Here is a 71,483-nt window from a genome sequence, read left to right on the forward strand (position 1 = left end):
CTTGTTGCTCCCAGTGGCTCTTGGTGAGTTCCCATGGGCAAACACCCGAGAGCGACAGCCTGGCTGTGCTGGATGCCAGCTTTCAGCTGGCCAGATTTCCTTTTGGGCCAGTATGGGCGGAAACTCCCGTGGCCCAAGTGCTTCGTGAGCATGTCCTTGACTGGGGCTGCCTTTCGGACTACCGGGAAGACTGGCAGTCTGCCAGCCGTGCTGCTGCTCTGGCCGCTGGTCCGAATGGCTTGCTTAGTCTGCAAGTCTGCGAGAGAAGGGCGTAGGTTTCCAGGCCTGATGGGGGGATTCCCAGAGGGGAGGGGCCGTGCAGGGGGGCCGATGGAGGGGTACCTCTCCTGGCCCATGCAGCCTGGTCTCGGTGCTCGCTGAAGCAGTGAGGGGAGATGGGGAATAGCTCTGGGGCACCGAGCACACCTGAAGATCACGCCTGCGCAGTCCCCTCAAGCCTGGGCTGATGACCCCCAGTCAGAGGCGCGTCCTCTCTCTGCGCCCCGCGTTCCCCACCTCCTCAGCTAACCTGCTGCCCCACCCCCAAGGCAACAGGGAGCAGACAAGGGGACTGCAGGGATCGCTGGCAACCCGAGTCAGATAACTGTCTCTTGGCGATGTGAACTGGAGGTGGCGTTTACTGCGGGACCTCCCTGCCACTGTGGACCATGCGGGCCAAGGGACTGACGGAGGTCGGTGACTCTTGCGGGACGGGCACCTCCTGCAAGGGAGCGTTGCTGACAGTGGCTGGAAAAATCAGGGGCTCTTCTGCTTCCATGCAGGCTGACCCAAAGAAGCAGCAGCTTGTGCCGTGTCTTCCTAGGGAAGCCTCTCCTGGGAAGCCCCGGCAGCTCTGGTAGCGGATGCTCTAACGGAGCGTTTTTCCCTTTCAGGAGCTGACGCGTGAGTCTGCAGCAGAACTGAAGATGCAGCGGTAAGAGATGTTGCCTGAGCTGGAAGTGGCTCCGTGCAGAAGCGTCAGCCGACCTCGTCCTACCGGTACTCATTTTCCTAACAGCCAGGGCTCCCGTGCTTCCCCCCTGCCTTCGCCTTTTGCTCAACCTGGTGCAGAAGGGGAGCGCTCGCAAAGCAGGGAAAGCACCTGCGTCTCTCCTCCTTGCTGAGCTCAGGCAGCCCCCAGAGGGGATGGGCTGACAAGATCTGCTTTCTTGTTCCGGCAGGGACTTGCGCGCTTTGTTGGCGGAGCAAAACCAGAAGATGCAGCTTCTTCTGGAGGAGGTGGCTCAACTGAGGGCGGAGATCAGCAGTGCCAAGAAGGCGGTGAGCCCGCGTTTTGGGGAAGGAGGCTTGGCTGGGCAGAAGCCCCGAGAAAGTACTCCGTGGGGTTGTTGGTGGGCTCGGACTGCTGACTGCAGCAACCCAGCCTTTACCGCAGGGGCTTTGCTGGGTGAGCTTCTGCGCTGCACAGGCCCTTCTCCAGCCCCAGTCTAAGCGGGCCGCTTCAGGCAGCGGAAAACTCCCGACAGCCTTCCCTTGGCACACCATTGCCTCTGGCTGCTCTGGCCGGGCCCCTGAGGCAGTGGTGAGACCCAGGCACGCTCACGGGGCCAGCCGTCGCTTGCAGGGCCTGAGCCCGGCTCCCGGCTGACCTGGAGAGCGTGGAGGGTGGGGACGAGGGTGTGGGGGCCCTCGTCAGCCCACCTCGGGGCCACGGCCACAGATACTGTTCCTCAGTCCTCGCGGCTCACGTCAGCAGCAGAGAGTCTTGCAGCTCCGTGGACAAAGCTTGCCTTGGATTTCTGACGGTGACGCTTTGCCTCCGCGGGCGCTAGTAGCCACGCTGAACTGCCCGCTGACGCGGTCCTTTTCTGTGTTCCTTTACGGCAGCGTTCCCAGGAAGGTCAGGAAGTGAACCAGGCAGCATCCCAGATGGCTTTGAACGTCTGTGTCGAGATGTCTGACTGGGCCCTGAAGAGCTCTGGTATGGACACAAGCAGCCCAGTCTCCTTGCCCTGCGCTTGCCTGTAGCGCTCCCCAGAGGAGCCTGTGCTCCAGGCGCTGCTCTCCAAAGTGGGGGAGCTTCAACGCTTCACAGGGTCCAAGAGCAAGGCTGTGGCAGAGCGGCTCTCTCAGACTCCCTCCCAGTCCTGCCCTCGGCCTCCGCACGCGTGCCTCTGGTGCTGCCCTGGCACGCGTTCCTGTGCTGCTGGAGGGGCTCTCTTCCTCTCCCCCGCATTTGAAAAGGGAATGGCCGGGCCGTCCTTTGCTGCCCACGCAGCGGGCCCTCAGCTTTGGTCTGCTGTCATTCACACGGGCACCTGCTGTCTCCCAGGCCCCTCAGACCTTCTCCTCGTGGCGCTGTGAGAGAAGAAGTCACCAGGCACGTGGATGCCGTCATTCCCCTGCGCAGCTGGGCACCCCCACCAGCGTGGTGACTGACAGACGTGGAGCTGGCCGGCGGCGGCACAAATAGTGTCTGAGCACCAAGTCTTCCTAGTCTGTGGCCTCGTGCAGTCAGTCACCGGCTCTCCCTTCCTTACAGGTGCCACCATCGACAGGCAGAGAACTTCCGAGACCTACAACTGCAAAGAGAATTGGGGCTGCAGGGTTTTATGGTTCTTTCGCCCTGCCAACCCTCCTGACGCTATCTCGCAGGTATCGTCGCAGAAATCATCAGTGCTGGTTTCCTTCCTTTTCCCGCCTTCCTTCCTTCCTCCCCTCCTTCCTGTGAAGTTGGGGACCAACCTCAGGGGCTTTCCCCTCAGTCCAGTGGTACTGCTCAAGCCCACCATGTTGATCAGGTTCCTGAACCCAAAGCTCGAACACAGGGCTGGGCTTGCTAGAAAGAAATCACTGGTTCCCCTCAGGAGGGGAACGGAGCTGAACGGAGCTGAACTGCTGCATCTTGCCCATAGTCCTCTGCCACAGCTGAGTGAAAGAGCTTCCCCCTGGTGACCCCGTTTCCACGCTCATCCCTAGCAGCAGCGCCTTTTCAGGGGTGGGAGGCGGGAGGTGGGGGGTGCCCTGCAGAGCCACTGGGCAGAGACGTGTTTCTGCTCGGCCCTGACTAGGATGGTTTCCTAAGCGGTATTCTCCTCTGCGCCGTAATACTGAGAGCCCCCTTTGTCAGGCAGGGAAGAAGGCCTCCTGCCTTTGTCCATTTCCTCACAGGCGCCTCACTTTCGAGCTGAAATAGACCCCACAGATGCACCGGTGCCCAGGCTTCAAGCTACACGGGCAGCTGTGTTAGCCCCAACGCTCTCCCACCCTTCATCGCTCTCGCGTTCTGCTTGCCGCCGGATCTTTGCCCAGGAGACTGCTGGCCTTTACAAGGGCCTCAGGGCCAGGTGGTCATCAGGTTGCCAGCAGGAGTCCACCTGACCGCCGACACGATGCAGCACATCTACAAAGACGTCTGTCCCTCTGGGACCGTCACCAGCGCGCCCAGAGACGTCGCTGTCTTTGTAAGTCTCTGCTGGGCGCTTCTGGTGGGGATCTGGCCCCGGGGGAAAGCCATGACCGGGTCTTGCTTGCTTGTGTGCATCCGCTGAGGTTTGTGTCCTGCTCTCTCCTGAGCACTGCAGTGCCCCAGGGGGATACTTCAAGGGCTCTAGAGGTTGCATCCCTCTTGAGACTTGTTCTGGCCAGGCACCTGGGGGTTCTTGACCAAAACTCAAGGCAGAGACTGAGCTGCGCCCTAACCAGTGCTAGACTGCTGCTAGAGCCCCAGGAGAGGCTGGGCAGATAACAGGGCTGATCCAGCGCCTACGTTCCCTCTTTGTCGGGACGAGTCTGAGCTGCTCTCCTTGTGCTTTGCCCCTGAGGGAGTGGATGCGGCCGGAGAAGAGGAAACTCTCCTTGGGACGGTCACGTACAACGTAGCAGAAGAGGCCATTCAGACCTTCCCTCTGAAGGTAGGGTCCAGGCACGGGGACAAGAGCAAACCAGGTTTGCCTGCAAGTCCGTGGCAGGAAGAGAGTGAACGCCTTCTCCCTGGGCAGAGGGGCCTGGCCCACCGCCGAGAGAGACCTGGCGGGGTTGGGAGGGCTGAGTAGCACGCGGTGGTGGCAGCAAAAGGATAGCAAGGGCAGGGCCAGGCCCGTGGGAGCACGAGTCCTGAGAGATCCCTGGCTGCACCCACTGCCTTCAGCAGAGCCAGCTGCGCACGCGGCCACTCCACCCAAGCAACGGTTTCGTGCCGTGGAGAAACGGACGCCGGGCGGCGGAAGCCGCCGGGCAGCACCGTCGCTCCATCCTGTGGCCTGCTGGCAGGCTGGACGGTGTCCTCTCCTGCCAGCATAGCAGGCCCCTTCTCTCCCGGTGCTCTCACGCCTGCCAGGAGGAAAGCAGGCAGAGCAGACAGCGGGAGCTTGGTGGCCTTGCACGCCGGCTGCCCCCCGCATAGGAGCACCTCCCCGGCCTCTCTGTCAGCAGAGAGCAAGCAGCAGAGGGAAGGGGCAGAGGGAAGGGAGACGCAGCCCCAGCCGGGCCGGCATGCAGAGGATGCCAGCCAGGCGCCTTCCCCCTCCCCGACTCCCCAGCCTGCCCAGCAGCCCCGGTGCCAGCAGCGAGCCTCACATTTCCACAGCCGCTTCCAAGAGCTTCTTCCTGAGCAGGAGCAGGGCTGGCAGGGGGAGATACGTTGATTGCATTGTCGCTCGTAACGCCCCCGTTTTCCTTTCCCTCTTTTCTTTGCAGGATGTCAAACTTCTCGTGAAGACCAACTGGGGAAACCCAGCGTACAGCTGCGTTTATCGAGTGGAGGTTCACGGGAAGATGGCAAAGTAGAAAGCCGCAGCCGCAAGCCGAGAAGAAAAAGCAGGACAAACGTGAAAAAAAGGAAGAAAACCGGCGGGGGGCGGGGGGGAAATAAACCAAAATAAGAAGATGTGGCAGTTGAGATTGGCGTAGAAGACCTGTCTCCAAAGTGGGGTGCGCAAGAAGGTCCATTGGGGGGCGGGCGGGGAGTGCGTGGAAAAGGTCAGAACTCGACTGCTTCCTAAACCAGAGGACGGTATTAAGCATTCCTAAGATTCCGGCTTGCGAGGAGGCTCCGCAAGGAGCAGCAGCCTCGGGCGGGCAGAAGGACCCGGCTTCCGTTAGGAGCAGGGAGACTGCCACCCGCCCCCAGAGGCGGCTCTGCAGGAGCTCTCCCAGGAGCCCGCCCACCCTCTTCCGGGCTTCTCGGCCAATGGCGCCCGCCAGGTGGTGACAGGCAGGGCCCCCCGCCAGCCACTGCAGAGCCCTTCTCTGGCCCCGCCCCGCCCCGCGCGGGCCCCGCTGCCGTTGCAACTGGGCAGCCTGCAGGCGCGGGCTGCGGGCCGAAGGCCGAGCCTCGAGCCTTGGTGTCGTCCGCAAAGGGGGTGTTGGTACGCGGTGTGCAATGAGCCAGTCTCACACACAGAGACGAGGTATTGTTGATTACAAAGCTGTGCAAGTTTGGGTGCTAGGTGGTAACTCCGCAAACTCTTGCTTCCTCTTCTCCCGCTGCAGGCCTGTAAAGCAAAGGAGGGGGAAAGGAGAGGAGGGGACCCCTAGAAGCAGCCCGGCTGTGCTGCCCTCTCTCGCTGCTGCCGGGACGGCCCGTCCTCTGGCAAGGGCCTCCGCTCAGGCTACTCCTGAGCCCACCTCGGCTCCCGTGGCGTGGCGACGGTGGGCAACGGGCATTTGTCTTTTTCCTCCCACGGTAACCTCTGCGTAGAGATGGAGGTGCTGACCCTGCCTTCGATGCCAGCTGCTGGCTCAGCCATTCAAGGGCCTGCCAAGTGGCACGACGAGGCCGCAGAAGTTGCAAGTAAGCTCAGCACTGCTGCTTGCCGCGAAGTCCTCTGGGGTGAACTCGGAGAGCTGCAGTGTGCCAGAGCTCTGGCCGGACGTCACAAGTGGCAGGAGAAGTGCAGGCTGCCCTGCTGCTCTTTGCCCCAGGGAGGGAGTGGGTAGCACTGGGTGCCCACCTCCCCACAGGGAGCTGCAACACGTGTGGCTGGGCATCCCAGTGAAGAGACCTCAAGAGACAGGCCTAACTTTTCTCTGGTTTCTTTGCCCAGGGACGGCCTTCAGCCTTGCTTGCCAGCCGGCAGGTGCCCTTGTCTCCCTGTGGAGACACGTGCTGAGCACAGGCGTCTTCGCCGTGTACGTACTACGTGTTTCTGCTGTGGACGGGGGGAGAAAGGGGATGTCTGAGGGTCAGTGCAAGCCAAGGGGAGGGCAGAGGGTGTTGTTGCCCAGCCAGCAGCCGGGGCTCCCGCTCGGGCACTGCTCGTGCTGTGGCCAAGAGCAAAGCCCCTCGGCAGTCTCACTCCCATGCGTTTGCTGGAGCCCCAGACTTTGGCTGCGGTAGGACAAACTGCCACGTAGCCGGACGCTCGGGTGCAGAGCCAAGCCTCTGCAGGGAAGGGTTTTCCCCAGCTCCAGCGAGAGACCGTGCGGGTCGGGGAGGGCTCTGGGAGGAAAGCCAGACAAGGCTGCTGTGCTTCCCCGCTGTGCGGAGAAACAGCCCTAAGAGAGATCGGTGTGATCGCAAGTGAGAACAGGGCTGCTTTCTCAGCCAAAGAGAGAGCAGGGTCCCCACCAGAAAGACTGCTGAGGAGCTGAAAAGCAAGTCTTCATTTGCTCAACCTCTTTACTTCCCGGGATCATTTGCACTCCCTTTCGGAAGGTGCTCCTGGAGCCCTTCCTCTGGGGAAGATCTGCCGGCCGTGTCGACCGGTGTGGATAGAAATCGTGTTCCTCCTGGGCGCTGCTCTGTCAGCTCTCTGTCAGCAGCAGGCTTCCAGAACGGTGGCTTTTTGTCCTGAAAAGGGAAATCTACCTGTGGAGGGGCTCGCCCGAGACTTGGATCATCGACAGCCACAGGACTCCCTCTTCCAGGCAAAAGAAGAGGTTCAAGAACAGAAGAGGTTCTGGAAGGTTGTCATCTTGTTGCTCCCAGTGGCTCTTGGTGAGTTCCCGTGGGCAAACACCCGAGAGCGACAGCCTGGCTGTGCTGGATGCCAGCTTTCAGCTGGCCAGATTTCCTTTTGGGCCAGTATGGGCGGAAACTCCCGTGGCCCAAGTGCTTCGTGAGCATGTCCTTGACTGGGGCTGGCTTTCGGACTACCGGGAAGACTGGCAGTCTGCCAGCCGTGCTGCTGCTCTGGCCGCTGGTCCGAATGGCTTGCTTAGTCTGCAAGTCTGCGAGAGAAGGGCGTAGGTTTCCAGGCCTGATGGGGGGATTCCCAGAGGGGAGGGGCCGTGCAGGGGGGCCGATGGAGGGGTACCTCTCCTGGCCCATGCAGCCTGGTCTCGGTGCTCGCTGAAGCAGTGAGGGGAGATGGGGAATAGCTCTGGGGCACCGAGCACACCTGAAGATCACGCCTGCGCAGTCCCCTCAAGCCTGGGCTGATGACCCCCAGTCAGAGGCGCGTCCTCTCTCTGCGCCCCGCGTTCCCCACCTCCTCAGCTAACCTGCTGCCCCACCCCCAAGGCAACAGGGAGCAGACAAGGGGACTGCAGGGATCGCTGGCAACCCGAGTCAGATAACTGTCTCTTGGCGATGTGAACTGGAGGTGGCGTTTACTGCGGGACCTCCCTGCCACTGTGGACCATGCGGGCCAAGGGACTGACGGAGGTCGGTGACTCTTGCGGGACGGGCACCTCCTGCAAGGGAGCGTTGCTGACAGTGGCTGGAAAAATCAGGGGCTCTTCTGCTTCCATGCAGGCTGACCCAAAGAAGCAGCAGCTTGTGCCGTGTCTTCCTAGGGAAGCCTCTCCTGGGAAGCCCCGGCAGCTCTGGTAGCGGATGCTCTAACGGAGCGTTTTTCCCTTTCAGGAGCTGACGCGTGAGTCTGCAGCAGAACTGAAGATGCAGCGGTAAGAGATGTTGCCTGAGCTGGAAGTGGCTCCGTGCAGAAGCGTCAGCCGACCTTGTCCTACCGGTACTCATTTTCCTAACAGCCAGGGCTCCCGTGCTTCCCCCCTGCCTTCGCCTTTTGCTCAACCTGGTGCAGAAGGGGAGCGCTCGCAAAGCAGGGAAGGCACCTGCGTCTCTCCTCCTTGCTGAGCTCAGGCAGCCCCCAGAGGGGATGGGCCTCTCCCTGACAAGATCTGCTTTCTTGTTCCGGCAGGGACTTGCGCGCTTTGTTGGCGGAGCAAAACCAGAAGATGCAGCTTCTTCTGGAGGAGGTGGCTCAACTGAGGGCGGAGATCAGCAGTGCCAAGAAGGTGGTGAGCCCGCGTTTTGGGGAAGGAGGCTTGGCTGGGCAGAAGCCCCGAGAAAGTACTCCGTGGGGTTGTTGGTGGGCTCGGACTGCTGACTGCAGCAACCCAGCCTTTACCGCAGGGGCTTTGCTGGGTGAGCTTCTGCGCTGCACAGGCCCTTCTCCAGCCCCAGTCTAAGCGGGCCGCTTCAGGCAGCGGAAAACTCCCGACAGCCTTCCCTTGGCACACCATTGCCTCTGGCTGCTCTGGCCGGGCCCCTGAGGCAGTGGTGAGACCCAGGCACGCTCACGGGGCCAGCCGTCGCTTGCAGGGCCTGAGCCCGGCTCCCGGCTGACCTGGAGAGCGTGGAGGGTGGGGACGAGGGTGTGGGGGCCCTCGTCAGCCCACCTCGGGGCCACGGCCACAGATACTGTTCCTCAGTCCTCGCGGCTCACGTCAGCAGCAGAGAGTCTTGCAGCTCCGTGGACAAAGCTTGCCTTGGATTTCTGACGGTGACGCTTTGCCTCCGCGGGCGCTAGTAGCCACGCTGAACTGCCCGCTGACGCGGTCCTTTTCTGTGTTCCTTTACGGCAGCGTTCCCAGGAAGGTCAGGAAGTGAACCAGGCAGCATCCCAGATGGCTTTGAACGTCTGTGTCGAGATGTCTGACTGGGCCCTGAAGAGCTCTGGTATGGACACAAGCAGCCCAGTCTCCTTGCCCTGCGCTTGCCTGTAGCGCTCCCCAGAGGAGCCTGTGCTCCAGGCGCTGCTCTCCAAAGTGGGGGAGCTTCAACGCTTCACAGGGTCCAAGAGCAAGGCTGTGGCAGAGCGGCTCTCTCAGACTCCCTCCCAGTCCTGCCCTCGGCCTCCGCACGCGTGCCTCTGGTGCTGCCCTGGCACGCGTTCCTGTGCTGCTGGAGGGGCTCTCTTCCTCTCCCCCGCATTTGAAAAGGGAATGGCCGGGCCGTCCTTTGCTGCCCACGCAGCGGGCCCTCAGCTTTGGTCTGCTGTCATTCACACGGGCACCTGCTGTCTCCCAGGCCCCTCAGACCTTCTCCTCGTGGCGCTGTGAGAGAAGAAGTCACCAGGCACGTGGATGCCGTCATTCCCCTGCGCAGCTGGGCACCCCCACCAGCGTGGTGACTGACAGACGTGGAGCTGGCCGGCGGCGGCACAAATAGTGTCTGAGCACCAAGTCTTCCTAGTCTGTGGCCTCGTGCAGTCAGTCACCGGCTCTCCCTTCCTTACAGGTGCCACCATCGACAGGCAGAGAACTTCCGAGACCTACAACTGCAAAGAGAATTGGGGCTGCAGGGTTTTATGGTTCTTTCGCCCTGCCAACCCTCCTGACGCTATCTCGCAGGTATCGTCGCAGAAATCATCAGTGCTGGTTTCCTTCCTTTTCCCGCCTTCCTTCCTTCCTCCCCTCCTTCCTGTGAAGTTGGGGACCAACCTCAGGGGCTTTCCCCTCAGTCCAGTGGTACTGCTCAAGCCCACCATGTTGATCAGGTTCCTGAACCCAAAGCTCGAACACAGGGCTGGGCTTGCTAGAAAGAAATCACTGGTTCCCCTCAGGAGGGGAACGGAGCTGAACGGAGCTGAACTGCTGCATCTCGCCCATAGTCCTCTGCCACAGCTGAGTGAAAGAGCTTCCCCCTGGTGACCCCGTTTCCACGCTCATCCCTAGCAGCAGCGCCTTTTCAGGGGTGGGAGGCGGGAGGTGGGGGGTGCCCTGCAGAGCCACTGGGCAGAGACGTGTTTCTGCTCAGCCCTGACTAGGATGGTTTCCTAAGCGGTATTCTCCTCTGCGCCGTAATACTGAGAGCCCCCTTTGTCAGGCAGGGAAGAAGGCCTCCTGCCTTTGTCCATTTCCTCACAGGCGCCTCACTTTCGAGCTGAAATAGACCCCACAGATGCACCGGTGCCTAGGCTTCAAGCTACACGGGCAGCTGTGTTAGCCCCAACGCTCTCCCACCCTTCATCGCTCTCGCGTTCTGCTTGCCGCCGGATCTTTGCCCAGGAGACTGCTGGCCTTTACAAGGGCCTCAGGGCCAGGTGGTCATCAGGTTGCCAGCAGGAGTCCACCTGACCGCCGACACGATGCAGCACATCTACAAAGACGTCTGTCCCTCTGGGACCGTCACCAGCGCGCCCAGAGACGTCGCTGTCTTTGTAAGTCTCTGCTGGGCGCTTCTGGTGGGGATCTGGCCCCGGGGGAAAGCCATGACCGGGTCTTGCTTGCTTGTGTGCATCCGCTGAGGTTTGTGTCCTGCTCTCTCCTGAGCACTGCAGTGCCCCAGGGGGATACTTCAAGGGCTCTAGAGGTTGCATCCCTCTTGAGACTTGTTCTGGCCAGGCACCTGGGGGTTCTTGACCAAAACTCAAGGCAGAGACTGAGCTGCGCCCTAACCAGTGCTAGACTGCTGCTAGAGCCCCAGGAGAGGCTGGGCAGATAACAGGGCTGATCCAGCGCCTACGTTCCCTCTTTGTCGGGACGAGTCTGAGCTGCTCTCCTTGTGCTTTGCCCCTGAGGGAGTGGATGTGGCCGGAGAAGAGGAAACTCTCCTTGGGACGGTCACGTACAACGTAGCAGAAGAGGCCATTCAGACCTTCCCTCTGAAGGTAGGGTCCAGGCACGGGGACAAGAGCAAACCAGGTTTGCCTGCAAGTCCGTGGCAGGAAGAGAGTGAACGCCTTCTCCCTGGGCAGAGGGGCCTGGCCCACCGCCGAGAGAGACCTGGCGGGGTTGGGAGGGCTGAGTAGCACGCGGTGGTGGCAGCAAAAGGATAGCAAGGGCAGGGCCAGGCCCGTGGGAGCACGAGTCCTGAGAGATCCCTGGCTGCACCCACTGCCTTCAGCAGAGCCAGCTGCGCACGCGGCCACTCCACCCAAGCAACGGTTTCGTGCCGTGGAGAAACGGACGCCGGGCGGCGGAAGCCGCCGGGCAGCACCGTCGCTCCATCCTGTGGCCTGCTGGCAGGCTGGACGGTGTCCTCTCCTGCCAGCATAGCAGGCCCCTTCTCTCCCGGTGCTCTCACGCCTGCCAGGAGGAAAGCAGGCAGAGCAGACAGCGGGAGCTTGGTGGCCTTGCACGCCGGCTGCCCCCCGCATAGGAGCACCTCCCCGGCCTCTCTGTCAGCAGAGAGCAAGCAGCAGAGGGAAGGGGCAGAGGGAAGGGAGACGCAGCCCCAGCCGGGCCGGCATGCAGAGGATGCCAGCCAGGCGCCTTCCCCCTCCCCGACTCCCCAGCCTGCCCAGCAGCCCCGGTGCCAGCAGCGAGCCTCACATTTCCACAGCCGCTTCCAAGAGCTTCTTCCTGAGCAGGAGCAGGGCTGGCAGGGGGAGATACGTTGATTGCATTGTCGCTCGTAACGCCCCCGTTTTCCTTTCCCTCTTTTCTTTGCAGGATGTCAAACTTCTCGTGAAGACCAACTGGGGAAACCCAGCGTACAGCTGCGTTTATCGAGTGGAGGTTCACGGGAAGATGGCAAAGTAGAAAGCCGCAGCCGCAAGCCGAGAAGAAAAAGCAGGACAAACGTGAAAAAAAGGAAGAAAACCGGCGGGGGGCGGGGGGGAAATAAACCAAAATAAGAAGATGTGGCAGTTGAGATTGGCGTAGAAGACCTGTCTCCAAAGTGGGGTGCGCAAGAAGGTCCATTGGGGGGCGGGCGGGGAGTGCGTGGAAAAGGTCAGAACTCGACTGCTTCCTAAACCAGAGGACGGTATTAAGCATTCCTAAGATTCCGGCTTGCGAGGAGGCTCCGCAAGGAGCAGCAGCCTCGGGCGGGCAGAAGGACCCGGCTTCCGTTAGGAGCAGGGAGACTGCCACCCGCCCCCAGAGGCGGCTCTGCAGGAGCTCTCCCAGGAGCCCGCCCACCCTCTTCCGGGCTTCTCGGCCAATGGCGCCCGCCAGGTGGTGACAGGCAGGGCCCCCCGCCAGCCACTGCAGAGCCCTTCTCTGGCCCCGCCCCGCCCCGCGCGGGCCCCGCTGCCGTTGCAACTGGGCAGCCTGCAGGCGCGGGCTGCGGGCCGAAGGCCGAGCCTCGAGCCTTGGTGTCGTCCGCAAAGGGGGTGTTGGTACGCGGTGTGCAATGAGCCAGTCTCACACACAGAGACGAGGTATTGTTGATTACAAAGCTGTGCAAGTTTGGGTGCTAGGTGGTGTTATAAATTTCGACCACAACAGATTACAACCCAATTGTAATTTATTGATTATAGCAAGTAGAATATGAGCAAAAACAGCGCTGGACGGCAGGGGAGTCTGCGCTCCGCCAACTGCCGTGAAAAGCAGTTCAAACAGTCCCTTCTTATACATCTTTACTTCCGTGCTCGTGAAGTAGTGGAGATACTCTGCGCATGCTTCAGTTATTGATAGGAGTTCGTTTTCTGCCTCCTGGGGTCGTTGAGGGGATAAGAAGTCTTCCTCCCTTGTCCCATAGTCGACCCTTTATCCATATGTCCTTATGGGTCATTTGTCATGCTTCTGTAGGTTCCTGGAACATCTGGCGGTTATCTTATCTTGCACAAGCAGTATCCGGTAGTTGTTTTAGTTTGCGTAAGCGGTTTCATATCCTTTACGGTGCGACCTTTACATTGGGCTTAACATAAATCTTAATAAACAATACCATACTCCATAGTTTCTCACAATCCCCCCTTTTTCTTTTTATTCTATTATTGTTTATTAAATGCTGCTTTCATTCTCGGTGCTGCAAGCAAACCTTTTTCCACAATCCCTGCATTTATCATAACATTCGCAATGTAGTTTCTCACAACTACAATAGTCACGTCGCATATCGCATTCACAATAATCTTCATCCTCATCAGTAGGTACACTCTTATATTTTGTTTTAGATTCTGTAGTTAAAATAAGCAATTTAGCTATGTCAAACCGTTCTCTAATAAAGTGTAAAATATAGCGTAATATACAAGGCCCAAATATAAGTCCCAAGATCAACATAATAAGCGGTCCTGCTAAAGCAGACAACAAAGTGGTTAACCAAGGTGAAACATTAAACCAATTTTCATACCACGACCTGCCCGTCTCACGATCCTTCTTACGTTGATCTAACCTTTTCCGGAGTTCAGACATAGCGTCTTGGACTACTCCCGTATGATCAGCGAAAGAACAACATTCCTCATTGAGAGCTACACATAATCCTCCTTCTTTTAAAAATAGTAGATCCAATCCCCTTCTATTTTGCAGCACTACTTCTGATAAGGACTTTATTGAAGTGGCTAAATTTTGGATAGATTGTTCTATTTTCGCTAAATCCTCATCTACAGCCATCTGCAAATTTTGTAATTCTTGACCTTTTACTAGAGAGGCTATACCTGTACCTACTCCAACTCCGCCCGTTATCAACAACGTAGCTAGTGTTACCACTGTAAGTGGTTCTCGCTTACGTCTGTTCAGGTCTCCTTCAAAATGGTGTACTATCTCCTCAGAGGTGTGATAGATCAGACGAGGAACAATAACTACCTGAATACAAAACTGAGATTGATTAAACACGTTTAGGGATAAGCAAGGTGTTACTCCGATGTCTGAACAAACCCATTTAGCTCCTGATGCCGGGATAGCCCATTTGTCATTGCTGTGTGTTTTTATGTTGGTGCGAGTGACTGTTGTATTGCACAAAGGCTGATATTTTTCGGGAACTGTACCTATACATTTTCCTTGACCTGTCACGGATTGAATAGTAATTCCTTGAGTATGGTTCCTCTGGTCATCCCATGGGCATTCTCGTGGGTTTTGACTATTGGACCATTGAATTCTACCTAGTTTTCCAATTGCTTCGAAATATGGTGGTCTAACATTGTAACATAACCAGCATTCCTTAGTTAAATTTGGTTTGCTTTCATTAAGAGCGCGATAGGAGGCTTTCATTAGATTCCATAAGGGGTCTTTGGGTTCTGACAACTCTGGACCCCTGGATAAGGAGAATTCAGTCACAGTGTCTTTAGTTGTTTTTGATAGGGAGTTTAAAGAATCGGTGGTGATAATTGTGGGGCTAACTTTTTCTTTTTCTTTAGAGAAAGTGGGTGGATTTAGGACCAGATTTGGTCCTATTGGCAAAAGGTCATGAGGAAGCTTTTCTTTAACAACTTTAAAATAGCTTCCTCTATCCGCCCCTGTTTCCCAAAATCTGATTCCCCAAATTCGTCCAAGTAACCATGTGTCATCTTGGGGTTCTCTTATAGTAATTTCAACTCTAGGACACTGTGGGGGTTTACAGCCTGGGGGTCCCCGAGTTACGTCTATGTATTTGTCTCCTTCTGTTTTCCAGTTTGAAGCAATAGTTTCACAACCCCAATATGCACAAAAATATTCGCCTGGATGATTGTAATAACTTTTGCCAGGGTTACTTGCTGGGCATATGTAAAATGGTATTTCCTCGGCCTTAAACCTCACACCAAGGCGGCCTCCGCGGCCCCCCCGGCCATAATTCTCCTTGAATTGCTCAATAGGTATCAGAGAAGTTATAGACACAGAAAAGTTCCATTTTCCTGGACCGGTCTGAGTTTGAATTAATTTTGATTCTTGAAAGTTATACAATTTCCAGACCATAGGTTCATGTGGGTTTCCTGCCATTGTGGGTAGGACTAACATGCTAAAGGTGCACAAGAAAAAGGGTACTGTGAGATGGTTTTGTTTCTTATTAAACTTTATGCTCTTACCAGTCCTGGGGGAGTTCAGCCAAGGTCGTTTGCGCATTCCAAGTTGTAGGCTCTTTCCTCTGGTAGGTTCTCCTCTGCCTCGCCCGTCGACTGGGTTGCAGCCAGCCACGGGGGTTGCCATCTTCTCGGCAGCAGGAGTCCCTGGTGGGAATATGCCTGTTGCACTTGGTTAATCGGTGAACATAAGCAGGCCAGGCCTTGGCCTTTACCATATGTCCGTTGCACCTTATGGCTTTTACTTCCCGTCTACATTGGACTGTGACAATATCAATTACGAATGGTACTCGTTCCTGAGGGTGATAGCAATAATACTCAGGGTTTATTCCGAATGCAAAATAAAACTACTGTTCAGGAGTCCAATCCGGAAATTTGTTTCCAAATCGTTTTAGGGCCCAATCAGTCAGGTGCCTCTCGCTTTTATAGCAAGAGCTACAAACTCCTCGAGGAGGAGTTCCCCTCTCACAGTGTGTCCACCATTTTTCCTGACACTTTTTGCACTTAAAACATATAAATGGATAGCACTCACAGTTAGGCTTCTCACACTTTACCTTCACGTCAGAGGTATAGGTGGCAGAAGTTGAGGTGACTTTCAAGTAACAAAATTTTGGTAGATTAACTTTCAACGGACAAGCCCGAAAGACTTCAGGCTGGGTCATATACTGAGCAGACATAAATTTAACACACCCCTTTTCCACACTTAACTATTTTCCACAGATAATATACAATCAAAGAACCAACCAATGCAAACAATATTCCTATTACACACTGTATACCAAAAGGTAGATTTAAAAAATACTGAAAAACAGTTTGTATCATACTTATCGTCTTAACACAAGCTTGGTGTCTCCGGGTGAACTGACAATCTTCCACTGTGGAGGAGTTACTGGTCCTTTAACACGACTGGCATGTGTCCATCCGCGCTCTGCAGTGCGGATAGCTGTCTCTGTAGTGAGTAGAACAAGGTAAGGTCCCTCCCAATTGGGTTTTAGGGTTTCTTCTTTCCACGCTTTAACCAATATCCAGTCCCCAGGTTTAAGATTATGAATCTTTAAGTCCAACGGGGGTCGTTGCACAATCAGTCCATGTTCCCAAAGCTTGTTACGATGTTCTGCTAATTGTGAAACATATTCATTAATCACACGGTCTCGAATTAAAACATTTGTTTGTGGACTTTCAATTCTATAGGGCATTCCATACACCATTTCAAATGCTGATATTCCCGCATCTGCTCGGGGTCTGGTTCTAAGAATTAATAGTGCCATGGGTAGGCACTTAATCCATGATAATTTAGTTTCTATCATTAATTTAGTCAAAATAGTTTTGATTTCTCCATTCATCCTTTCAACTTTTCCCGAACTTTGTGGATGCCATGGTGTATGGTATTCCCACTTAATACCCAAACTTTCTGTTAAATCTCTAACAATTTTTGACACAAAATGTGTTCCTCTGTCCGAGTCGATTACCTCAGGTACTCCATATCGAGGTATAATGTGTTCAAGTAACACTTTAGTAACTTGGTTAGCAGTTGCCCTAGAGGTAGAAAAAGCCTCAACATAATGCGTTAAATGATCCACCATTACTAATAAATATTTGTAGCGCCCTACTTTGGGTAGTTCAGTAAAATCCACTTGTATGTGTGAAAAGGGTCTATATGCTGGGGAACGCCCTCCAAAAGGTTTTTGTCTCATGCTGCTTCGATTAACCTTTTGACAGGTCTCACAGGCTGCCGTGACTGCTTTTGCTATGTTATATACGCCTATACAGGCAAACTGTTGATTGAAATGATCAACTAACGCCTGGGTTCCCCAGTGTGTTTTACTGTGTATTTTCGAAAATATTTCGAGTGCTATGCCCTTCGGCAAGACTTCTCTCCCATCTGGCAATATGTACTTACCATCCTCAGCCCCCATTTGTTCTAGTTTTCCCTTTTCTGCAGGCTCAAAACTCAAATTTTTACTAACAGGTATTTGTCGCATAGTCAAAATCGTACTATAATTGCCTGCCACTCGTTTCGCTTCTGTATCAGCTGCATTACTTCCCCTAACTTGATAACTTGTACCTCGCTGGTGTCCCTTTATATGTACAACTGCTATTTTATTCGGCACTTTTAATGCCCCCAGAACTCGCCAAATTAATTCCGGGTGTATCAGTTCTTTTCCCTGTGAGTTAACGAATCCTCTTTCTTCCCATATTTTTCCAAAGGTGTGTACTACTCCAAACGCATAGCGGGAGTCTGTATATATAGTTCCATCCTTTCCCTTCAGTGACATTAATGCTTTCCACAATGCATACAGCTCACAGGCCTGAGCCGACCAGCTGGCACTCAGGGGGCCTGATTCAATTGTCTTAAATTCTCCTTTTTCTAACTTAACGATAGCATATCCGGACAATCGTTTACCTTCCACTATTCGTGATGACCCATCTATAAATAGCACTTCTCCACATTGTAGTTCTTCTTCTTCTAAGTCTGGCCTAATGCGTGTCTGTTGTTCAATTGTTTGAAAACAATCGTGCAGTAGTTCATTACCTTCTCCTGGGTACAAAAATTCAGCGGGGTTAACTGCTCCAATAGTTTTCAAAGATAGTTTAGGGGATTCTATAAGTATTCCCTCATACTTTAATAATCGGCTATCTGTAAGCCATTTTTCCGCTTTTTGTTGTAACACTCCCCTGATGTTATGAGGTGCATATAAGACAACTTCTCTATTAAAGGTAATGCGATTTGTTTCCTCAAGTAATAAGGCAGCAGCCACAATGATTTGTAAACAACTCGGCCAACCCCTGCTCACAGGGTCCAACAGCTTTGATAGGTATGCCACCGGTTTCTTTTGTCCGGCCCATTCCTGAGTTAATACTCCGAATGCCGTTCCTTCATGTATGTTAACAAATAAATGGAATGGCCGCTTTAAATCTGGGAGGCTTAAAACAGGTGCTTGGCTTAGCTCTTTTTTGAGACTGGCAAACTGTTCTTGATCCTGATGGGTCCACTTGGGTATTTTGTCTTTAGACAGTTGTTCATATAAAAATTTAACTTTAAAACTGTAATTCTCTATCCATTGCCTACAATACCCAAATAATCCTAATGCCTGCCGAATTTGCCTCTTAGTGACAGGCATAGATAATTCCAGAATTCCTTTAATGCGCTCTGGATCCAATATCTTCTTGCCGTTAAACAAATAATGCCCTAAATATTTCACTTTTTCCTCCACAAATTGTAACTTTTCCTGTGATACCCGTAGTCCTTTTTGTGCAAGAAAATTTAGGAGTCGGATACTCTCTTTTCTTACATTCTCCCTATTATTCCCTGCTATGAGCATATCATCTACATACTGTAACAATATGTTTCCCGTTTGTACCTGGTATTCTTTTAAGAGCTCTTCCAGGGCTTGTCCAAACAGATTAGGGGACTCAGTGTACCCTTGGGGGAGCACGGTCCATCTTAATTGCTGTCTACGGCCTGTCTCTGGGTCTTCCCATTCAAAGGCAAAATAATTTCGGCATTCTTCCGCCAGTGGACAGGCCCAAAAGGCATCTTTTAAATCTACCACACTATACCAGGAGTTATGGGGTCCTAGCTTGCTTAGCAGTGTGTATGGATTTGCTACTACAGGAAACCGGGTGACAGTTCTTTTGTTTATTTCTCTTAAATCATGTACGAGCCGATATTTCCCATTTGGTTTCTTTACAGGCAGAATGGGGGTGTTAAAGGGTGACATACAAGGCTCTAGGATTCCTTGTGCTAACAATCGATCAATTTCTGGTTTTAATCCCCTTCGTCCTTCTAGAGATATTGGATATTGTTTTACCCTCACAGGTATGTGGGGTTCAGAAATTTGGACTTTAATCGGTGGGATTTCTAGTCTACTAATTGTGTCCGGAGAGTACCAGACATCGGGGTCAATTTGTTTTTGATCTTCTGCAGTCAAAAGATAAGTAGACACCGTTAGTTTTTGATTTTTCACTTTAATTTCTAATTGCAATTCAACAATTAAATCTCGTCCTAGCAGATTAAATTCTGCTTCAGGGACGAGCAAGAGTTCACCTATTCCAAATTTATTTTCGGTTTCGAATACCACATCTTTGATTTTGCTTACTTTAAAGGGTTCCCCTTTCGCCCCAATTACTTGTACTTTTTCAGGGGAAACCTTACATCCCTCAGGTATTTGCCTAATAGTCGATTTTTCAGCCCCAGTGTCTACTAAAAAGGTGAACTCTTGTTTATGGGGACCTATTTTTAATTTTATCAAGGGCTCATGATGACTCCGGTCCCCTAGGATATAGAGCCCCTGACTTTCCTATTCCGTTTTTAATACTTCCTCATCCCTGATCCTTTCTCTGCAATTCCTCTGTATATGTCCCTTCTTTCCACAGTAAAAACAACATCCCTGTTCCTTTTTTATTACTACTTTCCCTTGTTTCATTCCAACAGGTCTGTGTTCACCGGTCCGCCCCTTGCGATCCTCTCTGACTGCTGCTACCATCATCTTTACTTGCCGCTTGCTGCTCTCCTCTTCTCGCCTCACGTAGACTTTCTGAGCTTCCCTTAACAATTCATCCAAGCCTCTATCCTGCCAGTCTTCTAACTTTTCAATCTTCTTCCTGATATCTTCCCATGATTTGGCCACAAACTGAGTTTTAAGGAGTGCTTGTCCTAGAGGGTTGTCTGGATTTACCCCAGAATATAGCTGAAGGGCTTTCCTCAGTCGCTCCAGCCACTCAGTAGGGCTCTCATCTCTCTTTTGCATTTCGTTAAATGCTTTATTGATATTCTGGCCACGGGGTACTGCTTCTCTAATTCCCTGAATTACTATAGTTCTCAGGTCCTGCATATGAGTTCTATGCACCGGGTCCTGATTATCCCAATTAGGTCTTTGAAGTGGCCATTTAATGTCTGCTTGGGGTCCCTGAACATGTTGAGCATCCCACAGTCTCATTCCTGCTCGCCTAATCATATCTCTTTCCTCGGTAGTAAATAATTGACCAAGGATAGATTGCATTTCATCCCAAGTGTAAAGGCTTGGTCCCAGAAATTGATCTAATCTTTCTGCCACTCCGAGTGGGTCCTCAATTAAGTTTCCCATCTCGGTTCTTTTAAAATCTCGTAAGTCAGCCGAGTTTAGAGGTACGGAAATATATCCAATCACGGGTTGAGGTCCCCCCATGGGCATTTCCCTTAGGGGGTACATCTGAGCTGCCCCTTTTTGACTTCTAGTCACACGTCTAGGAGTAGGAGGAGGGGAAGACTCTTGTTCTAACTCTAATGGAGGAGTGGGCGCTCTGGGGACCTCTGGAGAGGCTGCGGGGGCAGGAGGGGGAATGTAAGGGTGGGGGTTAGAAGGGTTTCGTCTAACCCTTCCTTCTTTTTCTTTTGTTTGGTTTTTATTTCATTTAGCGGATAAAGTCTAGCTCCCGGTCTTTCTAGCCATACTTCCGCATATTGACTCTCCTCTGGGTTAAGGGGTCTTTTATTATTGACCCAGAGGTTTAACTGCTGTCTTACCCAATCTTCTTCTGACCCGTAGACCGGCCAAAAGATTTCTTTAGAAATCTTCTTCCCTCCCCATATCTTAGTACAATATTTTATCATTTTCTGCTTATCTTTCCCTAGGGTTCCAGGGAGATATCTCCAATTGTCTAAGAGATATGCCAGAGGGGTATTCTTAGGTACTGTGGGTACCCTTCCCATGGGAGTCGAAGGCTTGCTGCCCTTCGCCCCCATCTTCTGGAATATCCACAAACACACACTCACTCGCTCCTCTTGTTCCTGGCCCAGTCCCTCGCGAGAGATGGGAAACGCAGTACTTAAGAGTCCACACTCGCTTGGTTCAGTATGTTGAACCTCTCATTTGCTATATTCCAGGAAACCCAATCCCGCCCGAACGGCAAACCCGCGAACAAATTCGCAATATACTTACGCGCCCTGCGTCTTCGTCCGGACTTCCGTGCACAGAATTTTTATGGGATTTTACCGGTTCTTTTTTGCTCACTATCCTAGAATTTAGGTTCGTCGGTAAGGTTGAAGTAAGCTGTTGGTCGCGGGGCCGCGGAGTATCGCGGGGCGCCTCCCCGGAGGACCAAAGCCCACCGTTCCTTATCCGAGTCACGGCACCAGATTGTTATAAATTTCGACCACAACAGATTACAACCCAATTGTAATTTATTGATTATAGCAAGTAGAATATGAGCAAAAACAGCGCTGGACGGCAGGGGAGTCTGCGCTCCGCCAACTGCCGTGAAAAGCAGTTCAAACAGTCCCTTCTTATACATCTTTACTTCCGTGCTCGTGAAGTAGTGGAGATACTCTGCGCATGCTTCAGTTATTGATAGGAGTTCGTTTTCTGCCTCCTGGGGCCGTTGAGGGGATAAGAAGTCTTCCTCCCTTGTCCCATAGTCGACCCTTTATCCATATGTCCTTATGGGTCATTTGTCATGCTTCTGTAGGTTCCTGGAACATCTGGCGGTTATCTTATCTTGCACAAGCAGTATCCGGTAGTTGTTTTAGTTTGCGTAAGCGGTTTCATATCCTTTACGGTGCGACCTTTACATTGGGCTTAACATAAATCTTAATAAACAATACCATACTCCATAGTTTCTCACAGTGGTAACTCCGCAAACTCTTGCTTCCTCTTCTCCCGCTGCAGGCCTGTAAAGCAAAGGAGGGGGAAAGGAGAGGAGGGGACCCCTAGAAGCAGCCCGGCTGTGCTGCCCTCTCTCGCTGCTGCCGGGACGGCCCGTCCTCTGGCAAGGGCCTCCGCTCAGGCTACTCCTGAGCCCACCTCGGCTCCCGTGGCGTGGCGACGGTAGGCCTGTAAAGCAAAGGAGGGGGAAAGGAGAGGAGGGGACCCCTAGAAGCAGCCCGGCTGTGCTGCCCTCTCTCGCTGCTGCCGGGACGGCCCGTCCTCTGGCAAGGGCCTCCGCTCAGGCTACTCCTGAGCCCACCTCGGCTCCCGTGGCGTGGCGACGGTGGGCAACGGGCATTTGTCTTTTTCCTCCCACGGTAACCTCTGCGTAGAGATGGAGGTGCTGACCCTGCCTTCGATGCCAGCTGCCGGCTCAGCCATTCAAGGGCCTGCCAAGTGGCGCGACGAGGCCGCAGAAGTTGCAAGTAAGCTCAGCACTGCTGCTTGCCGCGAAGTCCTCTGGGGTGAACTCGGAGAGCTGCAGTGTGCCAGAGCTCTGGCCGGACGTCACAAGTGGCAGGAGAAGTGCAGGCTGCCCTGCTGCTCTTTGCCCCAGGGAGGGAGTGGGTAGCACTGGGTGCCCACCTCCCCACAGGGAGCTGCAACACGTGTGGCTGGGCATCCCAGTGAAGAGACCTCAAGAGACAGGCCTAACTTTTCTCTGGTTTCTTTGCCCAGGGACGGCCTTCAGCCTTGCTTGCCAGCCGGCAGGTGCCCTTGTCTCCCTGTGGAGACACGTGCTGAGCACAGGCGTCTTCGCCGTGTACGTACTACGTGTTTCTGCTGTGGACTGGGGGGAGAAAGGGGATGTCTGAGGGTCAGTGCAAGCCAAGGGGAGGGCAGAGGGTGTTGTTGCCCAGCCAGCAGCCGGGGCTCCCGCTCGGGCGCTGCTCGTGCTGTGGCCAAGAGCAAAGCCCCTCGGCAGTCTCACTCCCACGCGTTTGCTGGAGCCCCAGACTTTGGCTGCGGTAGGACAAACTGCCACGTAGCCGGACGCTCGGGTGCAGAGCCAAGCCTCTGCAGGGAAGGGTTTTCCCCAGCTCCAGCGAGAGACCGTGCGGGTCGGGGAGGGCTCTGGGAGGAAAGCCAGACAAGGCTGCTGTGCTTCCCCGCTGTGCGGAGAAACAGCCCTAAGAGAGATCGGTGTGATCGCAAGTGAGAACAGGGCTGCTTTCTCAGCCAAAGAGAGAGCAGGGTCCCCACCAGAAAGACTGCTGAGGAGCTGAAAAGCAAGTCTTCATTTGCTCAACCTCTTTACTTCCCGGGATCATTTGCACTCCCTTTCGGAAGGTGCTCCTGGAGCCCTTCCTCTGGGGAAGATCTGCCGGCCGTGTCGACCGGTGTGGATAGAAATCGTGTTCCTCCTGGGCGCTGCTCTGTCAGCTCTCTGTCAGCAGCAGGCTTCCAGAACGGTGGCTTTTTGTCCTGAAAAGGGAAATCTACCTGTGGAGGGGCTCGCCCGAGACTTGGATCATCGACAGCCACAGGACTCCCTCTTCCAGGCAAAAGAAGAGGTTCAAGAACAGAAGAGGTTCTGGAAGGTTGTCATCTTGTTGCTCCCAGTGGCTCTTGGTGAGTTCCCATGGGCAAACACCCGAGAGCGACAGCCTGGCTGTGCTGGATGCCAGCTTTCAGCTGGCCAGATTTCCTTTTGGGCCAGTATGGGCGGAAACTCCCGTGGCCCAAGTGCTTCGTGAGCATGTCCTTGACTGGGGCTGCCTTTCGGACTACCGGGAAGACTGGCAGTCTGCCAGCCGTGCTGCTGCTCTGGCCGCTGGTCCGAATGGCTTGCTTAGTCTGCAAGTCTGCGAGAGAAGGGCGTAGGTTTCCAGGCCTGATGGGGGGATTCCCAGAGGGGAGGGGCCGTGCAGGGGGGCCGATGGAGGGGTACCTCTCCTGGCCCATGCAGCCTGGTCTCGGTGCTCGCTGAAGCAGTGAGGGGAGATGGGGAATAGCTCTGGGGCACCGAGCACACCTGAAGATCACGCCTGCGCAGTCCCCTCAAGCCTGGGCTGATGACCCCCAGTCAGAGGCGCGTCCTCTCTCTGCGCCCCGCGTTCCCCACCTCCTCAGCTAACCTGCTGCCCCACCCCCAAGGCAACAGGGAGCAGACAAGGGGACTGCAGGGATCGCTGGCAACCCGAGTCAGATAACTGTCTCTTGGCGATGTGAACTGGAGGTGGCGTTTACTGCGGGACCTCCCTGCCACTGTGGACCATGCGGGCCAAGGGACTGACGGAGGTCGGTGACTCTTGCGGGACGGGCACCTCCTGCAAGGGAGCGTTGCTGACAGTGGCTGGAAAAATCAGGGGCTCTTCTGCTTCCATGCAGGCTGACCCAAAGAAGCAGCAGCTTGTGCCGTGTCTTCCTAGGGAAGCCTCTCCTGGGAAGCCCCGGCAGCTCTGGTAGCGGATGCTCTAACGGAGCGTTTTTCCCTTTCAGGAGCTGACGCGTGAGTCTGCAGCAGAACTGAAGATGCAGCGGTAAGAGATGTTGCCTGAGCTGGAAGTGGCTCCGTGCAGAAGCGTCAGCCGACCTCGTCCTACCGGTACTCATTTTCCTAACAGCCAGGGCTCCCGTGCTTCCCCCCTGCCTTCGCCTTTTGCTCAACCTGGTGCAGAAGGGGAGCGCTCGCAAAGCAGGGAAGGCACCTGCGTCTCTCCTCCTTGCTGAGCTCAGGCAGCCCCCAGAGGGGATGGGCCTCTCCCTGACAAGATCTGCTTTCTTGTTCCGGCAGGGACTTGCGCGCTTTGTTGGCGGAGCAAAACCAGAAGATGCAGCTTCTTCTGGAGGAGGTGGCTCAACTGAGGGCGGAGATCAGCAGTGCCAAGAAGGTGGTGAGCCCGCGTTTTGGGGAAGGAGGCTTGGCTGGGCAGAAGCCCCGAGAAAGTACTCCGTGGGGTTGTTGGTGGGCTCGGACTGCTGACTGCAGCAACCCAGCCTTTACCGCAGGGGCTTTGCTGGGTGAGCTTCTGCGCTGCACAGGCCCTTCTCCAGCCCCAGTCTAAGCGGGCCGCTTCAGGCAGCGGAAAACTCCCGACAGCCTTCCCTTGGCACACCATTGCCTCTGGCTGCTCTGGCCGGGCCCCTGAGGCAGTGGTGAGACCCAGGCACGCTCACGGGGCCAGCCGTCGCTTGCAGGGCCTGAGCCCGGCTCCCGGCTGACCTGGAGAGCGTGGAGGGTGGGGACGAGGGTGTGGGGGCCCTCGTCAGCCCACCTCGGGGCCACGGCCACAGATACTGTTCCTCAGTCCTCGCGGCTCACGTCAGCAGCAGAGAGTCTTGCAGCTCCGTGGACAAAGCTTGCCTTGGATTTCTGACGGTGACGCTTTGCCTCCGCGGGCGCTAGTAGCCACGCTGAACTGCCCGCTGACGCGGTCCTTTTCTGTGTTCCTTTACGGCAGCGTTCCCAGGAAGGTCAGGAAGTGAACCAGGCAGCATCCCAGATGGCTTTGAACGTCTGTGTCGAGATGTCTGACTGGGCCCTGAAGAGCTCTGGTATGGACACAAGCAGCCCAGTCTCCTTGCCCTGCGCTTGCCTGTAGCGCTCCCCAGAGGAGCCTGTGCTCCAGGCGCTGCTCTCCAAAGTGGGGGAGCTTCAACGCTTCACAGGGTCCAAGAGCAAGGCTGTGGCAGAGCGGCTCTCTCAGACTCCCTCCCAGTCCTGCCCTCGGCCTCCGCACGCGTGCCTCTGGTGCTGCCCTGGCACGCGTTCCTGTGCTGCTGGAGGGGCTCTCTTCCTCTCCCCCGCATTTGAAAAGGGAATGGCCGGGCCGTCCTTTGCTGCCCACGCAGCGGGCCCTCAGCTTTGGTCTGCTGTCATTCACACGGGCACCTGCTGTCTCCCAGGCCCCTCAGACCTTCTCCTCGTGGCGCTGTGAGAGAAGAAGTCACCAGGCACGTGGATGCCGTCATTCCCCTGCGCAGCTGGGCACCCCCACCAGCGTGGTGACTGACAGACGTGGAGCTGGCCGGCGGCGGCACAAATAGTGTCTGAGCACCAAGTCTTCCTAGTCTGTGGCCTCGTGCAGTCAGTCACCGGCTCTCCCTTCCTTACAGGTGCCACCATCGACAGGCAGAGAACTTCCGAGACCTACAACTGCAAAGAGAATTGGGGCTGCAGGGTTTTATGGTTCTTTCGCCCTGCCAACCCTCCTGACGCTATCTCGCAGGTATCGTCGCAGAAATCATCAGTGCTGGTTTCCTTCCTTTTCCCGCCTTCCTTCCTTCCTCCCCTCCTTCCTGTGAAGTTGGGGACCAACCTCAGGGGCTTTCCCCTCAGTCCAGTGGTACTGCTCAAGCCCACCATGTTGATCAGGTTCCTGAACCCAAAGCTCGAACACAGGGCTGGGCTTGCTAGAAAGAAATCACTGGTTCCCCTCAGGAGGGGAACGGAGCTGAACGGAGCTGAACTGCTGCATCTCGCCCATAGTCCTCTGCCACAGCTGAGTGAAAGAGCTTCCCCCTGGTGACCCCGTTTCCACGCTCATCCCTAGCAGCAGCGCCTTTTCAGGGGTGGGAGGCGGGAGGTGGGGGGTGCCCTGCAGAGCCACTGGGCAGAGACGTGTTTCTGCTCAGCCCTGACTAGGATGGTTTCCTAAGCGGTATTCTCCTCTGCGCCGTAATACTGAGAGCCCCCTTTGTCAGGCAGGGAAGAAGGCCTCCTGCCTTTGTCCATTTCCTCACAGGCGCCTCACTTTCGAGCTGAAATAGACCCCACAGATGCACCGGTGCCTAGGCTTCAAGCTACACGGGCAGCTGTGTTAGCCCCAACGCTCTCCCACCCTTCATCGCTCTCGCGTTCTGCTTGCCGCCGGATCTTTGCCCAGGAGACTGCTGGCCTTTACAAGGGCCTCAGGGCCAGGTGGTCATCAGGTTGCCAGCAGGAGTCCACCTGACCGCCGACACGATGCAGCACATCTACAAAGACGTCTGTCCCTCTGGGACCGTCACCAGCGCGCCCAGAGACGTCGCTGTCTTTGTAAGTCTCTGCTGGGCGCTTCTGGTGGGGATCTGGCCCCGGGGGAAAGCCATGACCGGGTCTTGCTTGCTTGTGTGCATCCGCTGAGGTTTGTGTCCTGCTCTCTCCTGAGCACTGCAGTGCCCCAGGGGGATACTTCAAGGGCTCTAGAGGTTGCATCCCTCTTGAGACTTGTTCTGGCCAGGCACCTGGGGGTTCTTGACCAAAACTCAAGGCAGAGACTGAGCTGCGCCCTAACCAGTGCTAGACTGCTGCTAGAGCCCCAGGAGAGGCTGGGCAGATAACAGGGCTGATCCAGCGCCTACGTTCCCTCTTTGTCGGGACGAGTCTGAGCTGCTCTCCTTGTGCTTTGCCCCTGAGGGAGTGGATGCGGCCGGAGAAGAGGAAACTCTCCTTGGGACGGTCACGTACAACGTAGCAGAAGAGGCCATTCAGACCTTCCCTCTGAAGGTAGGGTCCAGGCACGGGGACAAGAGCAAACCAGGTTTGCCTGCAAGTCCGTGGCAGGAAGAGAGTGAATGCCTTCTCCCTGGGCAGAGGGGCCTGGCCCACCGCCGAGAGAGACCTGGCGGGGTTGGGAGGGCTGAGTAGCACGCGGTGGTGGCAGCAAAAGGATAGCAAGGGCAGGGCCAGGCCCGTGGGAGCACGAGTCCTGAGAGATCCCTGGCTGCACCCACTGCCTTCAGCAGAGCCAGCTGCGCACGCGGCCACTCCACCCAAGCAACGGCTTCGTGCCGTGGAGAAACGGATGCCGGGCGGCGGAAGCCGCCGGGCGGCACCGTCGCTCCATCCTGTGGCCTGCTGGCAGGCTGGATGGTGTCCTCTCCTGCCAGCATAGCAGGCCCCTTCTCTCCCGGTGCTCTCACGCCTGCCAGGAGGAAAGCAGGCAGAGCAGACAGCGGGAGCTTGGTGGCCTTGCACGCCGGCTGCCCCCCGCATAGGAGCACCTCCCCGGCCTCTCTGTCAGCAGAGAGCAAGCAGCAGAGGGAAGGGGCAGAGGGAAGGGAGACGCAGCCCCAGCCGGGCCGGCATGCAGAGGATGCCAGCCAGGCGCCTTCCCCCTCCCCGACTCCCCAGCCTGCCCAGCAGCCCCGGTGCCAGCAGCGAGCCTCACATTTCCACAGCCGCTTCCAAGAGCTTCTTCCTGAGCAGGAGCAGGGCTGGCAGGGGGAGATACGTTGATTGCATTGTCGCTCGTAACGCCCCCGTTTTCCTTTCCCTCTTTTCTTTGCAGGACGCGCCGCTTCCCAGAGCCTTTTCATATGTCAAACTTCTCGTGAAGACCAACTGGGGAAACCCAGCGTACACCTGCATTTATCGAGTGCAGGTTCACGGGAAGATGGCAAAGTAGAAAGCCGCAGCCGCAAGCCGAGAAGAAAAAGCAGGACAAACGTGAAAAAAAGGAAGAAAACCGGCGGGGGGCGGGGGGGAAATAAACCAAAATAAGAAGATGTGGCAGTTGAGATTGGCGTAGAAGACCTGTCTCCAAAGTGGGGTGCGCAAGAAGGTCCATTGGGGGGCGGGCGGGGAGTGCGTGGAAAAGGTCAGAACTCGACTGCTTCCTAAACCAGAGGACGGTATTAAGCATTCCTAAGATTCCGGCTTGCGAGGAGGCTCCGCAAGGAGCAGCAGCCTCGGGCGGGCAGAAGGACCCGGCTTCCGTTAGGAGCAGGGAGACTGCCACCCGCCCCCAGAGGCGGCTCTGCAGGAGCTCTCCCAGGAGCCCGCCCACCCTCTTCCGGGCTTCTCGGCCAATGGCGCCCGCCAGGTGGTGACAGGCAGGGCCCCCCGCCAGCCACTGCAGAGCCCTTCTCTGGCCCCGCCCCGCCCCGCCCCGCGCGGGCCCCGCTGCCGTTGCAACTGGGCAGCCTGCAGGCGCGGGCTGCGGGCCGAAGGCCGAGCCTCGAGCCTTGGTGTCGTCCGCAAAGGGGGTGTTGGTACGCGGTGTGCAATGAGCCAGTCTCACACACAGAGATGAGGTATTGTTGATTACAAAGCGGTGCAAGTTTGGGTGCTAGGTGGTAACTCCGCAAAGCTAGCACGCCTGGGGATTCTCCAGAGTTCCTTTTGTATACTTCCTTATCAGTTGGTAGGTTTCCTCAGACTGCCCTCTAATGCCCATCGGTTGGGAAGTTGCATATGGTTACACAACCTTTACTCTTCCTACGCGTGCTCTGTGACCAAGGGTCTCTGCCTGGGCCGGGGTCTCCTGCCCCGTGGGTGTCCTCTTCAGCATTACAGTTGTTATAAACGCTCGTGACAAATTGGAGGAGCCAATTTGTATTGGGTAAAAAAATCGAATTTATTAGCAAGCGATAAGAGAGCAAAACAGCGCTGGGCGGCCGGGGAGGCAATGCTCCGCCACAAGCTCGCAACTTTATGTTACAGTTACCTTCCTTATATACATTTCATGTACCCCTTTCTTGTAAGTCTCCGCCTTGTCCTGCTTCTTCTTTCTTTACTCGTGCAGGTCTGTTACTATGCAGATTCGGTAGATCTTCTCAAGGATGAGTATCCTTTGATGTAGAATGTCTTTTGATGTGGAGAAATACAGCCTTGGTAAATTGCAGCTGTTGTCCTTCTTCTCCTTATCTAGTAAGTCATAGCTGTTGCTCTTTTCCCCCCTTACCTAGTAAGTTATAGCCATTGCCCTCTTCCCGTGACCTTTACGCATCATTTAAGCAAGTCTTGTTATTTACCCAAGGCATATGTTAACTCTCAATATGTCTCTTCCCCCTTCTCGATTTTATGAACAAAGTTAACTCGTTTATTACAACAGTGAGGGTAGTTTGCTTAAGGACGCAGTTTAGCTGACGATCCAAAACGAAGTATAAACCTGATAATTAGAATAGGTAGAGTTGACGTATTTTCCAGGATGTTCCTTCTTCAAGGATAGCCAACTCCTGATCAGAAGTTCTCTTAACTCATGGCTTCTAGCAACCTCAGGGACGGTCACCCTGGTCCTAGACGTTGTGTACCTATTTGGTTTTCCTAGTGCGTGCGACATCTAGCTTCACTAAATTCTTCATCAGTTTTTAACCCTCTACTTGCTTAGACAACATTGGGACAGCTCTTCGGGGCTCCCCGGGCCGGGGGTTGGGAGCTCCTCCCTCACTTTCCCGACAGCGGGGCCGGAGGAGCAGACGGAACAGTTTGGCCTAGCACCTTCCCGGCATCCGGGCTGTTGGTTTGTCGGTGAACCCATTGTTTCTGTGAAACGGGTGTGGGGAGCCTGTCTGACTGGCCTGTCGGAAAGCCCATTCCTCAGCCCATGAATGTCCCCGTTCTAGATCTCGCCACTCTCTGTCAGGGGTCCTTTTGTGTCACGCTGGTAAGTGTCGACGGGGAATTTTCGAGCGTTTTGCCCCGTGTTATTCTGACCTCCCCGTGGCATTTGGACGACCCTGACCTGTCACTCCTCTTGACGGACCACCGTCTCTGGGGTTCCCCAGAAAGGCTGTCCAGTTCTGCAGCCCTTGAGGTGTTCCCGTCGTGGGCTCCACCATCTAGCACTAAGGTTAGGCTCTTTGGTCCCCCAGGCGCTGCATCATGCAACACTTTGGGTTTCCCTCCCGCTGTTGCTATCGGGGACATTGCGTCCGGGGGTGTGGCGCCTTCTCCATCACGGACATCCCGGGCAGCCAGTCTCGCTGTCCACTCGGAAAGCTCGTCCCAAGGATTGCAGGGATGGGGAGGGTTAGCAGCCTGTGTTCCTGGCGGCTGTCTAACCGCATGTAGTACTGGGAGGGCGTCCGGGTAGCGGGAGCATTCCCTGGGTGTTGTCGGAGGATCCCAAGGGGTTCCTGAGAGGTGGGGCTGGTGGGTGGGCGTCCCAGGGTGCTATTGTGATGCCTTGAATGAAGGCTGGAGCTGAAAGACTCCACTGTATTTTGAAGCGCTTAATTTGTGCTTGCTTGAGCGACTTTGAACCTTTTGGTATGTAAGAAAACCTTGAGGTTTGTTAACAGTATGCACAAATAGATGAGAAACCTTAAGTTCTGCTGAGCTTTGTGATTAAAACCTGCCAGGGCCAGCTAACTAGGAAGAAAAGATGAACCACCCCTGAGATGACCCGCACTGCGCATGCCTTAAGAGAGAGTTCAATTAGCAGACACCAAGAGAAGATGACCACCGGAGGGTTTCAAAGACCCCAAAGACCACTGACCCATTTAATAGCGCATGCCCCAAAGGGCGGACACTGGGTAAATAATTTCTGGGAAATAACATGGATACGTACAACAGTTTGGGGAAATATAATGAGTATGTATATATTAGAACAATATAAGCTTTGCTTGCTGTAGGTAACGGTATGCATGCTAGGAGGAACTATGCCCCGTGCATCCAGCGCTGCAATAAAGAATGCCTGCTTTCTAAGACGCCAAAACTGAGCCTTAGAGAGTTTCTTCGACCGGCTTTTTTGGTAACAATTGTGGTTCTCACGTGAGGTTAGTAGGGTTTCTGGGTCGTCCCAGAGAAGCCACTGGGGTCTCCAGGTCAGCCCAGAGGAGCTGTTGTGCATCTTGCTGAGGAGAAGGGGGCACGGTGGCCCTTGGCAGTTGCCCACAGGCCACTGTGGGAGGCGGGGTCCCCCCGTGTCAATGTGGAGCCTGAGGGGCCCAGCCCCAGGCGGGATGCTGCCATCGCTGCCCGATCCCACAGGAACCCCCTTCCAGAGCTGGACAAGGGAAGCCCGTTCCCACCCAGAGGATCACACCCAAATACCGCCCAACTGCTCGAGTGCGAGAGCCGCCCAGCCTGCCGCAAGGCCCCCAGGCGCCCTTTGCTGCCAGGGCCCTCCTGCCATCAATGGCACTGGCATCTCTGCTGCCTGGACGGCCCACTGGGCGGGGGCGGCCCAGGGGTCCGGGCAGGCCTGGGCTGCCCGTGGGGAAACGGGCACCTCGTGCTCCCCTGCAAAAGCGGGTGGCATGTCTGGGTAAGCTGCAGCCCCGCACCGCCCCAGCGCAGCTTGGGCCTGCACCGGCGTGGGACTCCCACCGGCCAGTGAGGGGGGCCATGGCGGGGCTGTGCTCCATGCGCCCTATGTCCCCGTGCTGCCATGCTGGGACCCTGGTACAGGCTGCGCTGCCCAGTGGTCCCTGTGCAGGGGACCCTCCTGGGCCCTTGTGAGACAAGGAAGGAGCCCACTCCTATTTCAAACGAGGGAAGTCAAGCCAGAATCAGCAAGGGCGAGAAACAAAACGGTCCTTGTTAGCCAAGACGTATCGCTGGGCCCCTGACAGCACATCTGGGCTACTGGGTTTTTCTCCTTGGCGTACGAAACGGTTGCAAGGGGAGAAACGCCGCCGGAAGCATGGGGCGAGAGCAAAGCCCCCTTTCCAGCGCCCTTTCTGGTTACCCGGGGATGCCCGGGAGAGCTGGAACCCTCCCCGGCAGGCCAGGCCAGGCCAGGCCAGGCAGCTGCCCGGCAGGGGAGCGTGGCAGGGTTTGGGGGGGCCCACAGGCATGGGCTCCCACCACCCGGGAGGGCCGCAGCCGTCTTGCCCCAGGGGAGACCACGGGTGCTAGTGAGTAGGCTGCCAAGGGAAGGTGAAGACCAGCAACGGCTTTCAGGGCTGGCACTTTTCCTGTAGGAGGAATAGCCAGACGTTTGCCATTTCAGAAATAGGCTCTGCCGAGATCGACCACCATGAGATGTGACGTCTCTGGGAAAGCACAGATCCCCAGTGCTTTTGTTCCTGTGAATAGACTGCCAAGGAAAGGTGAAGACCAGCAACAGCTTTCAGAGCTGGCACCTTCCTTGTGGGAGAATTAGCCAGATGTTTGCAATTTTGGAAACAGGCTCTGCCGAGAATGTTGAGGTGTTGCATCTCTGGGAAAGCACGGTTCAGCAGGAAGCTTTTGCCTGTGACTAGCCTGCACAGGGAATGTGAAGAGCTGCAACAGCTTTCAGGGCCTGCACCTTCTTTTTGGGAGAACTAGCCAGACATCTGCCGTTTCGGAAACAGGCTTTGCCGAGAACGAGCACCATGAGATGTTGTGTCTCTGGAAAAGAACAGATCCCCAGTTATGCTGTGCCTGTCAATAGGCTGCCAAGGGAAGGTGAAGACTAGCAATAAATTTCAGATCTGACTCCTTCCTTTTAGGAGGCTGAGGGGAGACCTTATAGCTCTCTAGAACTACCTGAAGGAGGGTTGTAGTGAGGTGGGTGCTGGTGTCTTCTGTCAGGTGGCTGGAGATAGGACGAGAGGAAATGGCCTCAAGTTGCGGCAAGGGAGATTTAGTTTAGATATTAGGAAAAATTTCTTTACTGAAAGGGTTGTCACACATTGGAATAGGCTGCCCAGGGAAGTGGTTGAGTCAACATCTGTGGAGGTACTAAAAAAGCGTGAAGACAGGGTTCTCCATAACATGGTTTAGTGGGCATGGATGATGGTTGGACTCGATCATCTTGAAGGTCTTTCCCAACCTAATTGATTGTATGATTCTATGCTCCTTTTCTAGATGATGGAAAGCGTATTCTGCTTTCCCTGACTCCCTCATGGCCCCTTTGTTTTCAGCAGGCTTCCCACCAGCGCCTCTACAAGCCTGTTCCTAGGTGCAACTGAAAGCAGAATTTTCTCTTTATTATTCCCACACCTCAGAGGCAATTCTGCTTTCACTGAACTGAATCGTAATTCTTGAGTAAAGATGATGTTTAGATTCATCTGCAGTGTCACAGTAGAGTTCATGAGGCTCTGCCCATCTTCAGTAAACGTCAGCTTTGTGTTGTGGTTTTCACTGAAGTCACATCTACTGAATTGGAGAAGACTCTTGGGAGAAAATAAACTGATGACCGAAGTATTGAACGATGGGCTTGGGAACAATAGATGTGCATGTTTATAGAGTACACCTCTTTCAGTCTCCCAAGAAGATTTTTTCTTCTCATAACCTGAGTAGGATAGAAATCTTTTTGGTCTGGTGGATTTGATATTTTTAACTTCACTTTTTATTGTGTTGCAAAAAAATTAATGAGCACAGTCTTACCATTTACATCCCACAGTGTTACCCGCTGGTCAGAAATGTCTGAGGCTTTCACATCTATTCCATACCTCTGCTAACACTGTGCCAGTCTTGATCTGGTCAAATGAGAGCAGCTACTGTGAATAACATTCTCAACTTCCCCATCTCCTCACTCTGGTTTTCCTCTGTTTCTCAGGCATGCTTTCTAGAGACTGCATATAAGGGTGAGAGATTACTAGAACCCTTTCTTATTCCTAAAGGCATCTGAAAATTCTGTTAGGAATTACTTGCTGTAAAATTATCTCCTGAAGTCATCGCAGAAATATCTAAGATTTTGTAGAAATTCTTTTGAGGCTTAGGAAGGTATGATTCTTTTCTTATGCTGAGTTAACAAAAGTCTCTGTAGCCTTGGTCTCATCTTCTTTAATGCTACATTTGAGAATTAGTGGTTCTCCCAAGCAGGGTGCCCTGCTGTTGAATTAGCCAGGCACAGCACAGAACCCTTGGTCTGGCCATGGTGAATAACACTTTTTTGGATTGACTCAGATCAGTATGGTAAGTTTATGTTATTTCAAGGATTTGCTACAATGTCTGTGGCTCTTTTGACCCAGTACTGCAAGCCTTTTAAAGCCATTCACTATGTTTTTTTCCTTTTTCCCAATGAACACTGCAGTGTGAGACTCTGTGGAGCACAGGCTTATTGCACTATAATATAAGGTATTAATACAGCAGCAAAGCAGTCTTCCTTGCTGGAATACCTACCCTCCTTCCTACCACAATAACATTGTCTCATAGTGTGTGTCCTGGAATGAAAATGCTAATAAATGCAACATGAATATTTGCTAACTGCAGGTATTTTTACAGTGCTGATCCCTCTAATATCGAGGCAGATGTAACGATACTCACCTGTGTACTTCTATGAGTCTGTGCAATATTTAGTTTGTTAATGGACTGGAGAGTAATTTCTGATGATGATTCATGCATTATCAGAAAGGGAAAAAGTGGATGTGGAAGTGGCAGGAGTGGGAGCTTAAGTTTATAAATAATGGTAGCATCTGACAGTTCATATAGTCTCAGTGGAAACTGTTTGGGAACAGTGCTAAGCACTGGATATCAGTGAATGGTCAGAGTAGGGAGAAGTAGGATAAGGAACTATGGCTTTATTCACATTATCCCTTCAGTTGACTTAAGTAAGAGTGGATGAAAACCCTCTTGTAAAGAAGCACTTTTGCATCTTCGTCCAGACTTTGAGGGTTTTTGCCTTCTTATTTATACTACTGTACAGGCTTTAAAATATTTTCCTGTAGAAAAGTATATCGATCTATGTGTTTCTTATTGAAGTGTGTTAACATTAACTATTACATAAAGAAGCTCTATTGTATCAGAACCACTAGACAAATATTGTTACAGAACTGTATGTAAGTGGTGGTATAATTTAACTACGATTGCTCAGACAATTATAGCAGGTTATTTTTGTCAAAAGAAGTGGTGCTGACTTGGAGTTGCTAGCACTTATGCAAGCTCATTTTGTGAAGCATAAAAGCATGGGTAAAACAAATGTCCTAAAGGTGATGGTAGGATGGGATTCAATCTGAGCCTTACATGCCAGGTGAGATTTCACAAATCAGACAACCAAGTAGGTGACTTCCTTGTGAACTGGTATGTATCTGAGATTAATTTAGGGACTAATGCCATTGGGATTAACTTCGGGACTAATGCCATTGCACAGTTGTGGCCTGATTGCACATTTTCCTTAAAGATATTTTTAAATAGGTTTCAATGCAATTTGTACAAATTCCTGTTTCCTCTGAGAAATATTAAGTTCTCGTAAAACTAAAAAAGGTGCCCAAAGCTGAAAGAGCCTTAGCTTTCAAACAAAATCAGTGCTTTCCATGGGAAACATCCATAGACTCTTTAAAGATGTTTTTGTAGAGCCCTTCAGTCATCCTCCTCAAAACCACTCCTTTTTTTTCTAAACAGCTCCATTGGCAGTGTAATTGCTTCGACTGCCAAAACACGGTTTTGAAATCCAATTGCTAAACTGCTGTGCAACTTTGGACAAGGCATCTTTAATTTACTTTCTGTCAAATTCCAACAAAGTGGGAAAAACTATTTCTTTTCCTCTATTCACATTCTGAATGAGAATAGCGTAGTTCAGCTGGAAGGGACCTACAAGTCCACCTGCCTGACCACTTCATGGCTGACCAAGCATGGTATTAAGGACATTGTCCAAATGCCTCTTAAACACTGACAGGCATGGGGCATTGACCACCTCTCCAGAAAGCCTGTTTCAGGGTTTGACTACCCTCTTGGTAAAGAAATGTTTCCTCATGTCAACTCCGAACCTTCCCTGACAGTGTAGTAGCAAATGTCCCTTAGTGCATTGGTAAGGAATGGTGAGGAAACCATGCATGTTCTCTACATCTCTGCAAAGTTCATGCAGAGGGAACCAAACCCCTGTCTTTCACCTCTGGCATCACCACAACCAAATGAATATATATGGTATAAATGCCCTTATTGACATAGTCTGAAGGTATATATCAATTTTGGCACCAAGATACAAAATGACAAGAAGAGTACCTCTCTTACTCTTTCAGTACTCAAAATACTAAATCCTAAAGGAAAAGGAGATTTGCCAGGGTTTAGATAAGATCTGAACATCTTCCCGCAAACTGAGGTAGGCAAATAACTCTTTGAAAGGTTAAAGTCACAAATAAGCTCTGAAAGTTTTACCCCGTGGCTGAAGCACGTTTTGTATCCCGTATAAACACAGCCAAGGGATGTGTTTAATAGAGAGGCTGTGCATCTTGGTTTCAGTTGGACAAGGGCATGTGATGGCAATAGCAGCAATGGGCTATTTTTACAGTTTGGAAGAGTTGTCCTTTGCCTGGCTGTGCTTTGGTCATGGATCCAAAGGTTCTAGGTCTGAATACGACCAACCTTTCCTTCCACCATACCAGTGTCACCGCTGCTCACTTGTTTCTCAAAGCCTGACTTATTTCCATGGCACCGACAATCCCAATTGTCCCGACCCAATGTCGGGGAGGGTTGTTAAATGATCCCGAGAGCGGGATTAAGACACAAACAAGGTCAAATGCTGTACAACCTTACAACTTTTATTTCCTACAAACAACCAATAACTGCGATAGAACAGAGTGAGGAAGAAGGGAAAGAGACAGACCTAAGCAAGAGAACAGAAGAGGGGTAGCAAGACTAGTTACCACCACCACGAAGCCAGCAACGTCCTGTGGAGTCAGTTCCGATGCCAGTGGTGGGGGGTCGGGTTCCTCAGCTCACAGTCAGGTACCTTCCCAGATGTTACAGTCCTTCAGGTGTCTTCCAAGTCCGGGTGTTTTCCACTCTCGCCAGTGAGAGGGGAGTACACAGTTCTTTTATTGTTCCAGTCCCCACGATTTCTCCGAAAAGTCCACCCATTTCTACAGATTCTGTGTGCCACCCCTTGTTCTTCCATGAGTGCATGCCCAGGTGTTCATGGTGGTTTCTCACCTCTGTTCATGGACAGGCACAGCTCGGCAGTTGCGGATGTGGTGGCTTTCTTCGGGGACATCTTGTGTGTACTCCCCTGTAACAACAGGATGTCGAGGCGGCAGCGATGTCAAGTCAGCAAACCAACACAGTCTCTTACACCAATCTATGGCTCTGGTTACACTTTGGCTTTCCTCCAGGCTGCAGCTGTTGAAATCACCCCCCTTATGCCCCAGGAAAAGGGTTTGAGTCCAGCCAGATCAAGTCCCTGGTCCTCCTTGCTGTAGGGCCTTATGGACATTAGCTCTGGCACAGAGGGAGGGACTCAAGTCCTGAGACAAAAGTTTCATTCCTGAGATGAAAGAGGTAAAACTTTTAACTTCCTTCACAGAGACTTGAGTTCTGCAAGGATGTGCCATGGAAACAGGTGTTTTCCTACACCAAAGGAGAAAAAGAGCTATAGAAGTGAAAGGAAAAATATGGTAAAGAACACAAAACAATTCAGGACTTCTTTCCAAGAAGGTGACCTTACCATAAACAGCATGCTCTCTACGTCTCTGCAAAGTTCATGCAGAGGGAGCCAAACCCCTTTCTTTTACCTCTGGCATCACCACAACCAAATGAATATATATGGTATAAATGCCCTTATTTTCATAGTCTGAATGTACATACCAATTTTGGCACAAAAGTACAAAATGACAAGAAGAGTACCTCTCTTACTCTTTCAGTACTCAAAATACTAAATCCTGAAGGAAAAGGAGATTTGCCAGGGTTTTAGGTAAGATCCAAACATCTTCCCACAAAGTGAGGTAGGCAAATGGGATGGAGGGCTCGAGGCTGTTCAGGTGGGATATGCAGGGCAGGTGAGGTGGAGGAGTTGCACTGTATGTAAGGGAGAGGTTTGACTGTAGAGCCCTTATGGTTAAGGATGATGTAGTTGAGGGCCTCTGGGTGAGGATTAGGGGGATGGAAGACAAAGTGGATATCATGGTGGGTACCTACTATTGCCCAGCCAAGATACTTGTTGAAGACGGTCACTTGACAAATAGGGATGAAGAAAAAGCAGAGGGATTCAATGCTTTTTTTGCCTCAGTCTTTAATAATACTGATGGACCTTGGGCTGCCCAGTCCCCTGAGTTGGAAGACCATGAGTGTGGAAACAGTGACTTTCCATTTGTGGACAATGAAATTGTAAGGGACCAGCTGTATCAGCTGAATGTTCACAAGTCCATGGGACCTGATGGGATTCATCCGAGAGTACTGAAGGAGCTAGTGAATGGATGTTACAGCAGGAACCCTCTCAATCATCTACCAAAGGTCTTGGCAGTCTGGGCAACTGACTGGAAGCTAGCCAATGTTATTCCAATTTACAAGAAGGGCATGAGGGAAGACCCAGGAAACTACAGACATGTTAGTCTAACCTCAGTACCTGGAATAATTATGGAGAACAGCATACTGGGTGCTATTGAAAGGCATTTAAAGAACAAGGCAATCATCAGGCACAGTCAACATGGGTTCACAAAGGGAAAGTCCTGTTTAACTAATTTAATATCCTTCTATGATAAGGTCACCTGCCTAGTGGTTGAAGGGAGAGTGGTAGATGTAGTTTTTCTGGATTTTAGTAAGGCTTTTGATACTCTCCTTCCCAGCATCCTTCTGGACAAGTTGTCCAACTGCAAGATGAGAAGGTAGAGGGTTCACTGGGTGAAGAACTGGCTGGGCAGCAGGGCTGAAAGTGTTGTAGTGAATGGGGCTACATCTGGGTGGTGACCAGTCACCACCAGTGTTCCTCAGGGCTCGATTCTAGGGCCAGTTCTGTTCAATACATTTATCAATGATCTGGAGGCAGAAGTTGAATGCACCATTAGCAAGTTTGCTGATGATACCAAACTGGGAGGTGCTGTTGACTCTTTCGAGGGACAAGAGGCCTTGCAGAGGGATCTGGATAGATTGGAGCACTGGGCAATCATCAATGGCATGACATTTAACAAGAACAAATGCTGGATTCTGCACCTGGGATGGAGTAACACCAGACATATATAAATTGGGAGAGGAGTGGCTGGAAAGCAGCCCTGCAGAAAGGGGTCTGGGGGTGCTGGTTGACAGGAGGCTCAACAGGAGTCAGCAGTGTGTGCCCTGGAAGCCAAGAGGGCAAACCACATCCTGGGGTGCATCAAACACAGCATAACACGGTGGTCAAAAGAGGTGATTATCCCTCTGTATTTAGCACTGGTGTGGCTTTACCTTGTGTATCGTGTACAGTTCTGGGCCCTATGATTTAAAAAGGATGTGAAGGTCCTTGAATGCATCCAGAGGAGGGCAACAAAGTTGGTGAAAGGGCTGGAAGGCATGTCCTCTGAGGAGCAGCTGAGGACATGGGGTTTGTCTAGTTTGGAGAGAAGGAGGCTGAGGGGCAACCTCACTGCTCTATACAGCTTCCTGAGGAGGGGAAGTGGAGAGAGAGGCGCTGATCTCTTCTCCCTGGAACCCAGTGCCAGGATGCATGGGAATGGCTCAAAGCTGCATCTGTCAGGGGAGGTTCAGACTTGATATGAGGAGGCATTTCTTTGCCAAGAGGGTGGTCAAACCCTGGAACAGACTTCCTGGAGAGGTGGTCAATGTCCCATGCCTGTCAGTGTTTAAGAGGCATTTGGACAATGCCCTTAATACCATGCTTGAACTTTTGATCAGCCCTGAATTGGTCAGGCAGTTGGACTAGATGATCGTTGCAGGTCCCTTCCAACTGAACTCCCCTCTCCCTCTCCTCTGCAAAAGGTTAAAGTCACAAATGAGCTGTGGAAGTTTTCCCCGTGGCTGAAGCATGTTTTGTATCCTGTATAAACAGGACCAATTGGTGTGTTTAACAGAGGAGCTGTGCAGCTTGCTTTCAGTGGGAGAAGGGGATGTGATGGCAATGGGCTAGTTTTGCTGTTTGGAAGAGTTGTCCTTTGCCTGGCTGTGCTTTGGGCATGGATCCAAATGTTCTAGGTCTGAAAATAACCAACATTTCCACACAGCAGCGTAACTTCCACTCACTTGTTTTTAAAAGCCTGTGTTATTTCTATGGCGGTCTTCTGGCACCATCCATCCCAGCCTATGGCTCTGATTACACTTTGGCTTTCTTCCAGGTTGAAGCTGCTGAAACCATCCCCTATTATCCCCCTGGAAAAGGGTTTGTGTCCCTGGTCCTCCTCTCTGTGTGGCCACATGGATGTTACCTGTGGTGCAGAGAGGCGATGGCTAATAGGGCTGGTCTCTGGGCTGCAAGGTTGATTTCTTCCATGGCCTGAGAGAAGAATAACAGCACCAGGTTTGTCCTTGGGACCCAAGTGGCAGAGGAGGCGTCAGGGACACCCAGCAATTGGGCCCAGTGCATGGCCCCCAAGGGCAGGGAGAGACCCCTTTGTGTCCTGGGCATAGGGACTGCCTCGAGGGCAGAACCCCAAAGGCTTTCCTCTGAAGGATGCTGGGCAGAGGGGCGACGGACGGGACTGTGCATGGGGGGGCCATGTCACCTCCATGTCACAGTGCCACCACCCAGCAACGCAGCAATCACAATGCCCTGGGGCAGTATAAAAGGGTCAGCCTCCTGTGTACTACTGCCAGAGCTGGCCTGGGGGCAGCTCAAAGACGTCCGAGAGGAAGTCCTTGAGGAGCTGGTGGAATTACTTGGCAGGGGCTGAGGGAGGAAGATGAAACTGGACAAGGCTGCTGGAGGTTCTCTGCTGCAAGGCCAGCTCCCAGTTGGGGCCACATTCAAAGCCTATCTGATGGATGGAAATCCTGCTTCAGCCTTCAGGGAACAGGCACAAGCTCCTCAAGATATGAGAAGAACCACCACTCCCTGGAGGTGCCCGAGGCTATCAGGCTTTTTCAGCTGGATAGCAGTGGCCAGACAAAGGGAATGCCTTCTTGAGAAGCACTGCAGAGCTCGCCATCCTCTTCCCCTGCAGAGTCAGGGGCAGCAGCCGTAAGAAGTGGGATGCAGAGATATTGCCAGGGGTCCCAGTGCTTTGGAGCAACTACTGGTATCCCGCCACTTGTGGGAAGGATTCTTGCCCCCCAAGGTTGATCAGGCCAGGGGCATTTGGCCACTCTCAGAAGCCCCTGAGACGGCTCCAGGTTGAGGGAGAACAGGGCTTGGGCATCTCCTGGGAGGCGTGACCAGCCTGTAGGACGAGGAGGCAGGTCTTGCTCACATGCTCAGGGAATAGCTGATCCTCAGCTCTGGGGTCAGGAAGGAATTTTCCACCGGGGCAGATTGGCACTGGTCCCCAAGGGTTTTTTGCCTTCCTCTGCAGCATTGAGCATGACCACTTGTCAGGGCTCCTCTGGTCCATTTTGGCTAGGTTACTGCCTGCTGCTCGTGCACCACGAAGATGGCCTCTCGAGACGTGTAGCTGGGGGAGGAAGGCTTTTTTCCCCCCCACAGTGGGCTATCAAGTGTCCCTGGGGTTTTTTTGCCTTCCTCTGCAGCACTGAGCACAGCCCTTTGCCAGGGCTCCTTTGAGCCATTTTGGCTAGGTGCCTGCTCCTCGTGCTCCACGAAGGTGGCCCTTGTGCCCTGCATCCTGGGGGAGGAAGCTTTTTGGCTCCAAAGGAATCTCCCAGCGGTTACTTCTCATCCTCTGTAGTACTGAGCACAGCCCCTTGTCAGGGCTTCTCTGAGCCCTTTCAGCTAGGTCCTTGTCCGCTGCTCTTGCACCTCCAAGGCATCACTTGTGCCCTGGCTCTCTCGGGCTCTCTGGTCCAGTGCAAGTATGTAGCGGGAGCGAGCTCTGCTCTTCCCTTGGCTTCACTTACCCAGGGATTCTTGCTTGGGCAAAACAGCCTGTGCTTGGAAGGGCTCCAGGCTTGCAGCCCCATCAGGAGCCGCCACTTTTCAGCTCTCCCTGCGTGCAATATTGTATGCACACATATTGTTTTCATGCATCACTGGCCAAGAAGCACAGAGGCGGAGCAAGTTCTGGAAGGCAAAAAGTATGCTTGTCATCACTACATGTCATACTTTTGAGAATACCACACACCTCTTCATCTTTATCTTCTTTGTCGTCATCATCTTTTGTGTGTGGTCGGTCCTGATCCTCATTCTTCACATTCTCACTCGTCAGGAAACAGGGACTGCTTGGCCTGTATTCCTGCTGCTACTTTCTGTAGGTCTGTGACTTTCCTTTGCCAGAGTGCAAGGGATGGTTTTTTCAGGCTCAGCTGGAGAATGCACCAGCCTGCTCCTGGCTACACATGCACATTGTGTTAATGCTTGTGAGCATCGGCTCTGAAACAGATTCAGAAAAAAACCATAAAATAACATTAAATAGCATTAAAAAAATTTTCCTGTTTCCACTTGTAACCTTTGTGTTATGTGTCCTTGAAAGTGGTTTTGGAGCTGAAAAACCCCTGGCATTTCAGGCAAATAAAGGTCTTGTTATTTGACTCATGGTGAGCGCAGGGAATGGAAATAGACTAGACTAGAACAGAAGAGTTATGCTATGTTGTGCCTAGAGTTCTGCAGGACAAGCTCTGACTATGGTCTGAGCGCTCCCTCCAGGAGAGCAGCTCTCTGCAGTGCAGGTCCCAGGCCCATCCAGTTGACAGAGGCAGGGACAGGCACACCTACAACATGGCTCAGGCAGGGACTGAAGGCCCCAGGCTGAGCTGAGACAGGCCCCCGTGCCCTTGGCAGGAGATGGTGAGCATGGGTGTCCCAGGGGAGGCCGATCCCAGCCATTGAAGCCTATGAGCAACCCCAGGACCCTGACAGAAGCAGACTTGCATGGCTCATATGCTCTCCTTTAGACAGTAATGGTTGGCCATCTTGGACACAGAGTTTTGGGCCAGATGGACCTTCTCTCTGATGGAGTACTGTTGTTCTCAGGCTTGTGTGTTTGGGCATGTTTTTCCACAGGAAACAGGTCAGACATTTCTAAAAATGAGTCCAGGGAGCAAAAATAAAATCCAGGGGTAAGGAACAGGTATTATCCACCTCCAAAAGATTTGCAACCCTTTAGGTGAGGAGCATGTCCTGCTTCAGACTGAGGGCTTGATCTTTGAGCCTCACTAGTGCCAGAAATGCGGGGGTTTGCCATCCTGTGGAAACCGAACTAAACTGGATGAACACAGAAGATTTTCAAAAACCATACTTCACACTTGCTTTTTGCAAATTTGTGCAGATGGTCCAATTATCTTGAGACAATCCAGAGCTCTCACCCCTATCAGAAGGCACATGCCTCCTTCCCACAACATGACAGAGCCAGTGCCTAGTCTGGGACATAGTTACCCATTGAATGCCTTCTGCTAGTGCAGGGCTGGGAAGAAATGTCATCAGAGATTTCCTCAGCATGCACTGGTAGGAAAAGGAGGAGGCAGAAAGTTGAACAGCATAGCATAGCATAGTTCAGCTGGAAGGGACCTACAACGATCATCTAGTCTAATTGCCTGACCACTTCAGGGCTGACAAAAAGTTCAAGCATATTATTAAAGGTATTGTCCAACTAAATGCCCCTTCATCACTGACAGGCATGGGGCATCAACTGCCTCTCCAGGAAGCCTGTTCCCAGGTTTCACTCTTGGAAAAGAAATGTTTCCTCATATCAAGTCTGAACCTCCTCTGATGCAGGTTTGAACCATTAATTAAATAACTCTACTGTAAGTCACTTGAAATTTGTCCTTTCATTTAGGCATCATCCTATTATCTACAGCTATGAAATAGATAGTGACTTGGCGGTGTCACAGGGGCATACAGGCAGCTGTCTGTATTCTGTTACTTGATGTTCAGTGTTTGAAGTCAATGCCTGAAGTTGTGAGCTTGGTTCAGTAAAGTGTATGCGTCTTCCTCAGGACTTGACCTGGTGTCCCTGAGGAAAACAGATTGTTTCTGCTGACTCGCAGACTTGAAGTCAGGGCTGTTGCACTTTTAGTGTCCACCTGCGCAAGGGGGCTAGTTTTGGAGTGATATGATGATGTATAACCACATTGTAACTGGTGACTATATATAAGGGCTATATCCGAGTAACAAGTCAGTATTTAAAAAACACAAGAGCTGCTGAACTGAGCCAGACTAAAGCATGTGCAGTCCAGTGGTCTGTCTCAGGTGGTGGCCAAAAGTGCAGGGTGATGAGCCTATTTTTTAGAGCCTTTTTATGGGGGACGTGCCTTTTGGATTAGACGATCAAGCCCAGGGACAGATGTGTCCCATTCTTCTACTGGGAAGAGATAACTTTTCCAGGCTCAGAAAGAGTAGAGAGTGGAGAGAAAAGAAAATTGGTACCTCAGGGAAAGTACTGAAGTAAGAAGCTTCTGCAGAGTATCACCCAAATTTCCTTCATATTCCAGTCTGCCCTAGCGAGACTGGGGTATCTGGGCATCCTATAAAAGCAATTGCTTACGGAAATGTCATACAGGACACAAACACCTGTTTTTTTTTCTGCATCCCTGCTTCTAGGTGGGGAGCATGGCCTCTCAGCTATGCAGGAATGTACCTGGATCTTTGTACAAGGGAAGTATAGCTAAAAAAGGGTAAGGGGCGCAGTGTGAGAGACAGATGTGCTTGGGTTCATCCAGTGATGGCTGTACTTCCAACGAAGTTCAGGGGAGCACAATGAGCAGTGGAGGAGTGAGTGAAGAAGCTCAAAGACAGAGGATTGCTGGTGGGCAAGGGTATGCAAGTCAGGAGAATGTCTTGCTACCACATCTGGTACCACTTTCATGTGTCTGGTCGCTGTGCTATTGTGCATAAGATGTATTTACTAATGGAAGTGAGCTGGAAGTCATGGTAGCCCACATGGGCAGAATCCTGTTCTACAATCCATCCATCTGTCTTAGATTCACTGCACAGAAATATACAACCTGGAGCAAGCTTTCCAGATGTATAGTTACCCTCAGGAGAAAGATGCAAGTGGGTTTGCTATAACGGGAAATCTGTTAGAGCTACCAGAAAACTCAGCTAAATGTAGAATATCAGCCTGGACATTTCCGGGTTTAAAAAAAACACAAAACAAAACAAAAACAAAGTCATATTCCAGAAGCCAGAAGGTAGCTTCATCATCTTGCAGTGGAGAAGTTTTATATACCTATATAGTTCCTCTTCCATCATCTCCTGATTCACAACTTTTCTGACAACCATTTTCAGGCTCTTAGGAGGCAATTATGGGTCTATCACATGCTGTTGGTGACTGGGTGTGCCAGAGGCATGTGTATGGCCAGGGAGGCAAAAGGGCTGTGCTCTTTGTACTCTGAAGACTGGCATGGAAGAGGTTGGGAATGAGCGCAACCTAGAGCTTGTGTGATCAGAGCCATTTGTTCTGTGAAATGGGAGAGCTGGAGGATATGCAGTCTACAGAACTTATGTTGGTAGTTTGCATAGATCACATAAGATTGTGTCTTGTTTTGAGGTTAAGAATATGTTTAACGTAGGTCTTGGTGCAAGGAAGGTGGTTTTGGTCCAGGCAGTTGCTGGTGTTTGCTCCTACTTTCCTTCATCTCCACAACCCAACATTAGGGCCATTCCAGTCTTTAGGTGCCAATATAGCCAGAGTTTGCAAGTTCAGTGTTTGTATCTCTGCCTCTAAATGAAATGTGGCTGATGCTCAGTAGGGTATTGAATAGTTTTACTTCTTTTCACACAGATATTTTGCACCTCTTTCTCTGTTGCAATTCCCCTGGGTCCACCTTGCCCTTCTGAAAGCATATCTGTGGCTGTTGACGAGACGCAGAAGCTCTGAAATCTGTGCATGGAATCAGAGTCCCTTCAGAGTGAGGCAGCAACTATCTTCAGTTGTCTGAGGGAACAAAGTGTTTTCTTTTCCACTGCAGAAGCAACTTTCCCATCACAGATGCAAATAACCTACAGTGTAAGGATCCTTTCATAAGGAAAAGGAATCATTAGTTGTGTACAGTGTTTCTCTCCCAGATAATGAAGAAGGACAATGTTTGCTGTACAGTGTTGTTGCCAGGCAACAGCAGCAACAAAAAGCCATTAGGAGTTATTTCAGGAAATGCTGCTGATAGCATGTTTCCATACATTCTGTATGGTATGTCTAAATATTTTGATGGTTTTAATATTTTGTACCAGCCATGGAAACTGGTTTGCTGCTAGGTGACTGTAAAAGTGAGATTTGGTAAATAATTATTCGAAATCTTACACTAACACTATGATTGAAACAATAGACAGAAGTATAGCCAAGCAATGAACTAGTAGAGGTAGTTACTCATAAGTTTTGCAGTTCTTTGCTCTTATGACTAGATGTTCTTGTACGCTAGATGAGAACAATGTTGAAGCTGATCACGTGATTGAAACTGCTTTAAGCTTCAAGATCAAAGAACAAGGACAGCCAGCAAGAACTTCAAATGGGTAGGTGGTCACAAAAGCAGCCCTTCAACTCAGATGGATCTTTCATTGCACATGATCAAATGTAGGCAGTACTATGATAATCAGTTACAATCATTTTTATGTATATGTATACTAATCTGATTAATATGCAATTAGTTAGTCTATATAACCTGTTTGTACTAAAGCTGTGGCATGCGTGCTATGTGGAACTATCCCCCGTGCATCCAGCGCTGCAATAAAGAACGCCTGCTTTCTAAAACTCCAAAACGAGTCTTAGAGAGTTTCTTCGACCAGCTTTTCCATATCACAGCCTCTCAGCTGCTTAATGGCAAAATATAGATGATGTGCTGTTTTCTGTCAGTCTTGATAAGTCAATATTACAAAGTAGTATATTTTTCTTTGCATTGTACTAGAAGTTTGACAAAGGATCTTTGAAAGCTAAATTGGCTGAGGGGGCGTACTGGTGAATTTGATACCTCCATTAGAAAAAGGTGGCAAGCTGTAGGAAATAGTTTAACAGGGCAGACATTAAAAAAATGAAGCACCAGAAGAATTGCTCAAACTGGTCTGAGTTAGGGAATTTCAGGTCATTTTAAATTAAGGACAACCATGGGAGAGAAAAAAAGAAACAAAACAAAGGAACAAACACCTCAAAATTAAGTAGAAAGGAAGACACTACTTAAAAAGAAGGTTTTTTTTTATTGCTGAGAAAAATTCTGTCTACAGGAAGACATTCTGAATTGAATTCACTGAATCTGAATTGAATTAAATTCAGCATTTGCCATACAGGAAAGGGATTACTACAAAAAAGAAGCTGTAACTTACATAATTACTAGTTAACATCCTAGCATCACCCAGCTGTATCCTTAACACATTACATTTTTAAAGACAAGGTAGTAAAATTCTGTATTCTAAATTAATGTGATTTTTTTTCATGTTTAAGTCCTGCAGTGTTACAGCTGCCATATTACCCATGATTTGTCCTTGTAGTTTGATGTCTTGGCTGTTCTATTCTGTTCTGTTCTGTTCTATAATAGTTTGATTCTATTCAGAGCCCATACTGGTAAGCATGTATGTTTGATATAACTTAACCTCCAGTGGGACTGACCCCCTTGTCCCCAACACACAGGGTTTTAAATGTATCCAGATTTAAAAGTCCCATCCTAGGCAGCCACTAAAAGACAGATCACAGAACTTCTGTGAATACAGTAGTTCTGTGTCCATCTTCACATTTGACAGATTTCTCATTCAATATAATTAAAATAGTATAATTTCCACCATGCTAGTCTTCTGCTATTAGCATGTGGTCTGTGTAATGTGGCCTCATTTTTATCAGCACAACTGTGGTTTCCAAGAACCACAGGAGTGTGGTATCAGCAATTCCATGCATAAAAATCAGAAATCTCATTGATTTATCTCCTAATATACAGATAGAGGTGATTAAGAGGTAGACTTTGTATGGAAAGCTATACTCTGCCTAACTTATTAGAGCTGTTGTGGTCCTTCAGCCTGGAAAGTTGTCTATTGATGTCCACAGTAGCTAACCTTAGTCTTAGAGAGTATTTCCTTTGCTCTGCACTCACCTTAAAGAGTCTTCTCTCTTGAAACTGAGATTAACAACACAGTAGCAGGTCTCTTAAAGCTGGTGGGTTTACAAAACCCACAGCTATTCAAATGAATAAACTGAACTGAACCTTTTTATTTAAATTCCTTCATAAAACACATTTTACTGGTCCATTACAAGGAAGACATACCCAAGTGAGTACACATACACAAACCACTGTACTTGTATAGTAATAGTAATTAACCAGCAATCCCAAGCACTCCTGCCTATGCCACTCATTCCAGGATTTCCCTCTGCAACTCTCACTGCAAGTGAAGACTTCATGACAACACATGCAAGGTGATAGGCTGAACACCAACTGAACATCCACACTGATAGCAGTATTTAAAGAATGGTAGTCTAGAACAAAGGTAGAAGTAAAATGAAAGCACTCTATTGTTTGTTTAGGGTTTTCCTCAAGCTGACAGCATGTTTGCAGATCACAGTGAAACTAAATCAAAATGGCTACAACATAGAAATAATGTTCAACAATAAAGAAACAAGAGACTGTAGCTTATCACAGGAGTCTGTGGGGAACAGACTGCATACCATCTGCAAAGCCAGCCCCTGGAAACAGCCCCCAGAAAAGCCAAGTGTCCTAGTGAGAAACATGCCTAAGCCTTTACCAAACCAACATCCATATCCTGTCATACACTAGCACAATGTGTGCTTTAGTGTACTCATGACAATGGGTCTGGAGATGTCCATTCTGCAACTGGCAGGCAGACCAGATTATATATGGCCAGAGATAACAAAGCCAAGCTGGCAAACTTAAAAAAACCCTCACAGAACCCACTGGAATACTGCAGAGAAGAACAGGGACACTCAGAGGCCACTGTACCACAATGGTTATTCCAAAGTTAGAACATAAAATGAAGAGTGCTTGGCTAAGGCTTTCAGTGGGACTGGGAAGCAGAATGTTAGATCTAAGTGCAAGCTGGGCTACATATTTACACTCTTTTTAAAGCATTTAAGAATCCTTTCCCAATAGCTAGTAAGTTTCACTGAGGTTTCATCCATTTCTGCAAGTCATCACTGTGATCTATTTGTAAAATCTTTGTGTGCTACTTTAACCTTATAGATTTTATTTTAGTTCACTTTATGTTATTCTGGCTATTTCTGCATCTTATGCTATTATTGATCCCTCTCAGTTCAACACAAATGCTGCCTCAAAATTTCTGTCTTCAAAAGTGCCCCAGTTCCTGACACCTATGTTACTTCCTCCTGATTCTAATACTGAGACAAAGTTCAGAAGCCTGTGAATTCCCTACGGTAGGATAAATGGATGACAGAATTCACTATCCTTGAGCATTTCCAGTATTATTCAAAATTCTGTTAAAACACAGGTCCAAGAGTAACATTCAAATTGTACAATTCTTTCCTGCAATTTCTGGAGAAATGTAAGCTACAAAATTTGTATGGTCATATTTCTTAGCATTTGCATGCTACTCTAAGGTACTGATGTCATTAATGGGTTTAAAACAGGACACACTGCTTCCCACAAGAAGACTGACTATTATGCAGACTCTTATGACAAAGTCTGAAGCTGAAAAGGAGTGATGTGATCAGAGCAGAAAAAGAAGCTAACTGCAGCTGATAAGTCTGTGTAGACTAGAGAGGAAAATTAGAAAGGAGAAAAATGGCAAGGTGACAACAGTTTTGGTGAGGAAAAAACCAGGCACAGTATTTTTGACTAAGAACAGTCAATACCTGAGTGCAGTATCTCTGCCCTACCTCACTTCTTCCACATGATAGCTCCCTCCTTTCTTCTTTGAAACACGTGTATGAATGGGTGAATCCACTACACCAACAAAAGGGGGCATGGAGTGGGCTGGGGGGGAGGAAAATCAGTATTCTGACTTGAGAATTAGAACACTAGTCACAAGATCCACTTCAATTAAACGTCTGCTTGGCTCTGTCTACTGTACAAAATGTGAAGATACATAATAAAATGCATCTTTGGTCAACAAGCTTCAGAAGCCAAGAAAAAAGGAGCCAAGTTGCTACATCACAGCCAAGAGGAAGAAACCATACAGATAATTTACTCTTAATTCCAGCTTCTGACAAGCCACAGACTCAGAGGTTATGCTGAACTATAAAGGTAACAATCTTATATTCAGAGTTCAGTTCCCAAGTGTGATACATCTTTCTGCCCCAAAGACTGGTATTCAGAGACCTAGATTCTAAGTCCGATTTCACCACACATTTGAGCACTGCTGAGGATGTAACTCAAATCATCTTAATTGATATATTCATTGTTGCTTCTCTAATAGCAGAAGAGCATTGATACAATGGAAGTCTCAGGAAAGAAACTGAGAGTAAGTTGCCATTAGAAATGAAAATACACTAGATGTCCACAGTCACCTTTGCATGCATCCTGTTTTTTGCACTAAATACAAAGCAATTCCAAGGTTTTTCCCATGAAAGAGGAGCAAGCTCTCTCAATCACTCCTTAACACATGGTAATAGATCTTGTACAGGGATTTACCAGGAAGGAACTGACAGGCACTAAACTCATATTCATGTTTTCTTCACAAAGCCTTGTTCATTCTCTTTAATGTTTGTAGAACCTCTACATCTCCTTACCAAATATGTAGGAGCAGTTTTTATTAGGAGTTACCTTTTCAGACAGTAACACTGGAATTATAACAATAAATTCTCCTTCACACCAGGTCATGCCACTCTTAATCTTGAATTACTCTTAGGCTTGAACTAACATGTCTTGGATCTTCTCAGCTCTTCTTGATCCCACTCTTTCTCATTCAGGATGACATGCTCATGGAGCTTCACTGTAATGTGTTCCAGTAGCAATCGGCGTGTTTGAAAAACTTCCTGCTCAGATGCTGACAGTATGTGGTATGGTGTATGAGCAATTCTCTTATCCTGCAACATACCATGAGTTAATCTACCAATGTATAGGAACACTAACACACAAGTGTTTCAGATTTAAAGCCAACCCATTCCAAAAGCATAGCATCACACCTACTGGATCCTGACTTGGAGCTCATTCTGTGATATGGGGCACAGGACATGTCCAGGTTAGACGTTCTAGTTGTTCCAATTACCAGTTTGGTGAGTGCTCAACAAGTTAACTAAAACAATTTTCAAATGTTTCTTCAAGGAGGAATCAGAATAATTTGGGTTGGAAGAGACATTTAAAGGTCATCTAGTCCAACCCCCCTGCAATAAGCAGGGACATCTTCAACTAGATCAGGTTGCTTAGAGCCCCGTCCAACCTGACCTTGAGTGTTTCCAGGGATGGGGTATCTACCACCTCTCTGGGCAACCTGTGCCAGGGTTTCACCACCCTCATCATAAAAAAATTCTTCCTTATATCTAGTCTAAATCTACCCTCTTTTAGTTTAAACCCATTGCTATTACCTTGTCCTATTGCTACAGGCCCTGCTAAAAAGTCTGTCCCCATCTTTCTTATAAGCCCCCTTTAAGTACTGAAAGGCCACAATATTGACTCCCCGGAGCCTTCTCTTCTCCAGGCTGAACAACCCCAACTCTTTCAGCCTGTCCTTATATGAGAGGTGCTCCATCCCTCTGATCATCTTCGTGGCCCTCCTCTGGACCCACTCCAACAGGTCCTTGTCTTTCCTGTTCTGAGGACTCCAGAGCTGAATGCAGTACTGCAGGTGGGGTCTCACCAGAGCAGAGTAGAGGGGCAGAATTACTTCCCTCAACCTGCCGGTCACACTTCTTTTGATGCAGCCCAGGACACAGTTGGCTTTCCAGGCTGCGAGTGCACATTGCTGACTGTCGTGGTTTAACCCCAGCCAGCAACTAAGCACCACTCAGCCGCTCACTCACTCCCCCCCCACCCAGTGGGATGGGGGAGAAAATCGGGAAAAGAAGTAAAACTCGTGGGTTGAGATAAGAACGGTTTAATAGAACAGAAAAAGAAGAAGCTAATAATGATATTGATAACACTAATAAAATGACAACAGTAGTAATAAAAGGATTGGAATGTACAAATGATGTGCAGGGCAATTGCTCACCACCCGCCGACTGACACCCCGCCAGTCCCTGAGCGGCAATCCCCTGCCCCGCCCCCCCCTCCTTCCCAGTTCCTAAACTAGATGGGACATCACATGGTATGGAATACACTGTTGGCCAGTTTGGGTCAGGTGCCCTGGCTGGGCATGAGAAGCTGAAAAATCCTTGACTATAGTCTAAACACTACTGAGCAACAACTGAAAACATCAGTGTTATCAACATTCTTTGCATACTGAACTCAAAACACAGCACTGTACCAGCTACTAGGAAGACAGTTAACTCTATCCCAGCTGAAACCAGGACACTGACTCATGTCCAGCTTTTCATCCACCTGTACCCCCAAGTCCTTCTCGGCAGGGCTGCTCTCAATCCCTTCATCCCCCAGCCTGTATTGATACCAGGGGTTGCCCCAACCCAGGTGCAGGACCTTGCACTTGGAAGCTGCCCTCATCTTGCAGATCTCCTCTCCCAGCACTTCTGGAAGCATGAAAAAGACAGCTAGAGGGCATTACTTGTCTCAATTCCCCATACTGCTTCCCTGTAGTGAGTCCCAGCAAGGAGAGTATAGACAAAATTCCAGAACAAGGCAGGAAAGTAAGGTACCTGGAGTATGATGATCAAGTTTGACCTGTGATTACAGATATAAATTGTTTAATTTATTTTCCTTTTTGAGGATCAGCTGTAATTGCAATCAAAGAAATCACAACAATGTCTACATAGAACATTAGTGTGGGATGCGAAAACCCTTGGCTCTAAGCAGGCTGCTCCGTGAACGAGGTGCACCATTAGTTTTGTTCTTTTCAGAACAACTGTTGATGTAACAATCTGCTTATCATGTAAGTTTTCTTGTTAATAAGAAAGCTATAAAAAAACCCTTATATTAGTTCTAATTAGAACTGTCACAGAATCCCAGGCCTTCTAAAAGTTTTTTTAAACAGATATATCCAGAAAAAAGCATCAGGCAGAAATTTATTTGTTATACTTAAGAGTAAGATTCTTTTTATAACGGATTAATAAATGATTAAGATGACTTTAGTAAATCGATTTATTTATTTAGTATATACATATTTTAGTTATTTTATATACAATATATAACATATAACACATATTTTAATGTATGTTTTATTTAAATATGTATTTTATTCAGGAAATCCATTATTTTAAAGTTTGATCAATAATGTCTGTCATAGCTTATAACACATCTAAAATTACCATAGTATATAACCCATAATAACTTCTCCTGATTTGATTGTAGCCTCACAGAAACATATATTACTTTCAGTTTTAATGCCTGGGTTTCAGATTATTATTAACTCTTTCAATCTAATTATGAACAGAATCTTACTATAATACGTGACAGCAAGGATTGCCTTCACAGGCAAAACTATTAGTGGTATTTAGACTTTAAGCAATTAATGTTTCATTTGGTGCTGAACCGAGTCTCACAACAAATGAAGGGAAAAAGCAAATTTCCATGAACGTTTCTGAAGAAGGCCCTAGACAATTCATAAGGACACAAAAGGCCATGTATTTGAATGGATGCAAATGCACAGTACCTTAAGATACAGGAACTGAAGTCATACCTGATAATATTTATAATAGGCATAGTCAACAGCTGTTCCCACAGTTTTTCTCTGTCCTTCCCTAATAGTAACTGGTGCAAGGATATCTGCGCCAGCTTCAAGGAGCTTACCAACCTGAAAAAAGCAAATCATTACACATCCAAGCAAAAAAGAAAACCTTCCCAAAAAATTGCATTCACACAACAGCTAGAAAGACAAGACATGTCAGAGCTTAACCTCTATTTATGAGACTATTTTGTGCACTGAACCATGCATTTCTTCTGCCCATTTAGAGCTGATGATGAATTGTGAAAGCTAAATGTTTTTTGTAAGTAAAACCTTCTTGCAGCCAGTTGCTATTTGTTTCTGGATATCTCACAATCTTGCAGCAACAAATGAAGCAAGGACAACTAGTGGGGGCAGAGGCAGAACAGAATCCAACTGGGGAAATTGCCTCTGTTCCCAGACTGCTCAGCTGCAGCCTTCCTCACCTCCACTCTGAATGAGATCAGCCCTGTGCTCCCTGGGATGAGGAGGAAAAACTCCAATTTTCACGTGGTCAGACGCTGCCATTGATCTCATCGTAGACAAGAAAGTGCACTCATCAAAAATAGTATTGAGCAATTTACAATAACAACCAAACACAATGCATCTTTCTTCATGTGGATGCTGGTTGTGTTTCTAAACAAGGTAACAGATTTCACAGGTCTGTGGGCACTACAACCATCCCATTTGACTTTAATGTAGTTTTTCCTCTTCTACCCAAGGAGATTATCGTCTTCTTTACTAAAACATGAAAACAAATTTCCATACAAAACTCCTGTTCTTCAGGACAGAAAGAAACAGCATTAGGAATAGACAAAAATTAATTTTTCTGGGGGAAAAAACCCAAACCAGCTCGCCCATTAAAGAGCATTAAAGAGAAAGGGGACTCAATGCATCTGACAAAAATCACTGTTTTTCTGAAGTTTCAAAAATCCAACACCCAGATGATATCTCATCAAAGCAATCCTCTGTGCTGTGTCTTCCTCGGGCAGCTTTGGGGTGTTCTGAAAAAAACAAGCATCACACTCTTCCAGAAAGGAGTGAGTCAAAGTAAGATGATCTGTGTTATAAGAATATGTAAAGACTCCTTCAGGGAAAATATCCTTATCATCAAAAGGGAGATGTTTATAGCTATGGAGAAAGGGGTCTTCCTCAACTGAAATATACTTCTTTTGAGAATTATCATCAATGTGTCTGTAGTGTACTGGATAATCCAAGAGAGAAAAATAACCAGGTACTTCAGTGTAGTTTAATTAGATGATCCCTGAGCCACAAGCTAACGTCCTGACAGCCATCTGGATAGCTCTCAATCCCTGGTCCTAATCGCTCATCAGATTTGTACAGCCCCTTAAGAAACAAGTAAACTTGTTTAGTATTAGTATCAGTCAGAGATCAAACAAGTTGTACAATTAAAGTCTGGTTTCTATTTAAACTAATCTGGCTGGTTCTGGCCTTATTGGTCCACTTCCTGTTGACAGAGTAGTAACTGCTGAAACTACTGAACTTCAGTAACTTGCTGAACCAATCTGAACAGCAAATCCTTCACATTCACTTTGGTCCATTTAATAGCAAACACAAATCTTCCAGCACAAGAACAGTGGAAGGCCCTACATTTAACTACAGTGGGATGTAATGTGTAGATGAAATTTCGTGATGGTTATAGAGCCTGAGCAAGATTTTCTTTTAATTTTACTCTGTGGCCAATTTTAGATTCATTAGCCATGCTTCTACCTTTCAGGCCAGATTCAGTACAGATTTTCCTACCTAATCAAAACGAGCACATCTGACACATATCTGCAGAGACACAGAATCTGGAAATTACAGTTATTTCTTTTCTTACAACAGTAACTAAATTTAGGATGTCTATAGCCTTGCAAGCATGACAAGACATGCCAACAGAAGAGTCTCAGTAGCAAATAAAGTGCTATAGGACAGGAGTTTTAGTCTTCCTGTAAGAGTATCCTCGTTCAGTCATGATCCTATGGTAGGTAAAGCATATGCATTATCAAATTAAAGCAGACTCATGCATAAGGTTCAAGACAGGTTCACACTAAGCTATCACAACATCAAAACAGCTATTTGGAGCAAAAAATAGCAACTTCACATTGAGTTGTTTAGCTACAAAGATAAAGGAGCAGGAGAAAAGCACTACCACTGGCAAGAATAAAATTCTGAGTATGGTTATGATCTGCAACTTACCTGTTTTTCTTTAGCTTTAGATTATACATCATATACTCAAATCAAAGCTCTCCTAAATCCGTAATTAGTGCCACATTGTCAACATCCAGCAAGAATGCTATGTTCTTGTTGATTACCTCCTCAGTGCAAAGACTGTTACGTTGTTTCTCTGTATATCTTAGATTATTTGATGAATTGCAGAGATACGCAGGGATCAGTAGGAACAGGTGGGTGGTGTTCCCCTACACTTGGAACTTTTTAGATATGCTTTCTAAGAAAACAAAGAAGGACTGCAAGCTCTTAGAAAAAAAGATTTCCAGATTCTACTAGCAATGTCAGGTCTGAAAATGATGCAAAACAGACAACTACCAACCTGGACACTTCAGATTGCTGCCTATCTCTACAGTTTCTTAAACTGCAGCATTTTTCCAGTTTCATATTGCTGGCATTCTAATATGCCTTTTGAGAGTACTGTCTAACTAATAAGCTCTTCATCAAAGAAGGAGAATAAATACTGAAATCTTGTACATTAGACACTAGAATAAGAAACTTATCCAGGCATCAGATTTTTAGTTCTGGACAGATAGTATTACATCATAGGGCTGGAAGGAGGATCTGGGGAACTACAGGCCTGTCAGTCTGAACTTGGTGCTGGGTAAGGTTATGGACCAGATCATCTTGAGTACCATTACATGACATGTACAGGACAAGCAGGTGATCAGGTCCAGTCAGCATGGGTTTATGAAAGGCAGGTCCTGCTTGACTAACCTAATCTCTTTCTATGACAAGATGACTCAGTGGGTGAAGGAAAGGCTGTGGACTTCAGTAAAATCTTTGACACCATTTCCTTCAGCAATCTTCTGAAGAAAATGGCTGCTGCTGGCTTGGATGGATGTACTCTTTGCTGGGTAAAAAAATGGCTGGGTGGCCAGGCCCAAAGAGTGGTGGTGAAGGGAGTTAAATCCAGTTGGCATCTGGTCATAAGTGGTGTTCCCCACAGCTCAGTATTGGGGCCAGTTCTGTTTAATATCTTTATCAGTGATCTGGACGAGGAGATCGAGTGCACCCTCAATGAGTTTGCAGATGACACCAAGTTGGGCGGGAATGTTGATCTCCTTGAGAGTAGGAAGGGTCTACAGAGGGATCTGAACAGGCTGGATCGATGGGCCAAGGCCAACTGTATGAGGTTCAACAAGGCTCCGTGCCGGTTCCCGCACTTGGGTCACAACAACCCCATGCAACGCTACGTGCCTCAGGAAAAGTGGCTGGAAAGCTGCCTGGCAGAAAAGGACCTGGGGGTATTGGTCAACAGCTGGCAAAATATGAGCTGGCAGCATGCCCAGGTGGCCAAGGCAGCCAATAGCATCCTGGCTTGTATCAGAAATAGTGTGGCCAGCAGGACTAGGGAAATGATCATCCCCTGTACTTGGCACTGGTGATGCCACACCTCAAATACCATGTTCAGTTTTGGGCTGCTCACTACAAGAAAGACATTGAGGTGTTGGAGCACGTCCAAAGAAGGGCAAGGAAGCTGGTGAAGGGTCTAGAGAACAAGTCCTATGAGGAATGGCAGAGGGAACTGGGGTTGTTTAGTCTGGAGAAAAGGACCCTCAGGGGAGACCTTATTGATCTCTACAGTATTGTTCTACCTGAAAGGAGGTTGTTAATGAGTTGGGGGTCCGTCTCCTTTCCCAAGTAACAAGTGACAGGATGAGAGGAAATGGCCCCAAGCTGCACCAGGGGATGTTTAGATTGGATATTGGGAAAAATTTCCTCACCGAAAGGATTGTCAGCCATTGGAACAGGCTGCCTAGGAAGTGGTTGAGTCACCATCCCTGGAGATAAATAAAAGACGTGTAGACATGGCATTTAGGGACATGGTTTAGTGGTGCACTTGGCAGTGTTAGGTTAACGGTTGGACTTGATGATCTTAAGAGTCTTTTCCAACCTAAATGAGTCTATGATTCTATGATCATCTCCTTCAACGCTTCCCCAGGCAGAAGTTGACTACAGCAGAAGCTAAGATGTTGAAGAGTGCCCTAGCTCAATGGAGATCAAAGCATGATGATTTTGGTCTAAAGAACCTAAACACTAGGGGAACTGTTTAAAAAAAACAACCCACACTCAGATTTTCCTGTACTTATGCTGACTTTGAAAGGCAAGGAAACCACAGTATTAGCACAGCATTTTTCCAGTTACCTGAAATTTTCTGCCATCCTTCCATTCCAGGGTCCCATAGCCTTCTACATGGCCAAGATAAAGAGCTCTTGTGAATTTGGAACCATCAAGCCAGTAGCAAATCCCCTTGCCGTGGCGGTGGTCCATGTAGCACTGTCCCATGTAGCTCTGTAATCCATGACAAAGGACAAGACAACAAGAATGATACAACTGACAGGACAGAAATAAGTGAAATTGCCTCCTTAACAGAGCAGGACTAAAAAGGTGCAAGAAACTGACACATGAAGAGCATGAATCTTACACAGTTAAGAAAGACAGGGCACAGTCTCAACTCCATTTTAGTCATGGGCTTCAAAACACAGCCAGGATTTTACCAATTTCTCTAGAAGCTCTTCCATCATGCAGCAATGAGTAGTTCACACTCCTTCAGCAGATGTATCTCAGCGTTCATATCCTCAGATACATTGCCAAGTGATGCATGGCCCTGGCCCACCATTAGGTTGTCTTTGTAAAAAAAAAAAACATTATTTAACCAAAACCTTCCAAAGTGCTGGATTGTTGCGGAGGATCCACAGGGGACATCACACACAGACCAATGTGGTCAAGCGAAGTCCATTTACTACAACGTTTGACACAGTTATATATCTTATGCGCTTGTGCACGCGCCTTATACAATACTCTAATTGGTACAATACCCCGTTTCACACAACACTATCTTATTCTCTATTGGCTGTGCAAGCTTCTTCACGAGGTGTCCAGCAGTTACTTACCTCATTCTTCAGCATCCAGGTGTTGTTTGTCAGGCTCTTCTTATCTTCTTTTTTCCCAGCGTACAAGGACACAGCGTCCTTGTCTGCTCCAGCATTTTGTAAACTTACGCTTCGTTCCCACCTAACGGCTGGATTGTTCACATGCCTTCGCCTAGCCAAGAAATCCTCAACAATTCCCCCTTTTTGTTTTTGAGCAATCCAGGCTTGCTTAATAACTTGGGATGCCATTTTTCCTTAACAAGCTGAACAAGATAAAATTATTACAATAGCTAAAATCACAATAACTACAATAATGCCCATAATTCTTTGAGCCAACCTGTTATCCCTAATGACCCAGACCATGAGGACTATGAGGAAGATGAGCCATCCATACATTCTTGTGCCATCTTGCTCCGCGAACTCAGTCCAGCAATCGGTAGGTGCCAGCATCCCATGGGCGTCCCCACAGAGGCAACGATGGCCTCACCGTACACCAGCCCGATGCTCTTCGGAAAATCCCGGTATTTATACATTTGTAGAGGAACGGGTTTTAGCACACGTGGCCAGCGGGTGCCAAAAGTCCGCCTCAGTTGCAATCTGACGCATGCGCTCGCTGGCCAGGTGTGCTGCATGAGTCATAGCCATCTTGTCTATTGGTTCATGGGCTTTATGATGCGGTTGCGGTGCACAGAGAATCTTGACCTGTTATGTTAATCAAGATGACCTATACATTAGTTTTTGACTGAGGTGGTATTCATATTGCCACACCATCTATGATGCTCCAGATGATGATGGTCGTGCAAATCGAACAGGAGTCCGTCGTGGGCCTGTATCTGTGGAAACACAATCAACCTCGTTCCCAGGTTATTAATGGAAATAGACCTTACCCCTAATTTTGGCTTTAACTAACTTTTACGTTTACCCCACACTGTCTTCCCGTAATCACACTATGTTTAACCAAATTATGCTTAACACACTTTTTACCTAAAGCAAGTTCTACATACAATAAGGCACACTGTTCTAAAAACCTCTCTGAAGGACTCAATGTCTGCTAGTCCTCTAAAGTGTAATACTCTATTAGTTAGAATCTGTCGGATCAGTGGCTCCAGCACTCGCCGGTGCCGTGCCAGTTGCCGCTGGGACGATTCCGGGCTTGTCCCACTTAGCTGGGATCCAGCGAAGGCCTCAATCTGTAAGCAGACACATATATCCTCTCCCAGTAAGTTTTACTTCTGCTGGTCCGCACCATTTCCTGGATTCTGGGTCCTTATACATTACCATGATTCCTGTACTTTGTTGCATCCTTTCTGCCTGTAAAAGAGCATGATGCACTACCATTGGTGGGTCTTTGTGATCACCTGTCAATCTAAGATAATTTAGCACAAATAAGGCTTTAGCCAATCGTTCCCCTGGGAGTAAGCCCTAGGTTCCCCCCTTTTGTTTTTGCAGCATGCTCTTTAAGGTTTGTTGGCCCGTTCGACAATAGCCTGTCCTGTGGGAAGATGTGGAATACCCGTACCATGGTGAATTCCCCACAAATTACAAAATCAAGCAAATCGTGTAGAACCATAGGCCGGGCTGTTGTCCGTCTTAATTTCTTTAGGCACACCCAGCACTGCAAAAGAAGCGTGAAGATGTCATTCAATATGTAAGGCCTTTTCTCCAGTTTGTACTGTGGCCCACATGGCAGCAGGATAGGTATCAATCTGCACGTGTGCTCGTACCCAAGAGTTCTACCAGAGGGGCCATATCGTTATTAGTGATACCGCAAAGATTCCGCACCCACTGGATATCTCCCACAAGCTTCTGGACATCATGTACTGTTGAAATTTCTAACATTGCTAGCATCTATGTGCCACCTCAAATACTTCCACGGTGCTGCCTTTTGCACCTTTTCAGGAGCAATTATTTCTCCGCGATGGCTTAAGATGTCCTGCAATTGAGTTAAAATTTCATCCTGTGGCAAGTTCCTTCCCGCTATCAAAATGTTATCCATATAATGATAAATAATTAACTGAGGAAAGTGCTTTCTTACAGGCTCTAATGCCCAGGCCACACACACCTGACGCGTAGTGGGGGAATTGCGCATTCCTTGCAGTAACACGACCCAATGGTATCTCTTATAGGGCTCTGCCTTGTTAATCGATGGTACCGAAAAGGCAAACCGTTCAGTGTCATCTGGGTGCAAGGGAATGGTGAAAAAACAATCCTTTAGATCTATAATTAACAAATCCCATTCTTCCGGAAGCATAACTGGAAACGGCAAACCTGGCTGCAGGGCTCCCATACTGTGCATCACTGCATTCACAGCTCTGAGATCATGTAACAGTCTCCATTTCCCAGTTTTCTTGGGAATGGTAAATATTGGTTGTTGAGGATTTCTTGGCTGGGCAAAGGCATGTGAGCAATCCAGCCGCTATGTGGGAACGAAGCATAAGTTTACAAAATACTGGAGCAGACAAGGACGCTGTGTCCTTATACGCTGGGAAAAAAGAAGATAAGAAGAGCCTGACAAACAACACCTGGATGCTGAAGAATGAGACAAGTAACTGCTGGACACCTCGTGAAGAAGCTTGCACAGCCAATAGAGATTAAGATAGTGTCACGTGAAATGGGGTATTGTAGCAATTAGAGTATTGTATAAGGCGCGTGGACAAGTCAGTTTTGTATAAATGTCGGAATGTCTGAACAGTAAACGAGCAAGATGTTAACTGATATTGAGTGTGATTCTTGACTACGGCCGTTTTTCCCGACATTTGGTGCCCGAACAGGGACCCTCAAATCTGTTAGGCCGAGAAACAGACGGAGGGCTTCTCAAATCTGCTCATAAGACTTGGCGGAGCAGACGGAGATGGAAGGGACGGAGCAGGAAGGCATCTGCGAGAATTTGGGCAAAGAGCTGGATCCAAAGCTGCGTGCACCAGTTTGGACCTGCACTGGTAAGACCGCTTTTATTTATTATGGATCGTGAAGCGGCACTCACACTGTTATCGGATATTCTCGCAAAGCGAGAGGCCAGTGTGAGCACACGGAAGCTCCAAGAGCTCAGTCATTGGGGAAGAGAGAGAGAATGTTTTAAGACTCCTGAGACTATGTTCAGTGCCACAGAGTGGCGTGAACTGGGAGATAAGTTGTGGGACGAGACAATTAAGGGGAGTCATACCGCAAAAGCTTTCGGACAGTCTTGGCGAGAAGTAATGAATCACCTTCTACAAATGATAGCAGAAAAAAAAATGGCCAAGGCTGCCTCCGCAATGTTGGGCACTGAGATTACTACTCCTGAGTCCACACGTATTTTCGACTCGGAAACCACGAAAACCGTTAGAGGGGTTGTTGCCCCTATGAAAGCGTCAGCTACTGAGCTTTTAAATAATTCACCTGGCCACCCGGACACAGGCCAGTGCGGTCCTAAACAAGGGGGTGCCTATTTCCGCCCGAGGGAATCTCAGCCCCGGTCAGTATCGGTAATAGACACTGAGCCTTCCTCCCCTGAGGACGAGGGAAGCCTGGGAGACAATCAAGATCCGCCGCGCCCCCCCCCCCCCCTTTCCACCCCCCCCTCCGCCGCCTCGCAGCGGCCCGTGTCAGCTGGCCATGGACTGGCCGCCGCCAGGCGCGGCCGGCCCCCGGGCAGAACCATCCGCGCCCGTTCATCCATCCCGCCTCTCGGAACCGGAGACGGTGAAACCAACTGCGCCCGCGATAGACGCGGAGCCGCCTGCAGTAGCTGCTGCAGAAGAAAGGCAGAGACATTGGAGGGTAGTAATAAAAGATACCATTATAGAAGGGACTATGCTCCAAGCATTCCCAGTTATTGCATTAAATGGACAGAAGAAATGGGAAGCGTTTGACTGGAAGGTCATTGAGAAATTAAAGAATGCTGTGAGTCAGTACGGAATCAAATCTGCGTTAGCTCACCAAATACTGCGATTCACTTTTTCTGCTGATACCCTGATACCTCAAGATATTAAACAGATAGCACGGTTAGCTTTAGAGCCCTCCAAAATGCTAGTGTTTTTCCGACAGTGGGAGACGCTCTGTGATCGGGAACAAGCGACACCACGACAACAAACAGATCCCTTATGGGGAGTAACCACACAGATGCTGATGGGTACCGGACCCTTGGCATCAGGGAACGCTCAGTTACAATGTATCACTGAGGTTCATCACCTATCACAGATCTTGGCATATCAAGCTTTTCTTTCCATACCAGACAATATGCAAAGCCATGCTTTTACTCAGGTGAAACAGGAGCCTAACGAACCTTTTGCACGGTTTCTTAATAGACTGCATAGGACAATCTACGACCACCATGACATGAACGAGGGCATGAAAGAAGACATGCAGCTCCACAAGGAGCTACAAAGAAGCACAAGGCCAGTAAGACACCCTTGGTCAAGTGTTTTAACTGTGGCAAACGTGGACACATTAAAAGCAAATGTACAGCTTCTGCTAAGAAAGATGACAATACCACCAAGAATACAGGAAGAAGGGAAACTTTACACCGAGCACGAAGGCCCCTCGCGCGATAACACAAACGCAAGGAGCTTGGGCTGCCAGCCCTCAGGCAGCCTCATGACCACCAGATCCGCCGCTGCAGGGAGCTTTGGAGTGGATATGGAAACCGCAGTACACATTCAACATAAAGGGACCACTGGGGCTCGGGCTTAGTGCATTTTTGATGGGGCGATCTTCAACAGCTTTAAAAGGAATTTTGGTAGTCCCAGGGCTTATTCATGCAGATTTTTGTGAGACTGTGAAAATTATGATTCATGTTTTAAGTCTTCCTGTTTCTATTCCTAAAGGTACCAGAATAGCACAATTAGTTCCATTCAGGTCGTGTGTTCCAAACCCAGGTGAAGTACAACGTGGGGATGGTGGATTCGGCTCCACAGGGAAACCACAGGTATACCTTGCCATGGACATAACAAAAGGTAAACCAGAAAAGGTAGTGCAATTGGAAGGGCCTGACGGAGTTATCGTCAAGAAACTGATGACAATCGATACAGGAGCTGATGTTACGATTATTTCACGATATATTTGGCCTCCATCATGGCCATTGATCAATCCAAATTTTGGCATTGCAGGGATAGGGGGACACAAGCCACCTTAGTAAGTCAACTACCAATTACATTTGTGTTCCCCGACGGTGAACACGTTACGACGCGTCCGTATGTCATGACTACCCCAACTGAATTGTTTGGCCTCATAGGCCGTGATTTATTGAGCCAAATGAAGGCAATGTTAGTGACTCATCCTTTTTAGGAGCAGTCACTGAGGGGCAGCCAATCCTGAAAATTAGCTGGAAAACCGATGAGCCTGTTTGGATTGATCAGTAGCCGCTAAATTCTAAAAAGCTGCTAAAAATACAAAAGTTAGTTGAGGACCAATTGAGAGCGGGACATGTTGTTCCTTCTACTAGTCCATGGAATACAGTTAACATCTTGCTCGTTTACTGTTCAGACATTCTGACATTTATACAAAACTGACTTGTCCACGCGCCTTATACAATACTCTAATTGCTACAATACCCCGTTTCACGCGACACTATCTTAATATCTATTGGCTGTGCAAGCTTCTTCACGAGGTGTCCAGCAGTTACTTACCTCATTCTTCAGCATCCAGGTGTTGTTTGTCAGGCTCTTCTTATCTTCTTTTTTCCCAGCGTACAAGGACACAGTGTCCTTGTCTGCTCCAGCCTTTTGTAAACTTATGCTTCGTTCCCACCTAACGGCTGGATTGCTCACATGCCTTCGCCCAGCCAAGAAATCCTCAACACTGGATTTTCCACCATTATTAGACAAGCCAACTAAGCAGTTTAAGCCTCCCTTTTCTATGAAAGCACAGTCAATCTGAAGTTAATTCATGGTAAAACAAATAGGAGGTTTTCCACTGACCGCTAAACCGATGAAATGATATTAAACAAAAGTCACTTAGCTTTAAAAACTTTAGATCTGCTGTTGTAATTGTTTATGAAAAACTTAACAGTCTCTGGTTTAATTTTCAGAATTCCACCTGTCAGAATTACATTGGAATCTGAAAGTAATAGACTGCACATGTAGTGCCAGGGCGTGGAAGATGTTTACGAGTGGAAAAGAAATCATCATCACTCATCATCTAACTTCTGCCTAGCATATCATCTGGTATGAATCTTAGATCACACAGCTCTCAAACATACCTTCAAGAAATATGGACTAGTTTCTATTGTAAGTTGTAATGGGAGGTTATAGCTTATTAGAACAAAATAACTATTGACAGAAAAATGCACGACTGGAAGAGACCTGCTGGAATTTCATTATGATTTTTTTTTTCTTTTTTTTTTACTACTTTGTTCATGTTGCATTTTAAAAGCAGTGAGATCTTTTGTACCATTATTCCTTTTAAAAAAAGCAATAATCTCACTGTCTAGCCAGAATTACAAATGGATTTCATATCAATTTTCTCTTGTGTTAATATCTCTTCCTCTCTATGTTCCTCTTGCCTGAAAAACTACTACACACGGTTCTGGGTGAGGTCTTCCTTTAGTGTTGAGACTAGAAATGAAAATGCTAGTCAATATCAGTCCCACATTTGATCCTCAAGGGAGTTCACTCATCACCTGTGGTCGACTATACAGAACCCCTTTGAACACTGATATTTGTTACTTTGATTTAGTCAGTTCCTCATCCCCTCCCCATATCCATCACTTACAGCATTTGTAAAAATATCCACTTTAACCGTAAGAAATATTTTTTTCTGTTGCACAGCACCAAATCTTTTACTGAATTTCAGAGAGATTTAGAGATACTGCATCTCCCTTTTCCAGGGATTCATTTACCCTGTGAAAAAGAGATAGAGGCTTGGCACAAGCTACCATGATAAACCAAAGTCATATTTATAACGTTTTCAAAATACTCTCCATACACACAGAGATCAGGACCCTGATAAAATGCAGCCAGTGTCTGTTCTTTTGAAATCAGCCAGTAGATGGATCAGTGACTGCTAAATATGAAGCACAGCAGGATCCCAAGAGGAAAAACAAGAATCCCTTTGCCTCTCAAGGTTCCTACTGACGTGCGGGAAAACAGACTCCACAATCAGTGAGATTGTAAAGTAGGTATGTTCATTCAGTGCTGGGCAGCACGGGGGGTAGTCCCACCAAAGTTGTGCGCACCTGACTTGGCAGTTCGCTTTAAATTTATACAGTCAAGTGTTACATATACATAGAGTTTCGCAATACACCTATACATAGGCATTACCTATCCCCGTTTCATATTAAAATTAGCTCCAGGAAGTCATTTCCATAGTCTCCTCTCAACTGCCCTTGCACAGTGCCTCCTTATGGTGGTCGTCTGGTGGTCATGAAGATGGAGGCTGTATGTCTTCTTCACGGTGAATTCTTAATCTTCTGTCCCTGCGCAGACTCAGCCGCTCCTTGGCATTTGTCCAAATCACAAGGCCAGTCTTGGCTGGTTCTTGGGGTCGACTGCTGTTTCTTATCAGGGACTATCTCCTGTCCCAGCCAGCTTCAACAATGCAAACGTTAAACACCACTTCTCATCCCCTTGGGCCATGTCTACCTCTATTGAAACTTTTTTAACTTCATTATAAACTAGATAATTATTAAACAATTCCTATCTACATTCATATATCTACTATATCTACTAAGGTTCCTTTGGTTCCCCGTCTCACTACTGCGGATAACCCTACCCACCAGCTGACAGTCCTGCTTTTTCTAGCAGCCGGGTTGACAGCAAGTACAACCAGTAGAAGTAAACTGATAGTCTGGTGACAACGGCATTAACTTGAGAGGTGGTAGAGGTGAGATTGAACCCTGTCCTTCTAAGGTAAGCCTTAAAGCTTATCCCTGGCAGTTCTAGGATCAACACACTGTACAAAAATGACAATTCATTCCCGTAATAACTTTTAGCGGCTGCCTGGTGCTTTGTTATCAGCTGGGCTTAAACCACAACACTTTTTTTTTTTACAAATTCTGTGACAAAATATGTGAAAGTAGCTGACACTTTCATCACATAATACCTGGGAGATTTCAAAGTAATGTGTTCAAGCCAAATCAATAGTTTTCATTTTGATTAATAGCAGCATTTTAGAAAACCTCCTGGGCCCTCAAAAAAAATCAGTTCTTCTAGGCAAGGTGCAACATGCTTATAGGTAACATTTATTTCATTCTAATCATCAGTAATGTCAGTGCTTACTGTAACAGTAGTTTTCCAGTGAACAACAGGCTGAATTAGGTGGTTGGTTTACTTCAAATCTTTTTGTAACAAGCTGTTACCAGCATAGGGACAGAACCAATCCAGTCTGGTTTACAGTTGATCCATGAACCCTGAAACAGCTTTAATTTCTTAAATGTTTCTTTCACTTTTTCAGGCAGCAGGACACTCCCCAGTCTTTGAGGGCTGATACTGGGTGGATGCAATAAATATAGCGCAGCATAGATGTCTAAGGAAAAGGATATCAAAGTTCAAAATGCTGCTGGGGGCAAACTGCACTTTTGATTAATAGGAGTTAAAGTATCACTTTGTGCTCCTTTTCTGTTCTTAATGCTCCTCAGGGCAAGCAACCTGTGTTGACAGTGCTCCAGCTCTGCAAGGTCACTGTCTCTCTGATAATAAGCAGTTCTAGGTCTACATTCATTAAAGAACTCATTCCTCGAGAGGGAGATAATTTCTCTGTTAATATCTCCAGCCAACAACCATTCCCTAGCCTTCTAAAAGTCAAAAGGTATGTGGGAATGCAGCAAGGGTGCCAGGACCCTGCAGAGCTGCTCAGGACAAGCACAGGGAAGCAGGCAGCAGCAGTTCACAGCACTGTGCCACCCAGGTTTGCCAGATATCCCTAGTGTGTCTCTCCTGGATTTTCTGTCTAGGCCTCCTTGTATTCATTCCATTCTTTCCCAGACAGTCTCTTTCATCTGTAGAGCTCCCCGCCTCTGAAGGACCAGCTAATGGATACACTCTTGCTTATGTATGAAGTACAGCGGCAACATGTGCACAGCAAACACATGGTTTTCAGAGACTAAATCAACACCCTTGCTTTTATTTCTGGTTATAGAAGATTTCAGATACAGAACACAAGCAAGCCGCAAGAGGAGGATTACCCTCTGTCGTGGAGAGGGAACAAAAGCAAGATGGTGTTTGATGTGATGCTTGCCATGTTCCCCAGGTTGGCGTCAGTTCATTAGTATCTGACTAGATGCTCTAAATGTAAATAAATAACCTTCCTGGCAGCCTTGGAAGAACAGGTTCAGTAGCAAGGTGTGATTTAAGAGCAGGTGCTGGCAGCTAAAAAAAAAGAAAAAGCAGCTGAAGGGAATAAAATTGCTTTGGTAAAATTAGCAGCTTGCCAGGCTGCATACCTGGGACAGGTTCACCCAGGCTGTATATATGGGACAGGTTTGCCCAGACAGATGAGAGGCTGCATCCTAGAAACAAGTGATGCTAAGACCAGTTCAACAAGGACTGACGCCAACCTGGGGAACATGGCAAGCATCACAGTCTGATTCTCTCAATTTGAAATGGATCATATACAGAGGTCTTTTTCTTACTGAAAGTATCTAATTATAAAAATGCACTGACTTTTACTAGTAGTGACTGAAACTACGAATGGCTTTGCAGCAAATCTGATGAATAATTTTGTTCCTTAACCCACTCCCACTTCCTCCAAAGGAAAAGGTTTTAAAAAGCCCATTTGTTCAGGGCTAGGAATTGCCAACTATAATGGATTTTTTTCTCTTGTTAGTTTTGAAATGACACCTGGATTTAGCAATTGCTCAGAATTAACCCTGAAAGGAAAAGATTTATCAGGAAGATGAAAGCTGTTCAGGTAAGGCAGTAGGAAAAAAGTCAGGATGGAAATTAATAGAGACTCTCTCAAGTCTATCCATGACAATTTTCTTTTCATTCCACCAGGCAACATGATGTTCTGTTCTTTCTGTCATCAAAATTGGGAAATGAACTCCTTAATGCCAACGTAGTATTAAGAAGCAGGCATTGTGGTACCAGATGCACGAGGGATCATTCCGCCTATCATGCTGTCATGGTTTAAGCCCAGCTGGTAACAAAGCACCAGGCAGCCGCTCGCTCACTCCTCCCACCCCAGCCACGGTGGGATTAAGGAGAAAATATAAATAAATGCTCATGGGTCAAGACAAGGACTGGGAGGGATCACTCACCACTTATGGTCACGGGCAAAAGACAGGCTCAACTTGGGGAAGCAACAAAATCAATTTAATTGACTACAAATCAAATCAAAACAAGGCTAATGGGAAGTAAACCCAGCCTTAGAACATCTTCCCACCAGCCCTCCCTCCTTCCTGCTTCAACTCCACTCCCGGTTCTCTCTCCCTCCTCCCCCTGGCGGCGCAGGGGAACAGGGAACGGGGGCTGGGGTCGGTTCCTCACACCTTGTCTCTGCCGCTCCTTCCTCCTCAGAGGGAGGAGTACTCCGCACTCGGCCCCTGCTCCATTGTGGGGTCCCTCCAAAAGGAGACAGTTCTTCACAAACTTCTCTGGCGTGGGTCCTTTCCGTGGGCCAATCTTCAGCCACACACTGCTCCAGAGCAGGTTTTCCCATGGAGTCATGGCTATCTTTGGGGGCCTCTGCTCCCCCGCTCACCTCCCTGGCCTGGGAGGGGACAGCCTGCCGTCTCACCACGGGCTGCAGGGCATCAACCTCTTCCAACACACCTCCTCCCTCACTGACCTTGGTAACTGCAGAGGGGTTCCTCTCACATTCCAATCCCACTACTCACTGCAGGTTCCCCCCCTTAAATCTGTTCTCCCAGAGGCACTACCACCATCCCTGATGGGGTTGGCCTGGGCCAGAGGCTGGTCTGACTTGGAGCCAGGGAAGCTTCCAGCAGCTTCTCGCAGGAGCCACCGCTGCAGCCCCCTTCCCCGCTACCAAAAAAAATCCGCACCACTATTACCTGGAACTAGTCATTATATTTACATAGTCATTACGCAGATGGCCTGGGTCTCTGAAGGGCTTCCCTGGGGGTCTTTAGTGGTCTCTGGTGGTCAATAGTGGCTGTAAAAAGGCACCTCTTCATGTCCTTCCCAGGAACTCTGGGTTCCTCCTTTCCATATATGGTCACCAGTTGGCTCATCAACCATTTGGTCTCAGATTGTTACAGAAGTTGTCAGTTTCAGCTGATTTCTAGCTGCTTATCTAGACATAAGCATTCTTTAGTTCTTGTTATCTATCGTTAGCAGAGGAGGCCTATTCACAAGCATCCTTGAGCTATGAGTGTTACTTACAGTCGGTTTTTGAATTGTGAGAGTTATTTCACAACAATTCCACATTGTAATGCTGTTATCTACCCAGATTTTCTACATTGGCTTAGTAGTGGATGTACCTCATTGTGTAGATGACTTTCCTGACAGCCTGGGAAGTGATCTGTGGAACGTGTGTACTCAGAGCTGCATGCCAGCAAAGGCTCCACATAAAATATTCTCATTTGCTGAAACCAAATCAAGTAAATCCAAATGCTGGGTTTGGCTGGGATAGAGTTAATTTTCTTCATATTAGCTAGCATGGGGCTATGTTTTGGATCTGTCCTGATAACAGTGTTGATCATTCAGGGATGTTTTCGTTACTGCAGAGCAGTGCTTACACAGCATCAAGGCCTTTTCTGCTCCTCACCCCACCCCATGAGGGAGGACGCAGGGAGTGCACAAGAAGTTGGGACAGGACACAGCCGGGACAGCTGAACCCAACTGACCCAAGGGATATTCAGCTCTATATGACATCATGCTCAGCATATAAAGCTGGGGGAAGAAGAAGGAGGGGGGGATGTTGGGAGTGATGGGATTTGTCTTCCCAAGTAACCATTATGTGTGATGGAGCGCTGCTTTTCTGGAGATGGCTGAACACCTACCTGCTAATGGGAAGTAGTGACTGAATGCCTTGTTTTGCTTTGCTTGTGTGCGCGGCTTTTGCTTTACCTATTAAACTGTCTTTATCTCAGCCCACCAGGTTTCTCACTTTTACCCTTCTGATTCTCTCCTTCACCCCACTGTGAGGGAGGTGACTGAGTGGCTGCATGGTGCTTAGTTGGTGGCTGGGGTTAAACACAACACCGAATCAAGTAAATCCAAATGAGGTGTTCAAAAGTAGTGAGTACCTTTGACTGGTGTGATCTCCCTGAGCCTCAGATTGTAACACAGCCTGCTGATCTCACAGAGGTCTTATGAAGGTTAATTATTTAATGTGTCTGAAGCTCAGAGTCCATAATTAAGTCTTTCATTGAAAAGAAAGAGAAGAAATCAATAATGCTGGATTCAGGGAGTAATTTACAACACAAATGCTCTAGTACTGATACCGAAAAGCCGGTCGAAGAAATTCTCTAAGACTCGTTTTGGAGTTTTAGAAAGCAGGCATTCTTTATTGCAGCTCTGGATGCACGGGGGATAGTTCCACCTAGCGTGCATGCGACAGTTTTAGCACTAACAGGTTATATAGACTAACTAATTGCATATTAATCAGATTAGTATACATATACATAAAAATAATTGCAACTGATTATCATAGTACTGCCTACATCCGATCATGCGCAATAAAGGATCCATTTGAGTCGAAGGGCTGCTTTTGCGACCACCGACCCATTTGAAGTTCTTGCTGGCTGTCCTTGAAGTCTTTAGTCTTGTCCTTGTTCTTTGATCTTGAAGCTTAACGCAGCTTCAATCACATGTGGTCAGTTTCAACATTGTTCTCATCTGGCCTACAGGAACATCTAGTCATAAGAGCAAAGAACTGCAAAACTTCTACCTCTACTAGTTAATTGCTTGGCTATACTTTTGTCTATTGTTTCAGTCATAATGTTAGTATAAGATTTCTAACAATTATTTACCAAATCTCACTTTTACAATCACCTAGCAGCAAACCAGTTTCTGTGGCTGGTACAAAATATTA

At 49.1% G+C, this 71,483-nt stretch overlaps 1 protein-coding gene across 1 annotated transcript; it reads right to left on the reverse strand.

Moving 5' to 3' along the window:
* Positions 1-31,654: 31,654 nt before the first annotated feature.
* LOC142044013 (uncharacterized) lies at positions 31,655-59,213 on the reverse strand. Its single transcript, XM_075055960.1, is given in 11 exon segments — positions 31,655-31,895; positions 40,142-40,209; positions 48,006-48,161; positions 48,163-48,214; positions 49,589-49,655; positions 50,572-50,737; positions 53,440-53,553; positions 54,402-54,708; positions 54,710-54,810; positions 57,841-57,987; positions 59,100-59,213. Coding segments are annotated over 11 exon segments (1,533 nt in total).
* Positions 59,214-71,483: the final 12,270 nt, after the last annotated feature.

This window comes from Buteo buteo, chromosome 23, assembly GCF_964188355.1.
Source record: "Buteo buteo chromosome 23, bButBut1.hap1.1, whole genome shotgun sequence".
Classification (NCBI taxonomy): domain Eukaryota; kingdom Metazoa; phylum Chordata; class Aves; order Accipitriformes; family Accipitridae; genus Buteo; species Buteo buteo.